Raw genomic sequence first — 72,089 nt, forward strand, 5'->3', positions numbered from 1 at the left:
GTGATGTCATCAGTGATGTCACTGACCATGTCATGAATGATGTAATATGTGACATCATCAGCAGTGGATTGCGGGTGCGCGATATATAGTTAGTGCAACTAACTATATATGGAATTTCAATGGTTTTGTGTGAGTAAAATAAGGTTTTTTAAATGCTAATTCCTAACTATATATGGTCTATAACCTATGGTTTTTTCAGTGAATTTTCAAGGTTTTGTAAATGCTAATTCCTAACTATATATGGTCTATAACCTATGGTTTTTTCAGTGAATTTCTTTGGTTTTTTAAAAGCTAATATCTGCAGCTGTAAAATGTATTCTTCTTTAAATCCAAAAATATATTTTATATGTTTATTAATAAAATTTTTTTAAAATATTTTTTTTTCTTCCCTCCCGCTTCGCGAATCGGGAAGCTTCCCGTTAGCTGGCCTTGATGCCGCAAAATAGTCCGCAAACCGGTAAACGTTCCTTTAACGCAACTGCCGCGTTAGAAAACATCGTGACGCCTCGCGTCCGCATGACGTTTCACGTTGTCGCGTGATACGTCATATGACGTGCTACGTTAGCGAACTGGTACGCGAAGCGAGGCGCGAAGCGCAGGTTCCCGGAAGCAAACCGGGAGGCGGCGCAAAGCGCGTAACGTAAACACAGCAGGTCATGTGACTTGGTAATAACACTTTTCATTGGTTCATTTCACTTTTGGTTTCCTAATGATGTAACACTAGGTCATGTAATGTAAAATTAACACTTTTCATTGGTTGAGAACTATTGTTTTTCCCAAATGATGAAAACCCCTCCTTCTTTCCTCACTCTGACTTTCATCTTTGTGAGAGAAAGACCCTTTGTTACCAGTGAGCAATGGCTTCTTTAGTAGCTTCAGCTGGTGCTTCCCCACCACCTCCACCACATCCAAGGAAGAGAGGACCACCTGCTGAAGTTATAATTCAGCAAGAAGAGGAAGAAGAGGAAGAGGAGGAAGAGCAGGAAGAGAGGCAGTTTTTGCCTGAGGAGCCCAGGAGGTCTCACCGGAAAGAAAACTTCATTTGGCAATTTTTTTAATTTCCCAAAGGCGAGAAAAAAGTAAATGCAAGATACGTAACTTGCCTTATATGTCAAGATAGACTGTCCAGAGGGACCGAGAAGAAATACAGTTACGGAAACTACACAATGCATCGCCATATGACTAGGTGGCATCCTAACAACTACAGTGCTGCACAGTTTCGTAACGAACTAGATAATCCCCCTATTATGGCCAGAAGATCTGTTGTACCCGAAGTGACGGGACCAGAGGGCAGGGAGATGGTGCCAAATATACAACTGAGATTTGGGGAAGTAAAACAAGTCTGCGTACTTTGCAATGGATTCATTTGCTACAGAGAAAGTAGCATCACTCTGATCAACAGAGCTATTGACAATCATCTTCCAATTTGTCCGAAACGCCGCAAACAATAAATTCTTTTTTTTTTGTTGCTCCTGTTGAGCCCTTTACAATGAATCGTTTTCGTTTCCCCCCCCCAAAAAACCAAAAAAAATATAAAACCGTTCAGAAAAATTCAAAAAAAGTAAAAAAAAATTCATAAAAAAATAAAAAATATATAAAACAACAAAAACAATAAAAAAAAAAGTTCTTTTCAGAACTACCTCCCCGTTATTAAAAAATTGGTAGAATATTTGGAACTCTGCCAACCTCTATTTCTCTTAGTTCGCTTCCCAGTTCGCTCGCCGGTACGCGAACCGGGAGCGAACCAAAAAAAAAAAAAAAAAAAAAAAAGAACAGTAAGTATAAGGAAAGGAAACAGACAGTTATGTTAAAAGAAAGACAGCTATAGAGGAGTAAACTAGAGATACTATTACCCGTAATCCACTGCTGATGATGTCACATATTACATCATTCATGACATGGTCAGTGACATCATCAGCAGAGGATTGCGGGTAACAGTATCCCTAGTTTACTCCCTATAGCTGTCTTTCTTTTAACATAACTGTCTGTTTCCTTCCCTTATACTTACTGTTCTTTTTAAAAAAAAATTTTTAGATCAGTCAGAAACAGTGAAAGTAATAGAGACAGAGTGAGTGACCAAGAGTGAAGAAGTATGAGAAGAGAGGGACTAAGAAAAATAGTGAAGGGGTAGAGTAATTAAGTAATAGACAAAGGAATGAGCGAAGTAGCAAAGTCAGGAAAGTGATTCTTAAAGAAATAAAGCAGTGGAACTAATAGAAGTTAAATGTGATAGAAATATAACAAAAAGAGTACAAAACATTTACCTTATAATTGTCGTTAAGTTACTCATTTGTTCTTTTTATACTAAAAAATCTGTGAAAGAGAGAACAAACATTTGAAAAATATTAAAACATGTTTTTAATAAATTAGAAAAAACAAGGGAAAAGATTGAAGGACAAATAGTTTTTCAAGAACTTTGACACTTACAGAAGCCTCTGCTTCTCCATGCCCCTACACAGTCCTAAAAATATACATTTTAAACTAATAGTATCTTGATGCAGATGAAGTGAGTTCTATCTTGCAACATTGTGCATCTTTTGCATGACTCCTGCATCGGTTTCATGTGGCATTGTTTTTTTACAGCATGACACATCTGCCTAGATTCATCATTTTATAATTTTGTCGCCTCATACCAAATCTTTTCAACCGCGACTGCGTCACAAAAGTGACGCACAGTGGCGCAAAAGAGGCATACACCTATCATAAATCTGTCCCTAACATGTTAAATAATTGATTCAGGATGACAATAAGGTGTGGCCTATCCAGAGGTTTGTTTAAGGTGAGGCCTACTCAGGGTTGCAGATCAAATTTACACTTATTGAAGAATACAGAGAAGAAAATACATGTGCAGGCCTACCAACCAAGTGTGTCATGTCGACTGCACTCTTGGACAAATGTTAGACCTCCTCTGTCTCCAGGAACAGGCCTAAACCTCATCTACACAATGTGATGTGTAATGTTAAGAAACACAGGTAATATAATTGAAAAACGTGCAATTTTTTTTCCTCATTCCACAATCATATCACCTGTGTTTCCTTTGCTTAGGTATCTCATTGTGGAAATGTAGTCTATCATATGAAAGACTACGTAGAATATGAGCACTGTATGCAACAACTTTGACACTTACAGAAGCCTCACCTTCTCCATGCCTCCTACACAGTTCTACATGTACATCATAAATGCAAACAGAACAGAATTAATTATACATATTAAATGGTTTATTTTTGCTGTTCTCAGAATGTATCAAATTTCACTAAAAACAGTGACTTGAAGGTATTCATCATATAACAGCGGGGGAAAAAAAACACAATCAAAATGATTGTGTTTAAAAAACCCATACAACATAACAAATCAGAATTCAGAACTCCTTAAAGTTAACTTACTTTCCATGACGGCGAAGGATGTCCTATGAACAGCTTACACTCTGTTGTGCTGTTATTACTTTCAACCCGCCACTTTCTGAAAGAAAACCTCCATTGTTTTCAAAAACATGTTACATACAATAAATGACTTCTCGCTCTCTACCACACGTTTCCACAAGGCCAAATCGTGTCTGAGCCATTTATAACTCTTAGAATTCTTGTAAGCCAATCCCGTCATGTTGTATTTCCGCAACTTTCACAATTAAAATGTTCAAGATCATTTTCACAATCCTGGACTAGTAATATCTTCCCCTTCTTGCTCAATCATGTTCTACATTTCCTATGACACTGATACTGCTTACTATGAAGCAGACTTACACTACCTTTATGACTACTACAATTATTTAATTCTCTACATCACTTTTAATCACAAAGCAATGTAAAACAGTAGACAGCATTGCAGACTTACATTCCCTCTACTCCATGTTTTGATTGGCTGCTTCAATTAGCTTATAAAAAGAAACAGTTTTTCTGAACTCATTCAAAGCGCACGTATTTCTCCATGACGTCCAGTGTTATGGTAAGAAGTTATGTCTCTGTACTACACTTATCCTCAAGGCCAAATCGCATAGGAGCCATTAGAACTTCTTGAAATTCCTCAGAGCACATCCCGAGATTCTTTCCCTAAAATGTTGGTTTTAAAAACACCAGGTAAGAGTTTTTAAGGTCATACGGCAATTTTTTTTTGAAAATTAAAACAGAATCATTGCAGAATGACCAGCCATTTCTAGACTTTAAATAAGCTGTGTAATGTCCTGATGTTATTGAAGGACCGTCATGATATATAATTGCTACAGTTACAAAAGTCCTTCCTGATATTGACAACTGTGAAGCCACAACATTTTTAATTAAAGTTGTCAATTTTGTTCCATCAGGCCTACATCGTTGGAACATTAAAATGACATACTGGCCATATGTTCGTATAAATAATGTGGACATCATTTCAGATTTACATTGGCGACACTCCATGTTGTGATCAGCTCCTTTTACTAGCTTATTAAAAGAGACTGATTTACTGTCTGGCAAAGTTAAATATATAAATCTTTCTGAGTCTACACTAGTAGTACTTGATACCCTACAGTTCTCGCAGTCATGCTGCCATTGATAAGAAAGCCCAAACAGGTGATCTACATCTACACCTTCATCATGCAATACATCAAGCATATACATTAAAAACTCCTGACAATCTTGCTGACTATTTTGAGAGAATTGTGTTTGGCCTGAACATCTGTCTAACAGATTTCGAATTTCAGACACACTTTCTATGTTTGTTCTATCAGTGCTACATTTCTCTAACACAGAATTTAACAAACTGCAAAATCTTTGATCAGAATTGACCACAATCTCTTCTTTTACATTTTCTAGAGAAAACAAAACATTAACCACTACATTAGCATAGCAGTTGACACCAGAACTGTTTTCAAATTGAAAACCAACAACATCTTCAACAGAATCCTTTTTGTTTCTGCTTATAATGTCAGGTTCATCGACTTTTCGTCTTTTTGCTACAACCTCCCCAATATTGGTCACATTTCTTCGTTTCCGGCCTACCACACGTTTCTCAAACAAAGGATACTGAGGCAAATGTGGCGCATACTCTCTTCTTAACCTATTGTATTCCTTAACACAATCTAGATCGGCACAAATGTTTGTGACATCACACTCAATCAAGTACAATCCCGATAAAGTTCTAACTCGTGACAATGCCACATATGCCATACCCTCCTTGAACACAGAACTGCCAATATTCACCAATGCACTGTCTACACTTAAACCTTGCGATTTATGGATTGTCACCGCATATGCCAAGCAAACAGGAAACTGCTTACGACGAACATATAAGTCTTTTACAAGCAAAAATCTAGCAGAACAACGACCAATTAGCTGTACTTCCTCAATGCCATCAAATTTAATTTTTAAAAATTCAATTCCATCTCTATTTCTGTATTTCACAAAATCAACAACATTACCCATTGATCCATTTACCAGACCTCTTTCAACATGTAAATTCCTTCTTAAAATTATACGGCAGTTCAAGCACACATTCAGAGTCTTTTCAAAACCTGCAGTTTTAGATATACTCTTCTCTAATGAATCCAATTTTGTTTTCAGATTCTCAGACAAAATAATTGTTGATCCCATATGCTCTACTCTGTCAATAGCTTCCAGTTTCACAATCTCTTGCTTTTCTAAATGCAACATTTTGTTGTTGAATTTGGCACATTCTGCAAGAGTTGGCATCAAACATATTCCAGATTTCTTCTCAGTAATTTTCTGAAAAATATTCTCAGGCACAACATCTTGGTCTGGATATAAATTTGTCAGTAATCGTGCATGTAAAGCTTCTTTCCCATGCTCGGTCACTTTTCCAATTCTAACATCTTGTAGAATAGTCTTGTAAACTTCATCCTTCGCCTGACGCATATTTTCATGCAGTTCAGCATAATTGAAGTTTAACCATATATTGACGTTGCCAATGCTCCCTAGGCACTTCCTGGTATCTTCATGCGTGAGCATTTTGAACACAGGTTGCCCTTTCACTGGTGTCAGCTGCAGAAGATCTCCGAAAACAATGATGTGTTTGCCACCAAATAACACATCATACTCTGTTTTGAGAACTTCTTGCATTCTCAAGTGCACAAAGGCAAGCATGACATTGGAAACCATGCTTACTTCGTCAATGATAAGAAGTTTCATTTTCCTCAAGACTCTTGAAACTTCAAAACAAGCATCTCCCGATAGCTTGTGATATTGTAATTTGTTGTCATGCTCCACTGGCAGCATCAGTAAACGATGTAAAGTAATCCCTTTAATGTTATGTGCTGCCAGTCCAGTTGGAGCGGTGACAACACAAGACAGCGATGACTCTGTCCTTTCCTGCAAATAACATGAAATTGCTTTAATAAGGAAACTTTTTCCAGTTCCCGCTTCTCCACTCACGTACAGTCGAACAGGCTTCAACGACGTACATGAGCACTCTTTCTTGTCATGACTTAATCCATGATCAATTTGCATGGTAACTTCGTCATATATTTTCCTCTGCTCAACGTTGAGTTGTCTTTCCAATTCTTCTAAGTTAACCGCATCCTCCTGAGCATGTGCCATTGCTCTTTCCACTTCATTCATAGCAGTGGCAGCTTCATTTTCGATAACAGGTCCTCCTAGTGGATCCTGACTCAATGAAGCAGAACTCTGACTGTCCTGAGAACTGTCTCATTTGCATTCAACTGTGCCATTGTTTTTCGCCTGCAATTTCATTTGTGTTTGCCTCGCTTGCCTGTAGCATTTCTGCATTGTAGTTTGCTTTTTGCGCGTTATCCCCCGGCGCCCTGATCTGCTCCCCCCTCCATTTTGTCCCTGTTGTTGTTGTTGTTGTGCTTCCTGAGCCCGCCCCGCCTCCCAGCTGAGCCGCCCTCCCACTAGCTATTTACGGCGCCCTCGGACCTCGTAGCGCTGTGACCCCTCATCGCCTCTGCCCTGAGTGGTTCGCTCCCTTGTCTCTCTGCCGAGACACGGTATCGTAGAAGCTGTGCTCATTTGCATTCAACTGTGCCATTGTTTTTCGCCTGCAATTTCATTTGTGTTTGCCTCGCTTGCCTGTAGCATTTCTGCATTGTAGTTTGCTTTTTGCGCGTTATCCCCCGGCGCCCTGATCTGCTCCCCCCTCCATTTTGTCCCTGTTGTTGTTGTTGTTGTGCTTCCTGAGCCCGCCCCGCCTCCCAGCTGAGCCGCCCTCCCACTAGCTATTTACGGCGCCCTCGGACCTCGTAGCGCTGTGACCCCTCATCGCCTCTGCCCTGAGTGGTTCGCTCCCTTGTCTCTCTGCCGAGACACGGTATCGTAGAAGCTGTGCTCATTTGCATTCAACTGTGCCATTGTTTTTCGCCTGCAATTTCATTTGTGTTTGCCTCGCTTGCCTGTAGCATTTCTGCATTGTAGTTTGCTTTTTGCGCGTTATCCCCCGGCGCCCTGATCTGCTCCCCCCTCCATTTTGTCCCTGTTGTTGTTGTTGTTGTGCTTCCTGAGCCCGCCCCGCCTCCCAGCTGAGCCGCCCTCCCACTAGCTATTTACGGCGCCCTCGGACCTCGTAGCGCTGTGACCCCTCATCGCCTCTGCCCTGAGTGGTTCGCTCCCTTGTCTCTCTGCCGAGACACGGTATCGTAGAAGCTGTGCTCATTTGCATTCAACTGTGCCATTGTTTTTCGCCTGCAATTTCATTTGTGTTTGCCTCGCTTGCCTGTAGCATTTCTGCATTGTAGTTTGCTTTTTGCGCGTTATCCCCCGGCGCCCTGATCTGCTCCCCCCTCCATTTTGTCCCTGTTGTTGTTGTTGTTGTGCTTCCTGAGCCCGCCCCGCCTCCCAGCTGAGCCGCCCTCGCCCCTCCCCCTCCACCTTCCATTTATGACAGTAGCTCCCACGCGCAGCGTTCACGCGCAGCGACCGCACCCCATTCGCGCCGAAGGTGCGCCAAAGGTAAGCCCGTCTACGCCCGTCCCGCCTGTACCGCGCCCAGCGCCAGACCCCCTGCCCCTCGCGCTTCCCAGCCCTCTCGCAATACCTACGATGCCGCCACACTACTAGCCCTTAACCCCGGTCGCGCCCCCAACTGCGTCCAAGCCGCTCCTGGACACACCCATGGACCCTTCTCTTGCTACTCCTGCAAATTCATCGGCTCCGACAACATCTCCGCCACGACCACACCACAGATTCCCGACCCCAATTACCTACAATGCATCCTCCTCAACACTCGTTCGGTCCACAGACACGCAATTGACCTATGGAATCTACTAGACACCATCTCTCCAGACGTCGCCTTCCTAACAGAAACATGGATGAACGCTTCCTCCGCCCCAGACATCACCATTGCCATCCCGGAAGATTATAAGATCACACGCAAGGACCGTACCGGCCACACAGGAGGAGGAATCGCTATCGTCCATAAAAATTCAATCCACATCTCTACCAGCTCTGACGCCAACCTCGCCAACTCTGAACACCTTCACTTCCAGATCCACATCGACCCCAAGACCACACTCAGAGGCACCCTCCTCTACAGACCACCAGGACCCCGCGCAAAATTCAGTGAAGACATCACGGACTTCATCACTCCACACGCGCTCCCCTCCAAAGATTACATCCTTCTGGGAGACCTCAACTTTCACCTTGAAAAGAACAACGACCGCAACACCGCCACCCTCTTGGACAACCTCGCAAACCTCGGACTTAAACAACTGGTCACTTCCCCCACCCACATCGCAGGTCACACACTCGACCCCATCTTCACCTCCAGCAATCATGTCTCCTTCAGCCATACAACGGATCTCCTCTGGACTGACCACAGCTGCGTTCACTTCACCTACAACAAGCCTAAACCCATCAACCACCCCCAACCAACTCTACAAAGAAATTGGAACAAAATCACCATCGACCAGATCTCCTCATCGCTCCTTCTAAACACCCCAGCCCACTCCTCTAACCCAGAACAAGCCGCCGCCAACTTCACCCTATGGTTATCCAAAACCGCCGACACCTTAGCACCACTGAAAAAACGTCAAAGCAAACCTATCAGCAAGAAGGCCTCATGGTTCAACGATGATCTTAAGAAATCCAAGAAACTCTGCCGCTCCCTTGAAAAGACCTGGAAAAAAGACCCAACCACTAGCACCAAGGACGCCTTCAAAAACGCCACCCGCTCACACCACCAACTAATCCGAAAGGCCAAGAAAACAGCATTCAAGGATCGACTAGACAACAACGCCCACAACAGCAAGGAACTTTTCAACATCGTCAAGGAATTTACCAATCCCTCAGCCAACTCCAACGACATCACCCCCTCCCAAGCCCTCTGCGACTCCCTAGCCTCATTCTTCCACAACAAAATTGCAGACATCCACAACAGCTTCGACAACCAACCCGGAGACCAACCCACCCAACCATATGATGAACATTCTACCCCCTTGAACACCCTTAACGACTGGAACCCAATCTCCACTGAGGACACCATCCGCCTGATGAACTCCATCCACTCAGGATCCCCCACAGACCCATGTCCTCACCACATCTTCAACAAAGCAGACTCCGTCATAGCACCGCACCTCCGAGACGTCATCAACTGCTCCTTCAACTCCGCCACCTTCCCGGAAAGCTGGAAACACGCTGAACTCACCGCCCTTCTGAAAAAACCCACAGCGGACCCCACCGAACTCAAAAATTACCGCCCAATATCACTCCTTCCTTTCCCGACCAAAGTCATCGAGAAAGCTGTCAACAACCAGCTCGCCGCTTTCCTCGAAGCCAACAAATCCCTCGACTCCTCACAATCTGGCTTCCGAGCAAAACACAGCACTGAGACCGCCCTCATCGCAGCAACAGACGACATTCGAACTCTACTGGACAATGGAGACACAGTTGCCCTCATCCTCCTCGACCTCTCTGCTGCCTTCGACACAGTCTGCCACAGCACCCTCTTACAACGCCTCAGAAACATCGGAATACAAGGAAAAGCACTTGAATGGATCACCTCGTTCCTCACCGGAAGAACCCAGAGAGTCCGCCTTCCACCATTCAAGTCCGAGGCCACTGAAGTCATCTGTGGCGTACCACAAGGATCCTCACTCAGTCCCACCCTCTTCAACGTATACATGAGCCCCCTCGCGGCCATCGCACGCCAACACAACCTCAACATCATCTCTTACGCGGATGACACTCAACTGATCCTATCTCTCACCAATGACCCCAGCACCGCCAAAACTAACCTACACGAAGGAATGAAAGAAGTTGCCGAATGGATGAAACACAGCCGTCTGAAACTGAACTCAGATAAAACAGAAGTCCTCATCTTAGGTACATCCCCCTCTGCATGGGACGACTCTTGGTGGCCGGAAGCCCTTGGAAAAGCACCCATCCCGACAGACCACGCACGGAACCTAGGCGTTATCCTGGACTCTTCACTTTCAATGAACAGACAAGTCAGCGCCGTATCTTCATCCTGCTTCAACATTCTTCGCATGCTCAAAAAAACATTTCGCTGGATCCCCACCGAAACCAGAAAAACAGTCACCCATGCTCTGGTCACGAGCCGACTGGACTACGGAAACACCCTCTACGCAGGCACTACCGCTAAACTCCAGAAGAAACTCCAACGAATCCAAAACGCCTCTGCCAGAATCATATTAGACATCCCGCGTAACGAACACATCTCTGGTCACCTGAAAGACCTCCACTGGCTACCCGTCAACAAGAGGATCACGTTCCGTCTGCTAACCCATGCTCACAAATCACTCTACGACATCGGACCAGAATGCCTCAACTCACGACTGTCCTTCTACACCCCCTCCCGCCAACTACGTTCTTCCAGCCAAGCCCTCGCCACTGTACCTCGCATCAACAAGACAACCATGGGAGGCAGATCCTTCTCATACCTAGCTGCTAAAACTTGGAACTCACTCCCCACTTACCTTCGCCTTACCCAGAACCACCTAGCATTCAGAAAGCAACTTAAAACGTGGATATTTGACAAGTAATCCTCTCCCCCTCCCTAAGCGCCTTGAGACCCTCTGGGTATGTAGTGCGCTATATAAATTCTTTGACTTGACTTGACTTGTCTCTGGCAATCTCCGCTGCAATCGTTGCTTCCTGCTCAATTTCCACATTCAACATTTCTACATATTTGGGAAAAGCAGGACATTCTATGGTCTCCTTGGCAGCATTGAAAGAGTCTTCATAACAGAGGAAATATCCAAGCAGTTCCTCTTCTGCACGCCAAGGCTTAAAAAGTTGCAAAAGTGCTAAATAGAAAAACTCCTTTTTTTCAGGATATTCGCCACTCAATTTTCGATGGTTTATCAAGTGGCATTTTCTTTGCTTCACCAGACATCCCTCACTTCCTATTACAGCATACACTCCTTTCTCAGTATCTTCTTTGATGTTCCTCTTGAATATGTAATTTTGCAGAACCTCATACAGACAAACATTCTCGAGGTGACTGCTTCGATTTGGATAATATGTATCCAACATGTTGCTCTTCAAAATGTCGGTACTGTTTGGCTCCTTTTCCGCCAAATACTCAATTTCCCGCACAGGTTTGAGAACTCGATTACGCGTTGCAGCAAGACCAAGACTCGCCCAAACGATACTCCTGGACTTGGCATAGAGACTTGCTGAAGACAACCGGTCAGAACATTCGTAAGCTCCGATTTCTCGATGCGACAACATCTTCAGACTGAAACTGTACAACTTCTTGCTGAGGCTCTTTTCATGGGAAATGTACTCCCACATATCCTTCAATTCTGTCTTCTCTTTTTTGGTGATGTAAGATGTCACATACCGAGCCACAGCCATACAGTTATCAGCCACAAACTGTATATCCATGTTAGCATTCCACATGGACAAAATCACCGGGTTGTAGTCGTTGATGTACTTAGACTCTTCGTTCCTCTTCAAATTGTATGTGTTTTTAGGTGATTTCTTCATCACATTATGTCGCAGCGAAGACATCAAACTGTTCACTCTTCCTTTAGAAATCACCGGTCGTGGAAAGCCGAAACGACATTTGGTGTAGAACTTGTCTTTGTTTCGGAATTTACGACGACAGTACTTTCCACATCGATGGCTTTGGAAACGTAGAACTTTTTCTCTTAGGCTTTTTTTCTCCTTTGCGTTTGGAACAGCACACGTAGAATACTGTTCTATGAAACTCATCACTGAGTCTTCTGGATCCGTTCCAAATTTAGGTGCATCCTTCATCCACAGCAACATATGTATATGAGGAGCACCTCTTGCTTGGTACTCCTTTCTCCAGAAGAAATCCAACACCTCTCCAAGAGGTGGATTCTTCTTATTCATGATGAAAGACATCATACCTTCAAATCTATGATTGAAGTACCTACATACATTGACTGGATCCAAAGAGCACAGTTCTCCGGGTGTCTTGAATTCGATGTTTTCTACGTTAGCATTTGCCTCTCGTAGAAATTCAAGTAAGTCTTCCCAGCCATACTCAGCACAGCTCAGAGTGAGGAACCATGTGGGAGTTCCTAAGTTCCTCAGCATACATTTTAAATCACCATGACAACGGTACCAGTACTCATTAGTACCACGCTGACACGCCATGAGATTAATCAGGTGAGAATCCAAAATACTGTCTTGGACATTGACTTTATCCATAAAGTCACTTGCCGAGATGTTTTGCATGTGTATACCACTTTTCAAGATGTGGTTCACTGCATATGACAGTCCAGACAGATCGCTTTCAAACAGGAGATGAAACAAATAAGGAATGCATTGTCGAAACCTAGCATCTCCTGCATACAATCGCAAAGTCCGGTATTCAGAAGCAGGAATTTGATGAGGTCGCTCATCATATCTTCCTCCCTGACCTGTTGGAAAAAGCTGTGGGAAACACCAAGCTTCCAAACTTTCCTCCCAAACACTAATGGGACTCCCTTAGGCTTGTTTCATTTGAAACAACTCAATAGCATTCCCCATGACTTCCTTGGAATGCAAAGGATGAACACTATAATGTTCATATATTTCTTCACTAGTACAGGGTTCTACTTTCTCAATTTGACCAGCACACAAATCGCTATCCTCTTCCTCACTTACTTCCTCTTCTGCAACATATACATTTTTATAGTATTTATTATTTTTTTTCAAATACAATGTTGCCCTTTTGACTTTCCTAACATCTACTAAATCTTGCCATATTTTCTTATTCTTTGTCGGAACCCCATTAACTAAGATAACCAGAGGTTCCTCTTCCACTTTTTCTACTCCAATTGTGTTAATGTTTTTCTTGAAATCTAGAGGCAAATAAACAACTCTTCCCTTTAATCCTCTCTGTAAATCTGATGGAGGCAATTTCCCTGTCTTTGGCTCCATTCTTACAATAGCCTGAAAGGGATGGATACTTTGAATCAAAATAGATTCATAAGTATTTAAATCCTTCAATTCAGAAGGAATCTCAACCAATTCCAGATTATTATGAACTGCTCTAGCAGGCATCTGGTTTTGATTTAATTTGTTACAACAATAAGTAAACACACGTTGATCCAATCCCAAATCAAAACAATTTTCTACCATCAAGTATGTTGTAAAATCCTTCCATTCACTATTATTTTCCCTTTCACTTTTTGCATATAAATCCACTAACTTAGTCTGATTCTTATAATAAGTGCGTCGACAACACACACAAGTGAAATTTGGCCTCTCACTTGATTTTACCTCAAACGTCGCAATTTCCCTCTGGAAATTATCTGTACTGGAAACCTGTACACTATCTTCCACATTACTCTCTTCTTCTTGGTCAATTTCAACATTCTCCTCTTTACTTCCAAAGTAACAAAACTCAATTTCTTCACATATATTCTTCACATCTATTTCAGAACCATGCAAAAGAGCAGCGCATAATTGTTTAAGCATAATTGCTGGACTCTTAGCATAATACAACATTCTAACTAATTTCCTCACTTTATTATGATGCACTGCTAGCATCCTGAAATGATGAAAAACACTCTGGCATACTCTCCTGGAAAGACAAGCCAGTGAATGACCATGCAAACCTATCACTTCTCTCACTCTGCAAGGATCTAATTCTTGCAACAACTTCATTTTCTGCTTCAAACTTTTCTTATTAAATGACCGTATAAAATCACAAAGCAAATTGATGGAATCCTGTCGTACACTGCAAATACTACTACACTTCCAGGTGTACACAGGACCCTTAGGATGTCTCCCTAAAACCTCATTACCTAACACCTCTTCTATCTCTGTTGTCACAAGTTTTTCTTTTTCAACTGGACAACCATCTTTCACTTCATAAGCTCGACCACTGGTGTCAACTGCATGCACCAAATCATTATCCTGGAAATAACTCTCCTCATTAAAAAATGCCTCAGAGCTTGAACTATGCATCCATTCTCCAGAAAAAACTTCACAAAAATTACTACGATTAACTATTCTCTTCCATCTACTATTTCTTTTGAAATCATAAATTGCCTTGTTTAGCTTCCTAATTCTATTGATTGTCAAAATAAATAACTTACGTTTAATTTCAAATGCCTGATCAATAACTTTCTCAACTATTTTTTTTCTCTTATAAAAAACCACTTTCTGTTGACCTTTCTTAATATTTTTTAACAAATTGCCAATTATCCTGTTGCGGAACATTCGTTTACGAATGTCCCTAAACTGTTGTTTCCTTCTACTTTCATGCATAGAGTTATCTCTTACTCTAGCAGTAACATTTTTCATTGGCCTTTCCTTTCCGTTTGAATTGCTTCTTCTTTTCTGGACTGAAACATTTTCTGTAGTAATATTTTTTTTACCACAGATATTTCTTATGAATGTTTTTGTACTCTTACCCGGTGCTTTCTTGGTGACTTGACAAATCTTTTTGTTAGAGGACTGCTGCTTTTTTTCATTCACCTGCTGTCTTTGACATTTTGCAGCCTTTCTCACTCTTTCTTTGGTTGGCATGCTGAAATCTTGAAATGATCTGCAGTTGAATCTGTGGTAAAATATAATAAAAAATGTTATTAACCACTATTACCCAACAGTAAATCAAAAACAGTCATCAAAAACTTAACACATTACTTAACATTTTTACATAGAAGATTTTTTTGTGCATGGCAAATTTAGAATACAGAAATAGCAGAAAAGAAATGGAATTTATATTCATTTTACCTGTGCTGTTTTATATGTGAATCTGATCTAATTTTATGAGCATATTTTAATATTTTATTGAAGACACTACACATAACCTGTTTTTGAAGGTGTCTTTATTTTTAAATTAAACGGTTTACATTTTTACTTTTTATTTATTATAAATTTATAAAATAAATGTTTATAGTTTCATAGGCTCAAGCACGTCAGCTTCCCATCCTATGTCATACAATTCTGACAAATCTGCATCCTCATCACGTTCTTCTTCATCCTCAGGATTTAAATCATCCAAAGGATCAACATCCACTGATGTTTCAATTACGAGTTCAATGATGAGGTCGAAATCAATTAATTGCTGATTGTCGCTCATGTTGATGTTGTCTTTATCTTTAAAGAAAGATAACAACAATGAGATGTTGCAGAGTAAGAGACAAATCTCAGAGATTATAATAGTAAAATTGTTTAACAAGAGTAACATTTTGCAGCTATTATTTAACCATGTCCAGCGATGCTGAGGAGGCAGCCGCGGGCTGTGGAGGAAGTTACGGTGGGGCAGGGAGGCGGGAAGGGGGAGGGGCAGGGTGGAGGGACCTAAAAACTGGCATATGGATAATTGCAGGTAAGTACACAATTTAATTATTCAAACGAATTTCGTAGCGCGCACTGCATCGCAAAATGCGATGCTGTGCGCGCTACGAATTTCGTTTGAATAATTAAATTGTGTACTTACCTGCAATTATCCATATGCCAGTTTTTAGGTCCCTCCACCCTGCCCCTCCCCCTCCCCGCCTCCCTGCCCCACCGTAACTCCCTCCATGGCCCGCGGCTGTGAGGAGGTGAAGCCTATGTCCAATTTTTCAGTGAACAGGACTCATCTCTTCTTAACCTTGGATAAACCTCACCGACTCTGTGTCCCCTGCACATAATTAATAATAAAAGGGGCAGATTTATGTTAACTAGCACATCCCCAGGGATGCACCAGTTAACGTGCACCGCTGCTCTGCCACCCATGGTGTGCCGCATTTACAATCAGATAGGACAAAGCTGCGTCAAAACCCTGCGCCTGCTTGAAGCAGGCATAGATCTTGACGCAGGTAGGCTGAAAGCTAAAGCAACAACTAAGTGTCGTGTGCAGAAGTTGCAAAAAAGGAAAAATGGCGTTTAAACCGGTAATGAGTTTTAATTTTGGAAAAAGGGGGTGGTGATGGACAGAGTTTCTGAATGATGCAGAATACTCTTACCAAGTCAAGAGATCATGGTTTTAATCCATCACCTGTTTTTTAGCTCATTGCACCATCCCAGCTCAGAACCTGGCTATATGCAAATTAGTCTGTTCCTGTCCCAGTGCATGATGGGAACAGGGCAAACCAAACTACCAAGCCAATTCTTATACTGGGAAGGAGACAAGCTCCCGGGGACCGGTTTCTGGCATCACAGCCTTCGTCGGCCCGGCTTGCTTGAATCCTGATGGTGCAATGAGCAAGGGACTCACGTCTGAGTATGCCCTCCCACACATAGTGTGGATAAAATCAATTTTGGAAAAAGGGGGTGGTGATGGACAGAGTTTCTGAATGATGCAGAATACTCTTACCAAGTCAAGAGATCATGGTTTTAATCCATCACCTGTTTTTTATTTAAACCGGTAATGAGCCCATGCTAACTTAACACAGTGTAAAGATATCCAGGATCTACATCAGTTTGGGGTTCACGAACCTGGCAGGTACAAGGCACTGAGGCCTTGCACCGTGCATGTCTCATCCCAAATCATATGTTGTTTGTGAATGAAACAATTTCCCAGACCAAATGCTTTGGATTGGCTACTTCTAAAAAATTAAACACCCCTACTATCCCGGAGTTAGAGGAATATGATGGTTGGAGTCATTTTACTCGGTTGTCCATTAGTGATTTACAGGCCCTACTCCGTAATTCTTCCTTTAACATTTCCAGTATAAATCCAAAAGGTTGGCTGCTTTGGCAACGTGCCTTATCCACGGTTTAATAACGCTGCCTTTTGCTTTATATAAGTTTTCAAATTGTATGAAATATATACCAATAGGTCGTTATGAACCTTTAGGTAGTGGTTTTCTTCATGAGGTCTGGTCGCTTCCATACACATACAGATGTTTCAAAGATGATCAAGAAGTTTATCTGAATGGAGAGGAATGCACTGAGACGCCAGATCATTCACTAATGTGTACGCACATACAGTTACACGGTTCATGCAACAAAGACCGACCAAATATGGCTTGCGTGTTGCAAGGCACGCCAGTTCCTGCTATCATCCCCACGTTCAAGTTGTTGGAAAATGGTAGTTATTTGATGCTCAATAATGAAGATTGTTCTGGGTTAATTAAAAGTATTCCTTTTATCGTAACAGTAAGTGAACGGGTTATTTGCTGCAGAAATGTTCTATTTCCTCCCACACATCAACATAGGGAGTTTTCAATCTGGCCACAAATACCAACCTTGGGAGCAGATTTCAACGGCATGGCAAGAATAAGGGCTCTTTTGTCTCAGACAGAGGTGGCCTTGAGTTCGGCCTGTGAAACTTTCGTGCTTCACATAGCGAACACCCGTACAGAGGTGCAGACCCTTTTAAATACTGATTCGCCTTTGCATTTCAGCGAGATGGTTCGGACTATCTTTAACGCGTCCTCCACAAAGGCCCTGGCGCATTTTTTTTAAAGTTGTTAGCAGTGGTCTCGTGACTTCATTTGAGAAAATCTTTGGAGTCATCCCTGCTTTCTTTCATTCTATTTTTTCCACTTTGTTTGGTGGATTCCCAGTTTTACTTGCATTAGCACCGGACGCTCTTGTGCTTTTTTACATTTTTAAATATGGATGTCCCTCCTGTGCAAGGTCCCGCCCTGCAGCTGCTAACGCTGTTCCGCAATCGCATGCTTGAATATTATGGCACAATGCCGTTGGCGATATTAAGCACGGCATATGGATTATCTTTTCGATTCTCCTACTTCACCTGTGTCCAGCCTGTATTTCACTGCCTGACCTGTGATTTCGATTGGGCCATTAATTTGTGTCTCTGCGGACCGGTTTCTCCTGACGTCGACTTTAATCAGCTGATGAGTCCTATCATTGCTCACGAGTTGGTTTGTCCTGGCGAAAGGATTATGGCTGTGGCATTGATGCATGGACTAATTGGTCCCTGGAATTTACTGGCGGCAACACAGTCTTTCTTGGAACAGAGCTTTCTTGAAAACCCACCGAGCTGTCCTCTGATGGTGATAGAGGATCCGGTGCTGGGAGAGCACGTATGTTCTTTTCCGCTTTTAAATTGGATGGCTGAACTCTTTTCGGATGAAGACGGTGACTTACTATTGGAGGCTGTTGCAGCTTATTTTGCATACACAATTATGTCATAGACCTTTTTCATGTTTGATATGCTGAGTACTAGCATTTCATTGACAATTCATTGACTTATTTGTCAAGTTTTTATTATTTAGCTTGCCTATTGGCTTAAGCCTCGATAAACTAGTTGACTGTTTTATTTTTTGTTAGCATTAAATTTTGCTAGTTTTTAATGTTTTACCTTGCGGACCGTGCACATATAAAGTTGCAATCTGCTCTCATGAGATGGCACTTCTATTACCTTATTTTGTTCGTTTCCGGATCATGGAGGGGTGTCATGTAGATCCTGGATATCTTTACACCGTGTTAAGTTAGCATGGGCTCATTACCGGTTTAAACGCCATTTTTCCTTTTTTGCAACTTCTGCACACGACACTTAGTTGTTGCTTTAGCTTTCAACATAGTAGTTCATCATGGTTTACATGAGAATAATATGTTATTGCTCTACTATCTGCTTTGCTTCTTAAACTATATCTGTACAGCGAGTGCTGAAGTTTCAAGAACAACACGATACAGAATTGTTATGAGGTCTGATCTCCACGACTTCATAGTCATAACATAAGTGCAGCTTCTGCCAATTCTGAGCATGAGGCGGGTTTTATATTGCTTTGCCGAACACACACATACACAACACTTGATGCGGTTCACATGAAGAGAGAGAGCTGGTGTATGCTGATGTGATTCCTTCAAATCTAGGACACTAAAGTATAGGCACGCCCTAAACTAACCCAAAGAGACCTTCTTAGCAAATAATATAATATGTGTATTAGGCAGGGTGAGATATAAGTGTTGCTAACTCTTATTCATTTACAGCATGTTAACATACTGTCACCATTCGCTTTTTATGTACTAGTAACTATGCTGGTAATTTTGCTACTGATAATTGTGGTAGCGTTCTAGTGTTCCTGCACAGGAACAGGATTTGGGGAAACAGAAAGCGAAAGGCGGCCATATTGTTTGCTTGGCGCCGACCGTTGAGCAACAGCTTAGCCCCGGCGCTCCGGAATAAAGATAACTAAAAAGCATTTAAAGACGTACGTTCTCACATTATTACAATGGCGACGAAGATGTGTACTTGTATTATCTAAGATACTACGCCTGAGAAGACGGCATTAGTAAATAAACATTTCAAATACACATGTGTTCTTCTTAACTCCATGTTCTGGTTTGTAATGAATATATAACGACCGAGTGTTCATGAGTTCCACGTATCCTGAGGTACTGTAAGTTCATATTCTGGATTGTCTAAACATTGAGAGTTTGTTATATCCAATGTGACACTGTAGCTAGCTTGCTAAGGGGTTTTTGGGTACTAAGGTGAGTTTTGGGGCACCCTAATTCGCCGAGGTTCCAATCCTCTGTGCACAGTTCTGTGTGAGAACAGAAACCCTGCGACAGGGGCACCCCTGAGCCTTGCTGGAGCTTCATCACACTTGCGATACAACTCCAGCAATGCGCCACCTTTACGGCACAGATGCGTCACGCATCTATGCTGTTTTTGCCGCCATGATGCGCCGCATTGTAAATGCAGCACACCATGGGTGGCGGAACAGCGGCACAGGATGACTGCAGCCGCGGGCCGTGGAGGAAGTTACGGTGGGGCAGGGAGGCGGGAAGGGGGAGGGGCAGGGTGGAGGGACCTAAAAACTGGCATATGGATAATTGCAGGTAAGTACACAATTTAATTATTCAAACGAATTTCGTAGCGCGCACTGCATCGCAAAATGGGATGCTGTGCGCGCTACGAATTTCGTTTGAATAATTAAATTGTGTACTTACCTGCAATTATCCATATGCCAGTTTTTAGGTCCCTCCACCCTGCCCCTCCCCCTCCCCGCCTCCCTGCCCCACCGTAACTCCCTCCACGGCCCGCGATTGGATGACTGGCACATCCCTGATGATACGCCAGTCATCATAAATCTATCCCTAAGCTTCTTATCTTGTTAGAGATGAACCGCCATATGTATCATCAAAGTTTTTTACATTTCCTAAATAGCAAACTTTAAGGAATAAATAGCGATTCTTTACCATTCCTAGTTTGCGATGAGCTATTGGCTAATTACAAATTACCCATTCATTTCCATGGAGCAGGAGGCCCATAGGAATGAACGTGCAATTTGCGATTAGCAATTAGCTCATCGCAAATTATGAATTTTTCCGAGGGTGCAGGGGTGTCTCAAGAACACCCTGCTGCACCCCTGAAAAAGAAATTTGGGGGCATATGGCGCACATACATTTTGAAAACATTCCTTTACCTCAAAAACGATTTTCAACTCATAATTTGAAAACACTGCCCACGGGGAAATGACTTAAAATGTCCTCAAGACACATGAAAATGTTTTTTTAAAGCCTTTGCAGCTTTTTTGGGTCACTTTTAACATGGCTAAGTAACTCAAACAGTCAAAATCTAAATTTACCATGCACAGGTGGGAGCATATTTACAAGGAATTTGCTCCACGGAGAAAGGTCTTTTAATTTAATATTGCAAAAATAACATCAGAGACACTGAAATGCCTTATAAAGAAGCATACACCATTATGTCCTTGTCATAAATTTTAAAAGCATTCATTTTCCCCAAAAACGATTTTCAAGTCATAATTTAAAAACACTCCACATGGGGAAATGACTTAAAATGTCCTTAAGACACATGAAAGCGTTTTTTTTGATTGCCTTTGCAGCATGTTTCGGTCACCTTTAACATGCCTATGTAACGCAAACATTCAAAATCTAAATTTGCCATGCACAGGTGGGAGCATATGTACAAGCAATTTGCTCCACAGGGAAATGTCTTACATTAAAATGGGAAAAATAACATCAGAGACACTTAATTGCCTTATAAAGAAGCATACACCATTATGTCCTTGTCATAAATATTAAAACCATTCCTTTTCCTCAAAAACGATTTACAAGTCATAATTTGAAAACACTCCACAGCTCCTATGCACATAAAAACCCTGTCAGTACTAATACTTCACATTTTCTCCAATTACAATTTCTCAAAGAAACAAAATCTATTTGTAAAACACTTGAGACAAAGCAACATTTGAAAAACACAACTTTCTTCATAATTTTCTCCTTAAAGCACACTATTTTCTATCTAAATTAAAGAAATCTTTTCTCACCTTAGCAAATACTTTGAGTTTCAAAACAGTCTCAGAAACACACCAATTTGTCTTCAGCAGAGCAAAAGGTATGCACTCCAGAGTCTGCAGCTATCAAAAGCACAGAAATGCTGTAATTCTTCACACATATCTCTCATGTCACCCAATCAAAACTCTTCCCTCACTTTTTTTCAAATCAAAACCCTTCCCCCCTCTGCCCTCTCTGCTTTTTTGCATAGCAACCACCTCTTGCAAGACCTCTGGTGTTTGCAAGTTCACACAACAATGTTGCAATTGAACTCTGAACTCTCAGTGCACCTGCATATCCAGTGCATTCTTCCATTTAATGATTTTTTCTTCGCCACTCAAAATACATCTTTCAACGAACTCATCCATGCACCCTAACTTTCTGTTTTCAGCAATCAAAATCCACCAATCACTGTTACTGCTTCATTAACACAGAAACTCCACAGTTTTTTTCATTTTAAACTCTTATTTTTTCAACTGCCATTTCATTGCCACACTTCATCTGACTGCAGCAGAACCTTCTCTCGCCATTTTTCTGTCTGGATTGTTGGACATAGTTACATCTATTGGGCTCAGAGGTACGCTGAAAACAGGAATTTACCTAACCTCAATTTACAAGATGTGGAAATTAAGTGGTTTGGCCACAGAGGATTAAAATGTCACCAATTGATACCATTGGTGAAAACCTTTATGCATTTGCCAAAACCTGACCTGTTAATTGTGCACTGTGGAGGTAATGACTTGGGCACTTTGACTGGGGTAGGTCTGGAAATGCTTTTAAAGGACACCTTTGAGCAATTGATGGCACTTTTTCCTCAGACTGCCTTGGTATATTCAAATATATGCCAAAGACAGAAATGGAGGTGGTCGAACCAATTTTGTCCACAAATTGAGAAGTCGAGGAAGCATGTAAACAAATCTGTTTCAGCTTACATGAGAGACCATGGAATGGGCTCCTTGTACAACAATAACTTGCGTTACTACATGCAAGATATCTACAGAGGAGATGGAGTTCACTTCTCAGATGCGGGCAACAGAATTTTCATTCTGAATTTAAGACTGTGCATTGGTACCTACTTATAAGTACCTAAATGTAGCATAAACCCAAAAGCTCTTCTCAGAGCTACCCTACATCTGATCACTCACAATTATTATTTTACTCTAACTTTTTTCACTAATTTTCAAGAAAGTACGCTCCCCAGAACGCTTCCCGGTTCGCGAACCGGGCGCTCCCCACGCAAAAGAACTAAAAAAACGATATTTTTTTTTTTGCCCTGCGAGGCCCTTTTAAAGCCTCCACATCAAACCTAGGGGGTCAGGGAGGACCTACTATGCCCCCTTATGGTCATTTGCCCCTTCGCTTTGGCCTCCTCTTCTCTCTCGATCCTACCGAGAGACAAGATGGCGGCCGCTACGGACTGTTTGCAATGTTTACAGACGCCGAAGAACCAATCAGCTTTGCAAAGCTCCGTAACGCAAAAAGTACGCGAAGCGGAGCGCTGTTACAGATATATATCTTTTTTTGAACGTTAATTTCTCAAAATCCACTGGAGCACATATATTGAGACCTAGCAAAGGCACATCGGGCTACCAGTACCTACAATTTCCCCAAGTTTCGTGCAAATCCATTCAGCCGTTCGATTATTATTATTATTTTTTTTTTTGCCCCGCGGGGCCCTTTTAAAACCTCCACATCAAACCTAGGGGGTCAGGGAGGATCTACTATGCCCCCTTATGGTCATTTGCCCCTTCGCTTTGGCCTCCTCTTGTCTCTCGATCCTACCGAGAGACAAGATGGCGGCCGCTACGGACTGTTTGGAATGTTTACAGACGCCGGAGAACCAATCAGCTTCGCTTCACAAAGCTCCGTAACGCGAAAAGTTCGCGAACCGGAGCGCTGCCCGGTCCGCTGTTACAGATATATATCTTTTTTTGAACGTTAATTTCTCAAAATCCACTGGAGCACATGTATTGAGACCTACAAAAGGCACATCGGGCTACCAGTCCCTACAATTTTGCCAAGTTTCGTGCAAATCCATTCAGCCGTTCGGGCTAAAAGTGAGGCCAACCGCCCTATGGAAAACTCAATGTTAAAAACACGTTTTGGGACCCCCCTTTTTTCTCGGTCCCCCCTTGACGAAACCCCCCCAAATTTTCAGGGGCTGCTCAGATAAATGTTCCATTTTCCTGAAAATTTCAGCCAATTCCGTCCACAAACGCCAAAGTTATTAGACATAGAATTTTCAAAAATCCCATAGAGAAAAAATCCTAACTATATATACCTACTGGCGACCGCCAGTAGGTAATATATATATATATATATATATATATATATATTTACTGAAAAAACCATAGGTTTCAGGCCTTATATAGTTAGGAATTAGCATTTAAAAAAACCTTTGAAATTCACTGAAAAAACCATAGGTTTCAGGAGTTATATAGTTAGGAATTAGCTTTTACAAAACCTTTGAAATTCACTCAAAAAACACCTCTCTGCAACGAAGCCCCGTGCATGTTTGAAGAGGGGGAACTAATTCCCCTTGCATACTGGGTGTCCCTGGCAGCCATCTTGTGCCTTGTTCGAACCAAGGCACAAGAAAGCAGTGAAACAAAGGTGTGAAACTCACAAAGGGGCCAGAGTAGAAACACCCTGACCCCCTAGGCCTGCTCAGGGGGTCCCACAAGAACCCCCAAGGCAAAAAAAATAATATTTTTTTTTAAAAAAAGTCGCGGGGTACAAAAAACCAATAAAAAAATATAAAACAACAATAAGAATAAAAAACAGTTCTTTTCAGAACTACCTCCAATTTATATAAAAATGCTACACTTTTAAAAAACTCTGTCTTTCTTTTTTTCTCCAGGGTACGCGTACCGGTATGTGTACCGATACGTGTACCGGGGCGCGCACCCCCTCAAAAAAATAAAATAAAAATAATGAGTGTGTGTGTGAGTGGTGTGTGTGTGTGGGGGGGCTGGGTGTGGGGTGTGTGTGGGGGGGGTATGTGTGTGGGGTGTGTGAGTGTAGGATGTGTGGGTGTGTGTTTGGGGTGTGGGTGTGGGTGTGTGTGTGTGTGGGGGTGTGTGTGGGTGTGTGTGGGGGTGAGGAATGTGTGTGTGTGTGTGGGTGTGTGTGTGTGAGGTGTGTGTGTGGGGTGTGTGTGTGTGTGTGTGTGTCGGGGGGTGTCAGAGGTGTGTGTGTGGGGGGGTGAGGTGTGTGTGGGGGATGTGTGGGGTGTGTCTGTGAGGTGTGTGTGTGTGTGGGGGGGGGAGTGAGGTGTGTGTGGGTGGGGGGGTGTGGGGTGTGTGGGTGTAGGTGGGGTGTGGGGGTGTATGGTGTGTGTGTGGGTGTGTGGGGTGTTTGGGTGTGGATGGAGGTGTGGGTGTATGAGGTATGGTGGGGTGTGTGTGTGGGGGGTGGGTGTGGGATATGTGTGTGTCAGGGTATGTGTGTGGGGCACCCCCTCAAAAAAATAAAAAAAATAATGAGTGTGTGTGTGTGTGTGTGGTGTGTGTGTGTGGGGGGTGGGGTGTGTTTGTGGGGGGTATGTGTGTGGGGTGTGTGTGTGTAGGATGTGTGGGTGTGGGGTGTGTGTGTGGGGGGTGTGGGTGTGTGTGGGTGAGAGGAGTGTGTGTGTGGGTGTGTGTGTGTGTGTGTGAGGTGTGTGTGGTGTGTGTGTGTGTGTGTGTGTGAGGTGTGTGTCAGAGGTGTGTGTGTGTGGGGAAGGGGTGAGGTGTGTGTGGGGGATGTGTGGGGTGTGTCTGAGGTGTGTGTGTGTGGGGGGGTGAGGTGTGTGTGGGTGGGGGGGTGTGGGGTGTGTGGGTGTAGGTGGGGGTGTGGGTGTGTAAGGTGTGGGTGTGGGTGTGTGGGGTGTTTGGGTGTGGGTGGAGGTGTGGGTGTATGAGGTATGTGTGGGGGGTGTATGTGGGGGGTGGGTGTGGGGTGTGTGTGTGGGGGGGTATGTGTGTGTGTGAGAGGTGTGTGTGTGGTGTGTGTGTGTGTGTGTGGGGGGGTGTGTGTCAGAGGTGTGTGTGTGTGGGGGAGGGGTGAGGTGTGTGTGGGGGATGTGTGGGGGGAGTGAGGTGTGTGTGGGTGTGGGTAGGGGTGTGTGGGGTGTGTGGGTGTAGGTGGGGGTGTGGGGGTGTAAGGTGTGTGTGTGGGTGTGGGTGTGTGGGGTGTTTGGGTGTGGTTGGAGGTGTGGGTGTGTGAGGTATGTGTGGGGTGTGTGTGTGGGAGGGGTGGGTGTGGGGTGTGTGTATGTGGGGGTATGTGTGTGGGGTGTGTGTGTGTATGAGTAAAATGTTCAGCTAACTATAACTGGTGTCAAACCTATGGTTTTCTCAGTGTATTTAATAGGTTTTTTAAATGCTAATTCCTAACTATAACTGGTGTGAAACCTATGGTTTTTTCAGAGAATTTCATAGGTTTTTTAAATGCTAATTCCTAACTATAACTGGTGTGAAACCTATGGTTTTTTTCAGTGAATTTCAAAGGTTTTTTAAATGCTAATTCCTAACTATATAAGGCCTGAAACCTTTGTTTTTTTCAGTGAACTCGCAAGGTTTTTTAAATGCTAATTCTATTAGCGGATAACATTTATATATGTTAATATCCGTATGGGACCACCTGAACAGCCCTAGGGGGGTCAGAGTGTTTCTACAAGTCCCCCAAATCTTTAGTTTTTTTCCTTGTAAAAAATGAGGTACGCGTACCGGTACGCGAACCGGTACGCTTACCGTAAGCGTACCCCGTGATTTTTTTTTTGGGCCTTGGTGGTCCTTGTGGGACCCCCTGACCAGGCCTAGGGGGTCAGGATGCTTCTACCCTGCCCCCTTTTTGAGTTCTACATGTTTGTTTTTCTGCTTTCCTGTGCCTCAGTCTACCGAGGCACAAGATGGCTGCCAACAGTTTCTGTTTTGGAGTGTTGACAGACATTGGCAGCCAATCAGAATGCAGCTCGCGCACTAGAGGTACGCTTACGGTACGCGCACGTACGCGTACCGTAAGCGTACGGGTAAGCTCACGGGTAAGCTGCCATAGATATATAAAAAAAAATTGAACCTAAATTACTCAAAATCCACTGGAGCACATATCTTGAGACATAGCAAAGGCACATCGGGCTACCAGTCCCTACAATTTTGCCAAGTTTGGTGAAAATCCATTCAGCCGTTCGAGCTAAAAGTGCGACCGACCGCCCTATGGAAATTAACATGGGGAAAACATGTTTTGGGACCACCCTTTTATCTCGGCCCCCGCTTGACGAATCCCCCCAAACTTTCAGGGAAGGACCGGAGCGCCGCGAGGCAAAGTTGCTGAAAAATTCAGGCAGATTCCTCAACCGGCGCCAAAGTTATTCCCAATAGAATGTTGCGATTTCCCTATGGAAATCAATCCTAACTGTATATACCTACTGGCTATCGCCAGTAGGTAATATATATATATATATATATATATATATATATATATGTACAAGGGTCTTCAACAAAGAAGAGTCTGAGGCCGCTTGGGGGGAACAACGGAGAACCTTTAATGCAGCACAGGCAAAAGAAAGCGGGCGGGCGTATGCATTTCGGCCGTGTGTGGCCTCCTCAGCGCCCAGCATGGAAACAGGAAACGCCTCTCACAGTTCTGCCCCACCTTTTGAAGTAAGTACAAAGTCCAGCTCCTCCCCCTAGCCATGATCAGTGTCACCTGCTGAGGTAATCCAAGTGGATAGGAACTGCAAATCCCAGCATGCAGTGTTCTGCTGGGTTCGTCGTGTCTTGGCGGGGAATGGCAGGGCTGGAAGAAAGCGCTGTGTCTGATGTCCCGCGTTGCCAGCCACAGGAAAAGGACTCCTCGCGCCCCCCAAAGACCGCACAACCAACTCATCCAGGTGCGTCGATTCACGGGGACCCGTGCGACAGTGCGCCAGGCCCGAAGTAGAGTGCAGTGACTCCGCCACCGTGTTTCTTCCTCCCAGATGCGCTGATGGGCTTGATTCAATCCGAAGCCTCGGAGACAAGGTAAGATGCGCCGGAGCACATCGCAGCCAGTGGAGATCAAGCCTGCAAACGTGCGGCGGCCCCAGAAGCACTAAACTGGCCAGGTAGTGCGAAAATATGTACAAGGGTCTTCAACAAAGAAGAGTCTGAGGCCGCTTGGGGGGAACAACGGAGAACCTTTAATGCAGCACAGGCAAAAGAAAGCGGGCGGGCGTATGCATTTCGGCCGTGTGTGGCCTCCTCAGCGCCCAGCATGGAAACAGGAAACGCCTCTCACAGTTCTGCCCCACCTTTTGAAGTAAGTACAAAGTCCAGCTCCTCCCCCTAGCCATGATCAGTGTCACCTGCTGAGGTAATCCAAGTGGATAGGAACTGCAAATCCCAGCATGCAGTGTTCTGCTGGGTTCGTCGTGTCTTGGCGGGGAATGGCAGGGCTGGAAGAAAGCGCTGTGTCTGATGTCCCGCGTTGCCAGCCACAGGAAAATATATATATATATATAACCTACTGGCAGTCGCCAGTAGGTAGTTATAGTTAGGACCTATTTTCCATAGGAAATCTGCAACATTCTATTTGGAATAACTTTGGCGCCGGTTGACGAATCGTCACGAAATTTTAAAACCTTATGGCCCAGCTCGGTTCGCGTTGGGTGCATGATTCCTTTTGCATTAGGTGCACGACTCCTAACACGCTGGGTGACCGACTGCAAGCAAAAAAAAGTAATATTTTTCAGATATACATCAAGCTTATGTGTTTAGATCTTGGGTGGCTCTAAAAGAGCTGTTGTGTTTATTGAGAGATTTGGGTACCTAAAAGTGAGTGCCTATGCAGAGTCTAAAGTTCATGAGGAAGACTCTGTTACACTCATCTGTAAAATGTACACCACCTCTCCTATAGATGCCATCTATATTGAAACGCAGATTGTTGTGGTAAATGGATCCCATCCTATAATCCTGAGCAAAGCAGAAACAACTTTATTGACATGTTTCCTAGTTTTCTCAATCTGTGGACAAAATTGATTGGACCAGTTCCATTTCTGCCTTTGGCATATGTTAAAATAGACAAAGGCAGTTTGAGGGAAAAGTGACATCAATTCTTCAAAGGTGCCCTTCATAAACATGTCCAGACCTACCCCAGTCAAAGTGCCTAGGTCATTGCCACCACAGTGCACAATTAGGAGGTCAGGGTGTTGGAGACGTAAAAAGGATTTAACCAATGGCATTAATTGGTGCCACTTTAATCCTCTCTGTCCAATCCATTTAATGTCTACATTTGGCAAAGCTAGGTCTTTGTCAATGCCTCTGTTTTCTGTTCCACAATCCACACTCTAAGCATCTTGAAAGGAGGTCTGTAGGAACTCAGATGGTCTCTGTAAATGAAATGGCAGTTTGAAAACTACGATTTTTCTAAAATGGTGGATAAAATGCAGTTTTGAAAAAAGAAAATAAATGATTGGCTGTTTGAGAACATTCTAGACTGAAAAGTAGGGTGTATGTTTCTGTTTTTCAAAAGCATGTTTCTTATTGGTTAACAATAACTGTTTGAAAGGAACATTACATAGGATAAGGTGATATTTTGAAAAGTCAAGCACCCTTGCTGTTTGGATTAGCAACATTGTATGCTGAAATTGTGACCTATGTGCTCAGTTGTGTGTTCCATGAACTGTTACTATGGTAACAGGCAGTAAGCAGATTGGGGGTAGTGGGAGAAGTTGGCCTGGTATATGATGTTCACTATTCTAGTGAGCACCTTGCACCAGTCCAAACAACCCTTATGGTGATGGTTGTAAAGTCAACCTTATAGACCAACTATCCTAGTGGTAGCATGGATAAAAGCAGTCTTAGGCTAAACTCAAGAGGGCATGTGAAGCCAGCTGTTTTACCATATGCAAACCTTTTAACACCAAATGAAAGGACACCACACAGGTTATATATTCAAAATATATATGTATTTATTTCTAAATAGATCCCCTTAACTCTTTATTAGGACAGGAGCACAAGCATATAACAAAGAACTTAATATAACATACAAAAGTTGCACAAATGTGGATAGGCCCTAGTGGCCCTTAAAACCATATACTAAAATAGTGGTATAAGAACCACGTCACGAACAATGGTAAGGCCTAGGGCCTTGAGAATCGCTGGGGCTACACTGGACAAACAGAGGTTAGGATGTAGGAGGCCCACAGGATGCGGGTGCAGTGTCTAAATGCACACGCGTGCACCAATAGAAGTCAACGGGAGCGTAAAGTTAGAAAGTTGCAGATTTGGAAGTCTTCCGACTGGACTAGAACTTAACCACTTAAAACTAGGACACTAGGGATGTAAATCTCTACAGGAGCACTGCAGTACTCGCGTTACCTCACCCACAGGAAGCGGGTGCATAGGTGTCAAAGTGTGTCGGGTTTCGTCGTAGAGTTCTATGGAGCCTTGGAGAAAAGATGCTGCAGGCGACCAGGAGAGAAGAGTCCGGTTGGATCCAAGGGTGGATCGAAGATGCAGAGTACCTGAAAGCAGAGGGGACAGAGTCTGGGTCACTAGCCAGTGACCAGGAAGGAACCAGGAAGGAACCAGGCAATTTCGGGTTGAAATCAGGTGATGTTGTGAAGCTTGTCTCCGCTGCCACGTGGACCAGGAGGTGTCGATGACAACCAGGCGCTGGTCACGGATTGTCCAAAAAAGTTCTCGCCGTCGATGGTGTCGGATCTCAAATCGGAGTCAACAGGCCTTGGCAAATGCAACCCATGCAGGAATCAAAGATGGCTTCTGGATCAGACTAGCAAGGTCTGATGGGCTGCTCCTTTTCAGGGGAGCAAGGGCCAGTTTGGAGCAACCAAACCAGCATTAAAAATTTGAAGGTTTGTTGTCACAGAGGCCACTAGCTAATGGGCAAGTGACCAGACAGACTCATCAAGCAGGAAAATGCAAAAGGGCCCCACGCAGCACTCGGTGAGTGTGGAGAGGTGATCTTCGGTGCAAAGGATGTTCGGAGCTGGGGTTTCTTAATCCACAATGCACTGCTTCAAAGGTGCCTCAGGAGCTGCACAGAAAGAACTTCGCTGGCTTTCCAAGATGGCCGGTCCCACGTCTCACGTCGCCTCCATGGGTCTCAGCTTTGCTGTGGCTATGGATCAGGCTGTTGGATGTCTGGAAGTCCAGTTCTTGTTGGTCTCTGTTGTTCGAGCTCCCGTGGGAGCAACAACAAAGCAAACTGTTGAGCGCTTGATGGTGCCTGCTTGCACAGGGTGGTCACTCCTTGACCACAAGGGAGATTCTTCAGTCTTCTACGTCGAGTAGGATGTCGAAGGGTCCAGAGTTTTGTATCAGAGTTTCAGTCAGGATTATCTAAAGTCTTGGGACACAGCTCCTACCTTTATTCTAAACTAGCAGCCCGCCCCGACGTTGTCCGGGAGCAATAGATATGCTTTTGGTGAGTCCTTGTCATCCATTTGTCTAGTCAACTGTTATTCACATTTTGCTCCCTCCTTCCACAATGTGGGCAATGTGTCAGTCAACTTCAGTAATGTGTTCTCTTACACTGTGACGGGTAGCATTTTCCTGAGCACATGTGCACACCGGTGACAAAAAGGAATACAAATCGATGCCAGGACTGGTGGGCAATACGTTACTTTGACAATGTTTCTGACCTTTCATTCTTTTCACTTTCTTTGCGTCATCCAGCCCCCCGCCCGCCCCGACATTGTCCGTGTCCTCCCGTTTCCTGAGCACATGTGCACACCAGTGACAAAAAGAAATACAACTCGATGCCAGGACTGGTGGGCAATACGCTACTTTGAAAATGCTTCTGACCTTTCATTCTTTTCACTTTGTTTGCGTTATCCAGGCCCCCGCCCGCCCCGACATTGTCCGTGTCCTCCCGTTTCCTGAGCACATGTGCACACCGGTGACAAAAAGAAATACAACTCGATGCCAGGACTGGTGGGCAATACGTTACTTTGACAATGCTTCTGACCTTTCATTCTTTTCACTTTCTTTGCGTCATCCCGGCCCCCGCCTGCCCCGACATTGTCCGTGTCCCGGAGCCACCTCCCGCCCCCCGGCCCCCTCCCGCCCGGACATTTTACATCTCCGGAGCCTTACCTGAGCCGCAGCTCCTCCCCGCGCTCCTGACTTCGCCACCGCTCCTCCCCACCTGTCCGCCGCTCCTCCCCGCGCTCATGTCCGCCGCTCCTCCTCGTCATCACGCACGTCGCGGCAATCGCTACGTCGCGGCCAGCGCTACGTCGCGGCTGGCGCTACTTTCAGGGGACTACTTTGTTTTCAAAGTTACATTTTTTAATTTACGTTTTATTTTAATTTTATGTAGCCTATGTCCATCTACACACCCTGGCAATTTCAACGATGTATCGGGTGTGTGGATTGGCGCTGTGGTTCCCGAGTTTACCTGGCTCAAAGGGTTGTGTTCTCTCTTTATAATAGTAGTATAGATCAAGGGACTGGATTACCTGCTAGGTCCCTCCTCTGGGTGGGACCCAGGAAGGGGGTGGTTACACCCCTTTCCCTTTGTCCAGTTTTGCGCTAGAGCGGTGGCTGGAATGCCCCAGCAGCGGTTTGAACTGGACTATGCATGGGACACCTTGTGTGCCCCAGGCAGTGTCTCGTTTCATTCAGCCCTCCCTGCCCCAATCCACTATCTCCTGTCTGGGGTGGTGCTAGCACCTCCCTGTGACAGGAAACCTATTGTCCAAGCCTCCCTCGCTGGAAGGGCTCCCAGCAGCAGGAGGTCAGACTTGTCTCTGTGGCAGCAGCATCCATTTTGTGATGCTGAGACTCTGGTTTACTTTAACCGGGATTAGTGGAAGTAACATGTCTTCTCCCTCTAGAAGGGTGGAATGCTACCCCCGTCGCCAGAACTGGCGAGGGGGCAGTATTCGAAAGCGTAGGACACCTTACACGACATGTTTTGATAAAGCCAAACCAAAGTTAGCAATAACCGTGAGGATTATAATGCACTTAAGAGTATATGGTGTGGCAATATCCTAGAACAGCTATAAGGACATGGTTCAAAAAGCTGCAGACAGGCTCAGCTCATGCTAGAGCACCACCTCACATAAAACCAAGCACTCTGCCTCCAGGATTCTTAAGGCCTGCCATAGGAGTGACTTATAGGTGCATATGTGTCTAGATTATAAGGTTAGATATATGAATACTATACCTAAGCAAGGGGTGATTACACGACCTTGCCCCAGCTGAGTGATCAGACAGTTTTGTAAGTTTGGATGGCCAGCCAGGGGTGGCAAAAGATATGCTGCAGCCCCTGGTAGGCCTTGGATGCACCAATGCCCTGGGTACCTATAGTACATTGTACAGGGGCTCATAAGGTGACCCAATCCCAATTGGTGATGTACCTAAAGTACATGGTTGTGAATTTAGAGAGAGAACAGCAGGGCTGCGGGTCTGATTAGCAGGCCCACAGCCACATTAAGTCGAAAACCAGTGAAGCAAAAAGCAGAAAATTGGAGTGACCATAGGATAGCAGACCCTACTCTCCTACATAACCCCCCCAAACGCAGGGACATTAAACTTAACCTTGTCCAGATAAGTCTTCATGTTCTAAGTGGAAATACCTGGAGAGACCATCTGCATTGCCATGGTCAGTCCGTGGTCTGTGCTCCACTGTAAGGTCCATCCCCTGTAGGGAAATGGACCACCTGAGCAGTTTGGGATTTTCACCCTTCATCTGATTTAGCCTCAAGAGGAGCTTATGGTCGGTCTGAATCTTGAAGTGAGTGCCAAACAAGTATGGTCTCAACTTCTTCTGGTCCCAAACCACAGCAAATGCCTCCCTCTCAATAGCTGACCAATGTTTCTCTCTAGGGGTCAGCCTTCTGCTAATAAAAGCAATGGGCTGGTCTTGACCATCTACATTACGTTGTAAAAGCACAGCTCCCACCCCAACTCAGAAGCATCTGTTTGGACAATGAACTCTTTGGAGTAGTCAGGACTCTTTAAGATAGGTGCAGAGCACATGGCCTTCTTCAGGTCATCAAATGCCTTTTGACAGCTAACTGTCCACTGAACCTTTTTTGGCATCTTCTTTGAAGTCAAGTCATTGAGTGGTGTCACAATGGACCCATAATTCTTGACAAATTTTCTGTAGTACCCAGTCAGGCCCAAGAAAGCTCTGACCTGTGTCTGGGTGGTTGGAGGAGCCCAGTCCTGTATGGTCTGGATCTTACTCTCCAGTGGTTGAACCTGACCCCCACCTACAAGGTGGCCCAGGTACACAACCTTACTCTGCCCTATATGGCACTTTCTGGCCTGGATAGTTAGGCCTGCCTTTTGCAGGGCCTCTAAAACCTTCTTCAGGTGGATCAGGTGATGCTCCCAGGTGGAGCTGAAGACAGCAATATCATCTAGATAATCTGCACAAAAGTCATCCAACCCAGCAAGGACTTGCTTCACCAACCTTTGGAAAGTGGCAGGTGCATTCTTCAGACCAAAGGGCATTACCACAAATTGATAATGACCTCCTGGGGTTGAGAAAGCAGTTTTGGCCTTGGCATCCTCAGCTAACCTGATTTGCTAATAGCCAGCTGTCAAATCAAATGTGCTCAGAAACTTGGCAGAAGCCAATCTATCAATGAGCTAATCTGCCCTTGGAATGGGGTGAGCAGCTGTCCTAGTGACAGCATTGAGACCTCTATAGTCCACACAGAACCTCATCTCTCTCTTACCATCTTGGGTGTGAGGTTTTGGCACAAGGACTACTGGGCTGGCCCAGGGGCTCTCTGATGGCTCAATTACTCCAAGTTCAAGCATTTTCTGCACCTCAGTCTTTATACAGTCCCTGATATGGTCAGGTTGCCCGAAGATCTTACTCTTCACAGGCAGACTGTCACCAGTGTCCACCTCATGGGTGCACCAGTTAGTCTGACTAGGTGTTAATGAAAACATATGTCTATGGGCCTGTAGAACGTGTCTGCAGTCTCATTGCTGCTGGTCAGTGAGGCTGCCTGCCAAGGCCACTCCATCAACTGAACCATCATCAGGGTTCTGAGTCAACAAGTCTGGGAGAGGGTCACTCTCTTCATCCCATTCCCCATCTGTAGCCATGAGCAAGCCCATGTCTGCCCTGTCCACATATGCCTTCAATCTGTTGACATGGAGCACCCTGTGGGGGCTCCTAGGGGTGCCAAGGTCCACCAAGTAGGTGACCTCTCCCTTTTTCTCAATTATGGTGTGGGGTCCAGACCATTTGTCTTGGAGTGCTGTTGGGGCCCCTGGCTCCAACACCCACACCTTCTGTCCTGGCTGGTACTCAGTCAGCACAGCCTTTTGGTCATGCCAAGCTTTCTGGAGTTCTTGGCTGGCCTCAAGGCTTTTGGAAGCCTTCTCCATGTATTCAGCCATCCTGGAGCGGAGACCAAGTACATAGTCCACTATATCTTGCTTAGGCTTTTTGAGAGGTAACGCCCATCCTTCCCTCACAAGGCACAGGGGTCCCCTTACAGGATGCCCAAACAAAAGCTCAAAAGGGCTGTAGCTAACCCCCTTTTGTGGGACCTCTCTGTAAGCAAACAGAAGGCAGGGTAAAAGGATGTCCCATCTTCGCCTAAGCTTTTCAGGTAACCCTTTTATCATCCCTTTTAGGGTCTTGTTGAACCTTTCAACAAGCCCATTGCACTGTGGATGGTAGGGTGTAGTGAATTTGTAATTAACACCACACTCCTTCCACATATTAGTCAAATATCCTGACATGAAGTTTGCACCTCAGTCAGAGACAACCTCCCTTGGAAACCCAACTCTGGGGAAAACTCCAAGTAGGGTCCTTGCCACAACAGGTGCTGTTGTGGTCCTCAGGGGAATAGGTTCTGGATACCTGGTGGCATGATCCACTACCACCAGTATAAATCTGTGCCCAGATGCTGTTTGGGGGTCCATTGGGGCAACAATGTCTATCCCCACTCTTTCAAAGGGTACCCCCACCACAGGTAGTGGTATGAGGGGGGCCTTTGTGGTGCCACCTGATTTTCCACTGGCTTGGCAGGTAACACAGGAGCAAAAAAACTCCTTGGCATCTTCTTACATGTGGGGCCAGTGAAAGTGAGGGACAAGCCTGTCCCAAGTCTTGTTCTGGCCTAGATCTCCTGCTAGGGGAATATCATGGGCCAAGGTAAGAAGGAAGCCCTTAAATTGCAGAGGTATAACCAACCTCCTGGAAGCACCAGGCTTGGGGTCTCTAGCCTCTGAATAAAGGAGCCCATCATCCCAATACACTTTATGGGTACCTTGAGCATTCCCAGCAGCCTCAGCAGCAGCCTGCTGTATGAGGGGTTCAAGAGAAGGACAAGTTAACTGAGCCTGCCCCAGGTCTGTCCTTGAGGGTTCCCCTGTCCCAAGAAACTCAACCTGATCAGGTTCAAGTTCTTCTAGGACAGTTCCCTCTTGGATCACAGCATCATCCTCCTGGGAGGGCTGATCCTCAACCTGAGGCAGGGGGGAAGGCACTGCCTTAACCCTCTTGCTCTTTCTCTTGGGTTGTGTCTGGTCTATAGTTTCAAGATCCAGCACAGGTTCAGGTAAGCACTTTTTGACCTGTGACTTGGTCACAGCAAGGACGTGTGCTGAAATACCTAGCATCTATGCATGAGTCCTATACTCCACTTCTGACCATACTGAGTTCTCTAGATCATTGCCCAAAAGACATTCAACTGGGAGGTCTGCACTCACAACAACTCTTTTGAGGCCAGTTACCCCTCCCCAGGAGAAATTAACAACTGCCACACTATGTGTAGTAGTGACATTGCTAGCATTGGTCACTAGGTAATTATCACCCAGTACAATCTGACCAGGGTTCACAAAGTTAGGTGTCACCATAGTGACACTGGCACATGTGTCCCTGTAAGCTTGAGCCACTTTATCATTTATCAAAGGTGTCTGCTTGTACTTGCCCAAAGTATTTGGGACTCACAGTAGTGGACATAGCCATGTCCACATCACAGATCAAGACAGCCTGAGTAGGGATCCTGACTAGGCCTTGATCCACCTCAGTACCCATGGTTAACCCCACTATAGCCTTGGGTTGGGAACTACCACTGCTGACTGTACTAGGGGGTGCAGTTGCTTTAGGGGCTGCAGTGATAGGGGCTGTACCTTTCTTGGTGCACTCACTAAACCAGTGAGAGTCAGTTTTACAGTAGTTACACCAAGGTTTCTTTGGACCTCTTTCTTTTTCTTAGAGTTTTGGGACCTCCTTAGAAGTATTTTGGGGGCCTGAAGAAGACTTCTGGTCTTTTTGCTTTTGATCTCCACCCTTTGGTCTGCCTTTTTCTGGTCACCACCTTGGTTCTGGGGTTTCTGCTTAACCCTGGTTATGACCCATTTGTCTGCCTTCTTTCCCAATTCTTGGGGAAAGGTCAGATCTGAGTTAATCAGGTGTTGGTGCAACAACTGGTTCTGACAATTATTAAGGATTTGTTCTCTCATTATTAAATTATATAATCCTGTATAGTCCTTAACTTTACTTCCCAGTAACCAACCTTCCAGAGCCTTAGTGGCACAATCAACAAAGTCAGTCCAGTCCTGAGTCTGTATCTTCTGGGTATCTCTGAACATTAACCTGTACTGTTCAGTGGTTAAGCCAAACCCATCAATTAGAGCACTCTTCAGGACAGTGTAGTTTTTAGCATCCTCATGACTAACAGTGATGAGTTTGTCTCTTCCTTTTTCTGAAATGGAGAGCCACAAGATTGCCGCCCACTGACTCTGGAGGACCTGCTGTACCATGCAGGCCCTCTCCAAAGCAGTTATCCACTTGTGGATGTCATCCCCATCTTTGTAGGGGGGCACAATCTTGCTCAGGTTTCTATGATCATAGGACCTGTATTTATCCTTGGGGATATTGCTGCCACCAGTGGAATCTAATCCACTCAACGTTTGCTCCCTTGCTAAAGCAAGTTAAGCTTGGGCCAGGGCTGTTTCCTCTTTCTCTATCTGAAGTTGATCAGCTCTCATCCTAGCCTCATGTTCTCTTCTCTGGGGGAAAGTCATTCCCCTTTGAGAACCCCTTGAGGCATTAGAGAGGAAAGACTCCCTGGAAGGAGACCTTTCCCTTCTATTTCCTGGGAGAAGCCTACTATTAGGTCTGGAGGCGTGAAATCCTTCTCCATTCCCATGTAAACTTAGGCTAGTCTGGCTAAGCCTCCTGACTTGGACCTGGCTATCATCTCCATCAGATTCTTCCTCCTCCTCTTCCTCCTCTACCTCTGGAGTTAAGGGGTCATCTTCTGTGGAGGGGCTACCTTTACCTGTGTTCTTTGAGGGACCTGGTTTAGAGGCCTTCTATAGATCACCTGCCTCTAGGACTTCAATCAGGTGTTGGATGGTAGGGTTGGAACCCTGTTTCAACTTCCTGGAGGTACACAATGAACTCATCTCTCGGAAATTAAGCATCTCATATCTGGAGGGTGCCTTGGGCAGGTCACTTACCACAGGTAGAGAACTAGGTTCACCTGTGCCAGACATGACTAGTGAGGTGTGGTGTGTGCACCTAACTACACTGAGTGTTTACCTACTAGAACCTCTCTAGGACTTGTAGTCAGGGTGTGCTAGGCCCTGTCCTCTACAACAACTAAGTTCAGTAGAACTTAAGTATTTTAAGCTTTGTTATATGTACCTATGGTACCTAGTGTGATCTTTCAAATGATATCAAAGATTACAATGGTAAAACAACAGCAAGCTCAAATCCCAACCGCTGCACACCAATGTGAGAAGTTGGCCTGGTATATGATGTTCACTATTCTAGTGAGCACCTTGCACCAGTCCAAACAACCCTTATGGTGATGGTTGTAAAGTCAACCTTATAGACCAGCTATCCTAGTGGTAGCATGGACAAAAGCAGTCTTAGGCTAAACTCAGGAGGGCATGTGAAGCCAGCTGTTTTAACATATGCAAACCTTTTAATACCAAATGAAAGGACACCACACAGGTTATATATTCAAAGTATATATGTATTTATTTCTAAATAGATCCCCTTAACTCTTTATGAGCACAGGAGCACAAGCGTATAACAAAGAACTTAATATAACATACAAAAGTTGCACACATATGGATAGGCCCTGGTGGCCCTTAAAACCATATACTAAAATAGTGGTATAAGAACCACGTCACGAAAAATGGTAAGGCCTAGGGCCTTGAGAATCACTGGGGCTACACTGGACTAACAGAGGTTAGGACGTAGGAGGCCCACAGGATGCAGGTGCAGTGTCTAAATGCACACACGTGCACCAATAGAAGTCAATGGGTGCGTAAAGTTAGAAAGTTGCAGATTTGGAAGTCTTCCGACTGGACTAGAACTTAACCACTTAAAACTAGGACACTAGGGATGTAAATCTCTACAGGAGCACTGCAGTACTCACGTTACCTCACCCACAGGAAGCGGGTGCATAGGTGTCAAAGTGTGTCTGGTTTCGTCGTGGAGTTCTATGGAGCCTTGGAGAAAAGATGCTGCAGGCGACCAGGAGAGAAGAGTCCGGTTGGATCCAAGGGTGGATCGAAGATGTAGAGTACCTGAAAGCAGAGGGGACAGAGTCTGGGTCACTAGCCAGTGACCAGGAAGGAACCAGGAAGGAACCAGGTGATGTTGGGTTCCAATCAGGGGATGTCATGAAGCTTGTCTCCGCTGCCACGTGGACCAGGAGGTGTTGACGTCAACCAGGCGCTGGGCACGGACTGTCTCACAAAGGCTCTCGCTGTCAACGGTGTCGTATCTCGATTCGGAGTCAACAGACCTTGGCAAATGCAACCCATACAGGAATCGAAGATGGCTTCTGGATCAGACCAGCAAGGTCTGATGGGCTGCTCATTTTCAGGGGAGCAAGGGCCAGTCTGAAGCAACCAGACCAGCATTGAAAATGTGAAGGTTCATCGTCACAGAGGCCACTAGCCAACGGGCAAGTGACTGGACAGACACGTCAAGCAGGAAAATGCAAAAGGGCCCCACACAGCACTCGGTGAGTGTGGAGAGGTGATCTTCTGTGCAAAGGATGCTCGGGGCTGGGGCTTCTGAATCCCCAATGCACAGTTTCGAGGGTGCCTCAGGAGCTGCACTGAAAGCACTTTGCTGGCTTTCCAAGATGGCCGGTCCCACGTCTCACGTCACCTCCACGGGTCTCAGCTTTGCTGTGGCTGTGGATCGGGCTGTTGGATGTCTGGAAGTTTGGTTCTTGTTGGTCTCTGTTGTTCGAGCTCCGGCGGGAGCAACAACAAAGCAAACCATTGAGCGCTTGATGGTGCCTGCTTGTACAGGGTGGTCACTCCTTGACCACAAGGGAGATTCTTCAGTCTTCTACATCGAGTAGGATGTCGAAGTGTCCAGAGTTTCATATCAGAGTTTAAGTCAGGATTATCTAAAGTCTTGGGACACAGCTCCTACCTTTATTCCAAATCTAGGGGTTGGATTACCTGCTAGGTCCCTCCTATGGGTGGGACCCAGGAAGGGGGTGGTTACACCCCTTTCCTTTTGTCCAGTTTTGCACCAGAGCTGGGGTTGGAGTGCCCCAGCACCGGTTTGAATTGGACTATGCATGGGACACCTTGTGTGCCCCAGGCAGTGTCTTGTTTCATTCAGCCCTCCCTGCCCCAATCCACTATCTCCTGTCTGGGGTGGTGCTAGCACCTCCCTGTGACAGGAAACCTATTGTCCAAGCCTCTCTCGCTGGAAGGGCTCCCAGCAGCAGGAGGTCAGACTTGTGTCTGTGGCAGCAGCATCCATTTTGTGATGGTTAGACTCTGGTTAACTTTAACCGGGATTAGTGGAAGTACCATGTCTTCTCCCTCTAGAAGGGTGGAATGCTACCCCCGTCGCCAGAACTGGTGAGGGGGTAGTATTCCAAAGCATATGACACCTTACACAACATGTTTTGATAAAGCCAAACCAAAGTTAGCAATAACCGCGAGGATTATAATGCACTTAAGAGTATATGGTGTGGCAATATCCTAGAACAGCTATAAGGACATGGTTTCGAAAGCTGCAGCTCAGCTCATGCTAGAGCACCATCTCACATAAAACCAAGCACTCTGCCTCCAGGATTGTTAAGGCCTGCCATAGGAGTGACTTATAGGTGCATATGTGTCTAGATTATAAGGTTAGATATAGGAATACTATACCTAAGCAAGGGGTGATTACACAACCTTGCCCCAGCTGAGTGATCAGCCAGTTGTGTCAGTTTGGATGGCCAGCCAGGGGTGGCAAAAGATATGCTGCAACCCCTGGTAGGCCTTGGATGCACCTATGCCCTGGGTACCTATCGTACACTGTATAGGGGCTCATAAGGTGACCCAATCCCAATTGGTGATGTACCTAAAGTACATGGTTGTGAATTTAGGGAGAGAACAGCAGGGCTGTGGGTCTGTTTAGCAGGCCCACAGCCACATTAAGTCGAAAACCAGTGAAGCAAAATGCAAAAAATTGGGGTGACCATAGGATAGCAGACCCTACTCTCCTACAGGTAGGGTTCAAATGTATGGAGTGCAAAACAATGATGGATTTAGGCCCAGATCTCTGTACTGGGGTGAATGTATGACATTGTTCTACATTCTGTCCATCAACTGTTATTTTTTCATTTGTCACCCCTAGTGGGATGGGTATGCTCTCCACACCACTGGAGTCAAGCTATCCTGGATGAAGACGATAGCCAGAAACCGGTCCTAGGATGCTTGATTCCGGTCCAGGAAAGACATGGCTTGGCAGTTCGGGCTGGACCGTTCCCATGAGGCACAGGGTCAAGGCTGATTTGCATATGGCCATGTCTGAACTGGGGTGGTGTGGAGTGCAAAAAAAACGATGGATTTAGGCTCAGATCTCTGTACTGGGGTGAATGTATGACATTGTTCTACATTCTGTCCATCAACTGTTATTTTTGCAGGGTTCAAACTTAAGTTCAATTGAAAAGGGTTGAAATGTGTAACCAATAGACATGTGTGTTAGCTTTTGAATTAATGTGGGAAGCAATGTGATTTGATATTTACATGTATATGTGTGCAGAATGAGAGGGATAGAGCAGTGCAGTACAGAGATTCTGAATAAGAAAATCTGGTGTGTGACTGACATACTTCTTAATCTACAAATCAATTTGAAAGGTGAGTTATTAATTTGTGAGGGGTTGTATGTGGCGTCTTTGTTTTTAATATGATTAATATGTTTTTCCTGGTAAAGTCCAGGGAGTAGTCTTGCTTGTCTCGAATCACACTGTGAGTCTGTGTGCATTTGGGAACTATTGTGACAGAAGCATTTGGATACTTCATGTTTTTGAAGACATATAACTGCTTAAAAACCTATCCTGTTCTCAAGTTTTGGTAGAATTAGAAACCAGTTATTGCTTATGTATTTGCAAAATGAGTCAGGCTTCCACACTAAAGTGCAGTTCTAAAATATGTGGAATGTGTGCAGTCATCTTACCTTTTCCAGATTAGTAAATGTTTTTGATAAAGTCCAAGGAATAGTTTTGCTTGTCTAGAATCACACAGTGAGTCTGTGTGCATTTGGGAACCATTGTGAGATAAGCATTTGGGTACTTCATGTGTTTGCAGACACATAACTGCTTAAAAACCTATCCTGTTGACAAGTTTTGGTAGAATTAGAAATCAGTCATTGTTATGTATTTAGAAAATGAATCAGGGTTCCACACTAAAGTGCAGTTTTAAAATATATGGAATGTGTGCTGTCATCTTACCTCTTCCAGACTAGTAAATGTTTTTTGGTAAAGTCCAAAGGATACTGTTGTTTGTCTAGAATCACACTGTGAGTCTGTGTGCATTTGGGAACCATTGTGACAAAAGCATTTGGGTACTTCATGTTTGTGAAGACATATAATTGCTTAAAAACCTATCCTGTTCTCAAGTTTTGATAGAATTAGAAACAACTCATTGCTTTTGTAATGTATTTGCAAAATGAGTCAGGCTTCCAGACTAAAGTGCAGTTCTAAAATATGTGGAATGTGTGCAGTCATCTTACCTCTTCCAGACTAGTAAATATTTTTTGGTAATGTCTATGGGAAACTGTTGTTTGTCTAGGATCACACTGTGAGTCTGTGTGCATTTGGGAACCATTGTGATAGAAGCATTTGGGTACTCCATGTTTTTGAAGACATATAACTGCTTAAAAAACTATCCTGTTCTTAGGTTTTGGTAGAATTAGAAACCAGTCATTGCTTATGTGTTTGCAAAATGAGTCAGGCTTGCACACTAAAGTGCAGTTCTAAAATATGTGGAATGTGTGCAGTCATCGTACCTCTTCCAGATTAGTAAATGTTTTTGATAAAGTCCAAGGGATAGTTTTGCTTGTCTGGAATTGCACAGTGAGTCTGTGTGCATTTGGGAATCATTGTGAGATAAGCATTTGGGTACTTCATGTGTTTGCAGACATATAACTGCTTAAAAACCTATCCTCTTGACAAGTTTTGGTAGAATTAGAAACCAGTCATTGGTTATGTATTTCCAAAATGAGTCAGGGTTCCACACTAAAGTGCAGTTCTAAAATATGTGGAATGTGTGCAGTCATCTTACCTCTTCCAGAGTAGTAAATGATTTTTGGGAAAGTCCAAGGGATACTGTTGCTTGTCTAGAATCACACTGTGAGTCTGTGTACATTCTGTGAAACATTGTGACAGAAGCATTTGGGTATGTCATGTGCTTGCAGATACATAACTGCTTAAAAACCTATGCTGTTCTCAAGTTTTCATAGAATTAGAAACCAGTCATTGCTTATGTATTTGAAAAATTAGTCAGACTTCCACACTAAAGTGCAGTACTTAAATATGTGGAATGTGTGCAGTCAACTTACCTCTTCTAGACTAGTGAATAGTGTTGCTTGTCTAGAATCACACTGTGAGTCTGTATGTATTTGGAAACCATTGTGAGAGAAGCATTTGGTAACTTCATGTGTCTTTGTACTACTCTAATCATTCAGTCAGTATTCAAGCACTCATGCCGCGATTCAGGGCCTTAGCACATGGACTTTTTCAAACTCTTATGCACTATGCATGTACTCTTCTAACCACCTACACACTTGTGTTTTAGGCCTAAAATTCCCTAGTCATTATCCATACACTCCTGCTAACACATTGTTCCTGCTCTTGCACTCCTTTAATGACCCTTTCAGCAGCATGTACTAATCCATTCACTGACGTAAAACTCAACCAATTATAAATTCACCCAGTGTCTCTCTTTGTACTACTCTAATCATTCAGTCAGTATCCATGTACTCATGCAGCAAGCCAGGCCTTAGGACTTGGACTGCTTCAAACTCTTATGTCACAGCTCTTGCAGTTCCATAGTGACCCTTTCAGCTTCATGTACTAATTTATTCACTGAAGTAAAACTCAACCAATTATGAATTTACCCAGTGTCTCTCCTTATAGTACTAAAATCATTCAGTCAGTATCCAGTGGTCGAGCTTATGAGGTTAGAAATGGTTGTCCAATTGAGAAAGAGAAAATGGTTACCAGAAATACAGAAGAAGTGTTAGCGGATGAAGTTCTAGGCAGACGTTCTAAAGCCCTAGTGAACACTTGGGATTGCAGTAGAGTTTATAGTGTACGACAAGTATCGATTGATATTTTACGTAATTTCTTGCGACAATACAGTAAAAAAAGTGATAAACAAAAGATTAAGATGTTGCAAGGACTAGACCCTTGCAGAGTCAGAAAAAATACTAGTTTGCAAGGTCATTCTCTGGCTTGTCTTTCTAGAAAAGTATGTCAAGGTGTTTTTCATCATTTCAGGATGTTAGCAGTACGTCATTCTCAAATGCGGAAGATTGTATTATGCAAAAAGTCCAGCACTAAAATTAAATGAGTTGAACAGTGCTCTTTTGCATGGGTCAGTATCAGATGTGAAGAAGGTTTGTGATGAAATTGAGTTTTGTTACTTTGGTCCTGAACAAGAGAGTGCAGAAACTGAGACATTAATAGAAGAAAATGTTGAAGAGAATGTGCAACATACTACTACAACAAATTTTGAGAAACAAATTACAAAGTTTAAGGTGATTTCAGGTGAAAGGTCAAATTATTCTTATATTTGTTGTCGGCGAACTCACTATAAAAATCAGACTAGGACTGTTGATCTGTATTTAAAAAGTGAAAAAGAAAATAATGATAAGTAGAAGAAATTTGCTACTTTTTTGTTGGTAGAGAATTGTTTTGATTTGGGTTCTGATCAGCGTATTTGTAGAGCTGTCCATAATAATCAAGAGTTTGTAACTATTCCTCCAGAACTGATAGATTTAAATACCTATGAGTCTATTCTTATTCAATGTGTGCACCCATTAAAGGCTATTGTTCGTATGGAGCCTAAAACAGGTAAATTGCCTCCTTAAGATTTACTGAGAGGATTAAAAGGAAGAGTTGTATATTTACCTCCAGATTTAAAGAACATTTTTGAAACTATTGGTGTAGAGTGTGTAGAAAATGAACTACTAGTTATTCTAGTTAATGCCGTGCCTACTAAGAGTAAGAAAATCTGGCAGGAATCAGTGAAGGTTAGGAAAGTGCAAAAGGCAACTTTGTATCTGATAAAAAACAATGAGTACTATAAAAATGTGTATATGGGAGAAGAAGAAATACTTTTAGCAGAAGATACTGAAACGTCAAGTGGACAAATTGAAAAAGTGGACATGTCCTATGAACATTACAGTGTACATCTACTTCATTCAAAAGAAGTGATAGGGAATACTATTGAGTTATTCCAAATGAAAAAAGCGAAGGGAAGTCCCATGAGTGTATGGGAAGAAAGCTTGGAAGCTCGTTGTTTTCTGCAGTTGTTTTCCAACAAGACAATGAGGACGATATGATGAACGACTTGTGCAGATTCCTGCATCTGAATATCGGACAACAAGATTGTATGCAGAAGATCCAAGATTTCGACAATGTATCCCATATATATTTCATCTTTTGTTTGAGAGTGACTAGCCTGGACTTTCAAATGCAGTCAATCACATATTAAAAACAGGAGTACATCTGCAAAATGTTTCTGCAAAGGAATTCATGGATAAAGTACACCAGAGAGATGATCATTTAGAATCTCAGCTGATTAATCTGATGGCATGTCAGCGTGACACTAATGAATATTGGTATCGACGTCATGGAGAACTTAAATGTATGCTAAGGAACTTAGGAACTCCTACATGGTTCCTTACCCTAAGTTATGCTGAATACGCTTGGGATGATTTACTTGAATTTCTTCGAGAGGCAAATTCAATATACAAAATATTGAATACAAGACACCTGGAGAATTGTGCTCTTTTAATCCTGTTAATGTCTTTTATCTGCAATAAACAAAAATCCTCCTCTTGGAGAAGATGTGGATTTCTTTTGGAGAAAGGAGAATCAAGCAAGAGGTGCCCCTCATATACATATGCTGTTATGGTTCAAGGATGCCCCCAAATTCGGAATGGATTCGGATGATACTGTTTTGTCTTTTATTGAAGAATATGCCACATGTGCTATACCCAAAAGCACAGAAGAAAACAACTTAAGACAACCAGTCTTACGATTCCAAAGCTATCGATGTGGAAAATACAGTTGACGAAAGTACAAGTCTAAGGATAAGTTCTATACCAAATGTCGTTTTGCATTTCCACGTCCTATAATATCCAAAGGAAGAGTGAACAGTTTTATGTCAGCTATGTGACATACCATCACAAGAGGGTCTCCAAAAAATACCTACAATTTGAGAAGAAGCAAAGAATGAAAATATATAAATGATTACAATCCTGTTATTCTGTCCATGTGGAATGCTAACATGGATATTCAGTACATTGCGGACAATTCCATTGCTGTTGCTCGATATGTAACCTCCTACATTACAAAATCAGAAAAGATGGAATTGAAAGAAAATGTGGGAAGAGATTTCTCACGAGAAGAGTCTAAGTAAGAAATTATCCAGTTTCAGTTTGAAGATGTTATCTCATCGAGAATTCGGAGCGTATGAATGCTCAGATCGGTTATCATCTGCAAGTCTATACTCCAAATCTAGAAGAATCATTTGGGTGAGTCTAGGTCTTGCTGCAACGCAAAATCGAGTACTTAAATCTGTACAAAATATTGAATATTTAGCAGAAAAAGATCCAGAAATTACAAAACAAACCTGTTGGACACATATTATCCAAATAGAAGTCATCATCTTGAGAACATATGTCTTTATGAAGTGCTGCAAAACTACACTTTTAAACGGAATACTACAGAAAACATCAATGATGGAAAATATGCAGTGATTGGTTCAAAAGGATGTTTGGTGAAACAAAGGAAAGGAAATTTAATTAATCACAGGAAACTGAGTTGCGACACTGCTGATAAAAGGGAATTTTACTATTTAGCACTTTTGCAACTGTTAAAACCGTGGCGTTCAGAATTGGAATTACTTGGAGATTTTCAGAGCTATCAAGATTTCTTCAGTGCTTGTAAAGATACCATACAATGTACTGTTTTTGCAAATTATGTGAAAATGTTGAACAATGGAATTGATCAAGAAGCTACTATTGCAGCTGAGATTGCCAGAGACAGTTCCCAAGACAATCAAAGTTCTGCTCCACTGAGTCAAAATCCACTAGGACAACCAATTGTTGAAAATGAAGCAACAATCGCCATGAATGAGGTGGAAACAGCAATGCATCAAGCTCAAGAAGATATAATGGACTTAGCAAACTTGGAAGAACAACTAAATGTTGAACAGAAAAAAATATATCAGCAAGTGAGACTACAGATTGACCATGGATTTCTTCATGAAAAGAAAGAATGCACATGCACATCATTTCAACTTATCAGAGACAAGCTGGAACAGGAAAAAGTTTCTTAATTAAAGTAATCAACAGTTACCTACAGAAAACAACTGAGTCACATTTGTCTTGTGTTGTAAATGCTCCAACTGGGTTGGCAGTACACAACATTAAAGGAATTACATTACATAGTTTATTTATGCGACCTGTGGAGCATGAAACAAATTGGAATATCACAAGCTATCTGGAGAAGCGTGTTGTGAAGTTTCAAGAGTGCTATTGATGAGGTAAGCATTGTCTCAAACTTAATGCATGCTTTTGTGCATTTAAGAATGCAGCAAATTCTTAAAACAGAGTACGATGTATTATTTGGAGGAAAACATGTAATCGTTTTTGGAGATCTACTGCAACTTACTCCCGGAAAAGGAGAACCAGTATTTAAAACACTTGCGCATGAAGACACAAGAAAGTCTTTGGATAGCGTTGGAAATGTTAACATTTGGTCATATTTTGAATATAAAGAACTCATTACAAATATGCGACAGGCAAATGATGTTGATTATGGAACTATTCTTCAAGATATAAGAATTGGTGTACTAACAGAACATGGCAAACAAGCTTTGCAGAGGCGATTACTTTCCAATTTGTTTCCAAATGAAAATATAGTTCCTGAGAAAATATATTTGAAAATTGCAGAATATAAATCTACAATCTGCTTAATGCAAACACTGCGTGAGAGTTCTATATTCAATGAACAAGTTTTGAAGCTGGAAAATGAAGAAATAATAAAAATGGAAGCTATTGATGAAATAGAGCATGAAGGAATCACTATTATTTTGACAGAAAAATTGAAAACAAAATTAGATTCTTTAGAAAAATCGATATCTAAAACTGCTGGTTTAGAAAAGAATCTATATGCATGTATAAACTGTCAGGTAATTTTAAGGTGAAATTCGGATGTAGAAAAGGGTTTAGTTAATGGAGCAATGGGCAAAGTTGTGGATTTAGTTAATTATCAGCATAAAGATGGAATTGAATTTTTAAAAATTAAATTTGATCAGATTGAAGAAGTATAACAAATTGTTGTTCAGTTTTGCCTGTTAAAGATTGATATGTCCGTAGAAAACAGTTTCCACTTTCTCTGGCATGCGCAGTGACTATTCATAAATTTCAAGGTTTAAGTGTAGACGGTGCACTGGTGAACATTGGAAGTACCCTGTTTAAAGACGGTATGGCATATGTTGCTTTGTCCTGAGTCAGAACTTTATCTGGAATGTTTTTGATTGATTTTGATGACACAAAGGTCACTGCAGATGCAAACTGTGTGAAAGAGTATAATAGGTTAAGAAGAGCTTATGATCCCAATTTAGAAAAATGCTACAATGCACAGCATACATTGAAGGAGAAAAATGCCTTCACTGATTATTTTTGTGCAGGAAGGTGTGTCTTCTTGCACAAAAACAAACTACACATGACACAGATATCCTTGCACCATGGTGCAAGGGTGCCTGTGTCACCACATGGCTGCAGTTTAAGCAGCAGTGCAGAGGGAAGCATAGACTTGCAACATATTTATGGACATATGTTGCATCCCTGTGCTTCTGAAGTACCACAGCACACTGCAGCTATAGAGCTTACAGTGTCATGCTGCAGCACTGAGTTATAGTTCTGCACTTATACATTCACCATACACCACAAATGCATTCTTTCAGTCAATTATGCACTACACATACATTCATCTAAACTTTCACACACTATCATACAAATATAGCTCTTTTTTTAACCAGAGTAGTTAGTTCTGAAAATAACTTTTTTTTTTAGTTTTATATTTTTTTGTGGTTTTTTTTAAACAATTTTTTTGTTTTTTTTTTAAAGTAAAAAAAAGACAACTGGAGGAACAAACAATGAACTTCAGGGGAAAAAAAACTCTAGCACCAATGACTGTCTATTGCTCGACAAACCAAATCCACAGACTGCTCTCCATAGCAGAGCAATCTATTACACTTAAGGCAGCGTATTTTTGCGTTGGCAAATTGGGGATGTATGTCCAGATGTTCAGAGGACGTAGCAGCAGCAGAGGTGCTAGGAACTGCAGTTGGAGGGGTTTGAGCTAATCTTCTACATTCCTCCGTCACCAAGTTCACAGGATGCTGTGTTTTTAGATGTTTCATCATACTTGCGGTTCCGCAGGAGTATTATTTCATGGGGTCACCTCTTGACAACACCCTTTTGCAGATCTTGCACGTGACCATGACAGCATTCACTTTCTTCTGTCCCTCCGGTATAGAAAAAAATGTCTACACCACTGAGGTGTACCTCTTAGGAGGTGGAGGTTCATGAACAAATTCCTCATCTGAAGAGTGGTCAGAATCAGGTGCTTGCTGCTGTCCTGAAGCCACTGTAAGTAATAATAAGTGTCCAATTTCCCAAGAAAGGTTCTTCACAGCAGATAGATGTTCCTCCCAAGAAAGCCTAAGAAGAATGATTGAAATGGGTGGGGTCCTTCAATAGTTAGAATAGGAAGTGTTATGAATCAATCAAATGTATTCTTTTGAGGTCACATGGGGTCCGCGCACCGTGCGCACAGGCAGCATGCACCCAACACGACTTCCCGAAATTGCATTTAAAAGTAACATAGGTTTTTTAAAAGTAAAATAATATGAATTTTATGATTAGCTCAGATAATGTCTTGCCTTAATATTTCTAATAAATACATATATATATCTTTTTAAACATTAAAACATTTCGGGGGAGTCACGCATGTACAGCGTCGAAAACGTATATGACGTCACGCGGAAGCGCATGAGCGTCGCGTAACTTACTACATATATATCGCGTATGCGCCAGGAGTCGCGTACCGGTCATATAGCGATCACGCAGGAAAATATGCCCCCATCGCACACCCTACGCGGATCCTACACAACAATCCTAAAATGGCGGCTAGGTTCCACGCAGTGATCGAGAAAGGTACGCTTTGGGTGCGCGACTCCCCAAACAAAATGTGAAAAAAAACAATAAAGAAAATAATATAAATATATTTATAAAAATATAACATTAAAAAAAACAATATTAGAATTTCAATATTTTTGAAAACATTTTTTTCAATTTATATTAAAAATATGTAATGTAATTTAAAAAATAAAATATCTAAAAATAAATAGTTAAAAAAAATGTAGTAAATCAGTATCAAAAAAAGAAATATAACAATTAATACATTTAAAAATTGTAATTGAAAAAAGTTTGAAATTCACTGAAACAAACCATAGGTTTCAGACATGTTATAGTTAGGAATTAGCATTTAAAAAACCTTTGAAATTCACTGAAAATCCATAGGTTTCAGACATGTTATAGTTAGGAATTAGCATTTAAAAAACCTTAGAAATTCACAGAAAAAAAGCATAGGTTTTAGGGGTGTTATAGTTAGCTGGACATTTCACTCGAACAAAAACTTGAAATTCCTCTGTTATGGTTAGTTGTACTAACTATAACTCGTGCACCCGCAATCCACTGCTGATGATGTCACATATTACATAATTCATGTCATGGTCAGTGACATCACTGATGACCTCACTGATGACATCTCAAATGACATCACTAATGACATCACTGATGACATCATCCACATGACAATCTGATATATCTCATCATACGCTAGTATAATATTTCAACACTCATTATAAGATATGAAGTACCATATTTGAAACCATTGACATCAATACAAGTTTCTAAAAACCCACTCAGTGATTCCTACATCTACACACACATCTAAACACTTACCTATAGATTCACTCATACATGCTAACAAAGATCAATATAACACTATTAAATATAATTATACACCTACATAGACATTACACACCAGCACACATCCTATTCACTTATGCAGTTATCCTACTCACTTATGCAAACAATTGATCATACTTACATTTATTAAGCTACACACATATACAAACACCACTTTACTTATTCATATGAATGAATGAATTATGTCTTATACCGCGTGACTTAGCCCAAGGGCATCAAGGCGCCTACTATATAGATAGTAGCTCATACTTAGTGTGTTATAAAATCACTATTACAAGTATACAGTTTTCAATACAGCCACTCATACAATCACTGAGTCTTATGTATACTTATTTATATACAACAACTGTCACATACACTGCCTTTTATATTTCTACTTTGTTGGACATATATCATTGAGAAATATATTTACTCATCACCACACCCCCAAAAGAGATTCACTCAGCCAAACAACTGTTTCCACATACAGTCTTAACCTCTTATACCTACTAAATCAACTATTTACACATCTTTGGACAGTCACACACCTCTTACCCAACCACACACACATTAACTATCCCATACAAATACTCACTTAACTAATTAATAACTAATAAAGACTTTCACAAAGCTAGTAACCAACGTATGTAGTATTTCACACAACAAGCAATAGAGTATTGTATTGTATTGTATTTAATATTTATACCGCGCATCTGTCACCCTACGGGTATCCTGGCGCCAGAAAGGAAAAACCAGATGGAAAAAACAATACAGAAATGTTTGTGTCAGGTGGAAACGACAGTCAATACTGTTTGATGAGCCTGAAGTAGGTCTTTAGGTTTTAGCAAAGAGCCATGTCTTTAGACTCTTTCTAAATTCTAGCAGGGTATCGGTCAGTCTAATATTTTGAGGCAGTTCGTTCCACAGCCTTGATGCCGAAGTACAGAAAGCTCTACCACCTAGCCTTGACTTCCTAATCCTGGTGGTTACTGCCAGCCCCAAGCTGGCGGAACGCAGAGACCTGGCTGGTTTGTACCAGGTGAGCCTTTCCTGTAATGGGATAGGTCCCGAGTTGTGTAGTGCTCTGTAGACAATGCAGAGAGACTTAAAAGCAACTCTGCTCCCAATTGGCAACCAGTGTAGTTCTCTAAGTGCCAATGTGGTGGAAGAACTACGGGGTCTGTTTAGAGCTAGCTTGGCCGCCATGGACTGGACTCTCTGGAGCCCCTGTAAGATGTAAAGAGGAGCTCCCAGGTATAGGGAATTACAGTAGTCCAGTCTTGCCATGATCACACTTCTGACCACTAGTGGTCTAGTCGCATAGGGCAGAAGAGGCAAAATCTGTCTGAGCGCTCTCAGTAGGCCGCAGCAGACACTGATGGTTTTGTTTGTCTGTAAGGTCAATTGGAGATCGTCATCCAGCATAACTCCCAGGTTACGCACGGTCTTCACTGGGATACAAGGCTCTGCTCCCGGTGCGAGCCTGATCTCACAGGACAGCTGCTGGCTCATTTTCGGTGTTTGGCAATAGACTACCTCAGTCTTCCCCTCGTTAAATTGGAGAGAGTTTATTTTCAGCCACTTGGAGACCTTACTCATACAGTTCTAGAAGGTCTCCATGGTAACTGCCTGCTTTCCCTCTAAGGAGAACACCAATTGGGTGTCATCGGCGTAGTTAACCAGATCAATCCCATATGACTTTATCATAGGGATCAGAGGCTGTAGATACAAATTAAAAAGAATCGGGCTAATCTAGGAACCCTGTGGTACTCCGTGGCCAACCCGAGACTTGGGGGAGGTAAATGGGGCCAGGGTCACTACCTGCTGTCTGCCCACCAGATAGGATTGGAGCCACTTTAAGGCCCTGCCCTTCACGCCCAGTTTCTCCAGTCTGTGCACCAGGACTGCATGGCTGACCGTGTCGAATGCGGCCAACATATCCAACAGTACTAGTACTGAGGAGTTGCCACTGTCAGCTCGCATTCGTAGAGTGTCCAACACGGTCGCCAGTGAGTGATTCAGATATTCACTATCCCATATATTTAGTGGGACACTTTAAATTAGTCACGTAGACAGTCAATCACAGTGCTACTAAATTCTCCATCCAGACACTTATACATCCACTCAGTCTTCAATGCAGATTGCTATATATATATAATACGTATTTAAATATCGAACCAAACCACATTCACTGGATGATGTCATGAGTGATGTCATCAGTGATGTCACTGACCATCTCATGAATGATGTAATATGTGACTTAATTAGCAGTGGATTGCGGGCGTGCGAGTTATAGTTAGTACAACTAACTATAAAGGAGAAATTTCAATGGTTTTGCACAAGTGAAATGTCCAGCTAACTTTAGCACCCCTAAAACCTATGTATTTTTTCAGTGAATATATATATATCTATACTAGCAGCCCGTCCCGACGTTGTCCGGGTATGAAATAGAATGTGTGTAATGTGTGTATTTGGCAAGGGCAATTTATTTTAAAATCTCGCGGTAGACAACATTTTTTGTTTCATTAGAATAGGGACGGAGAAGGGCCAGCTGCAGCCCTGGTTGATGTTAGTGATCCAGCGGCCTATAGGAAATATGCCATAAACAAACGCTACCCAACTTCACAACACTCACCATTAATCATAAATCATTCACAAGGCCCATAATCTAATATGACATATTTTGACCAACTGAATCATGTGACTTAATTAACCTATTCACAATTTATATACATTTATTTACATGCTGCAGTAAAAGAAATCATCATACTTTAATAAACCCTTACGATTAATTAAGCCACTGTGGCGAAAAGATCAGCTAATGGTAACCTAAACTCATGAAATAACAAGGCCAGCTTGTTTTTCAAAGAAAATATTTATTAACTATTTATGAATTTGCATTAGAAATCTTTTATTAAAGCATTTTATTAAAATCTTTGCAAAAGGTTAATGACAGTTTCAAGTAAAATTCAAAAGCATATTTCAAAGAAAATAGTATTTTTGACATCAATAAAATTCTAAGTCCCTAACTACACTTGCTCCATTAAGGAATAGGGGTAAAAGTCTTTAGGCCCTATAGAGTTCTTACGTGCTCCAAATGAAGTCCGTCAGCACGTCACGTCCATCTAAAGAACAGCAAGCAGCAGCCAGCCTGCTTACCAGGGGAAAGGTTTTTATACCTTTTCTAACTAAACTAATCATAGAAAAATTATATTCTTTCTGCTCGATCTGAATTTCAATTGGCTGTCAAGTGACAGGCCATAATGTCATCACATTCTTCAGAACCTTAGTTCCGTCTCTTTCTTAGAGTCCATTGTCCTCTGCTTTCGAGTTGTGAAGCTTCCTCCAACTTGCAACATTTTAATAAAATGTCCACAACTTCCTTAGCTTGTCACACTCCTCTGCCGGTTCCTGGCCTTGGCCTCGCTGACTAAAAGAACAGTCAGCTCATCACGTTTGTTTATTTCATTCCACATAAATAATTTGGCAGAGAATCTTTTTCACGCTGGACTCTTGCTTTCTCCGAGCAGAACTTTTGCCAACTGCAAATGCACTAGGCCCAAAACCACTTTTCACGTTAACTAGTATATAAACAAACACAAAAGAATAATTAATGCAAGTAATAAAATTCGTTCTGTTACCCACCCTCCTTTGCTAATAATTAACCCATTAATCTATGTTACCTAGCAGAAGCCGAACAAAGCAACAAACAAATTCGTGCAACATTCATGACAGGAAAACGAAAAACATGAGCACATAGAAATAAGCACATGCCATTAATAAACAGCCGCATTTAGTTTTGACATGACAATAGACAGAATTAATTTATTATTTTCACATACATGCAAATGCAACACAATGCACGTTTATGAGCACATATGTTAGATTCCCACGTGTTTATGTAAAATGCAATCCCTAATCTAGGTTGAGTTAGTTATTCACACAGCACAGATTATTAATATTATTAATTTATTATGGAAGTGTAACTTCGCGAGCTGAAATGTAATTTATTTCTAAATCTCGCTCCATCAACTCCCTCATCTGGTGATTTCCAAATCACCACACTACACCCAAAATTTAGCAAATTTTATCTAAGATGAACATGGTTTGATTTCATTGTGTTAGTATTTTCTAAAGACTTGTCTCAGCTGTTTGTTTACAGCTATCATATTGAGCTCTACGAAACTCCTCCAGCTCTATCTCTCTTTCTTGTTCCTTTTTGATTTTGTAAATCTTCTTCTTTTCCTTCAGATACTTTTTCCTCTTGTGTAACATACAACTGATCTTCAACAAAACTATCACAAAGATTATTACAATCAAAGGTGTTAGAATCTTGCCAAGAATTGATCCACCAATCTTTTGAAACCAGGTTTTGATAGCCTGAAATCTTTTAGAAAATCGTTCAGAAAAATCATCCTCTTTTAAGGGAACTATTTCCGAATGCATCTCTGTGATGTTCTTAATGTATATTTCAATGTTTTTGCTTTCGTCTGGGATATATGTACAGCAGTGCTGAACATGTAAAATGCCACAGACTCCTCCCTCTTTTGCTAGGAGTATGTCCAGGGCAAGGCGATCCTGCATTACCATTGATCTGATTGCAATGACCTCGGTATCCACTAATTGGAAACCACCAGCTGTGTCAGTTGACAATCTGTCAACTATTGTGGACAATTTTCTAATTCTTCCTGCATTCAGGGTTATACCTACTAAAGGTATCACTGCTTCAAAAATATCTCCCAAGATTTCTGTGAAACTTTCTCTTTTGTACCTATTTACATGATTACTGATTTCAAATGAGCCTTCTGTATTTCTGTCAACATAGAATATTTTCAGGAAAACACGACCAATAAAACATGTCCCATACCAATGGTCCGGGAGATTATAATAGGCTTTGTCTCCACAGACAAAGTAAATTCCAGGAAAAATTGGGTCTTTACCACCTTTAAATCCCCAACCCCCCATGACCTGATAAGTGTCTTCACAATTGCTAGCTCCCACAAAATAATTATCAAAAAGTGTGTTATCTCTTCTAATGCAAAGCTTGCCACTAATTGGTTTGTCTATATGAATTGCAACATTTTTCAAAAGATTTGCCATTTAACTTTTCGTCCTCTTTTTGCCAGAACTTTGATTTTGTCTGCTTGACCATCTCATTTCTTTTATAGATTGCTCTTCTCTCCTCAACAAGATTCAGGAAAGTCTTTTCCTCTGCTCTCAATTTGCAGGTTAGATTATTTCTATAAGCATACTCATAGGTAAATTCATTAGTTACCAAAAAGAATTCCCTCATCTGTTTAGCTTGTTTATGTTTATTTAAAGCCTTCTCAATTTTCAGGTTAGCAAAAATGTCATCATAGTTAGAGTAATAATATTCTAAACGACCAGTCTGATAAAATAAGCTAGCTATCACACTGCATGTTATGCCATATGTAAGAGGAAGCATATTGTATGTCACTCCCTCAGAAACAGAAGCAGGCAACTTTACACAGATGTAACAATCTTTGACACTCATAACCTTAACACATTTGCCCAAAAGTTTTGAAAATGTGTTGCTAGAAAAATCACCAACAGACCTATCTTGGTGAACTTCTGGTCTGTGATCAATAACTTTGTTAACTTTGTCTGTTGCACTATGTTTGTCTTGACTAACTGAAGCTTTGCTTGTCATATTGACCTTGTACATCTCCTTATCGATCCCGAAAGGAAAGATGACAGCTAAAACTAACCAGAGCAGAATTAATATGAGCATACATATCAAAGTCATCTTGCAGCATCTCTTAAAGATTGAGCATTTTGAGGTATTAGTCATCATAACAAAAGGCATTTTACTAACCTTTTCACAGAAAAAGAAAACAACATTTTAAAATTATGTCTAAATGTAAAACCTACATTTTTAAACACCGCCCTTTTTAAAAAAAATGTTATCTTTAAAATCCTCTAACAGCTTTTCTTCGACCTTACGTCACAAGTTATTTTCAGCTAAACACAATTTCTTCGACCTTACGTCACCTAACACAATTTCTTCAGCCTTGTGCCAAAAACAAAAACCTAAATTTTAACAGATTAGTACCTCAATCATTGTCACTATTGTCTTCAATTTCTTCCTGACTACTACTATTTACCTCAACTACAGGTGGTATAATAATATAAGCCCACTCAGGAGACTTATATTTCTGGTTTGGCTTTAAAACTTTCTTTGTCTTTCTAGAGATAACTTCTATTTTCTTTCCTATTTCTGCTTTCTTTTCAGGGTCTTTTTTTCTTAGTTATCTCATTCACTTGTTCTTTGGATTTCTTTATTAATCTAAATCTCAGCCCTCCATTTTCACTTGGCCAGGTATCACCTTTTCTTAAAAATTTCTTCTCTGGCTCAGTCACATTAGACTCTGTTCTCCAAGATCTTTTTCTGAATTTTCTTATTTGGGAATCTTCATCACTTTCATCAAATTCACTGTCAGAAATTTCAATTCTTGACTCAGGTTCTTCTCTACTCGGCAGCCTCACTCCGTTAGGAACATTTCTTTCACAACTGGTACTTGGCAATTCGTCTTCTTCTTGTTCTTCAATTACCTTCAACTTCCCAGTTTCAGATTTCTTGTCCCTGCATTCAGAGCTTCTTTTCTGCTTTTCGATACTCTCCTGGTCTTGCTTCTGAAGTTGATTAGACTCTTCTGTCACTTCTGCTTCTTTTTCTGCTTCTTTTTCTAGCAGATCTTCATCATTTTCAGAGTCTACAACAATATTTTTCAAATCCTTTTCAGTCAAATCTTCATTCACAGATGGATTTTCCAGATGTCGACTTCCCTGTCGATCTTCAGAATCTGGATTTTCTTCAGCTTCTTCTTCAGAATCTGAATCAGCTGTTGTATCACTTTCTTCATCGGAGTTTTCAGGAGTAGGTATAGGAATAGTATGACTGGGATGTATCCACCTTTTTATGCCTCTGCACTTCACTGCATTCGTTGTCACAAGTATCACCTGTCTTGGTTTCTGCCACCTTGGCACCAAACAGTTTCTTCTTCGGTGAACTTTCGTTCTCACCCAATCTCCAGGTGACAGATCATGTGCTTGCTCTTTGTCTCTTGACTGTACTTCAGTTCCCACCTGATTAGATACAGAATTCACGACATCAGACAGCTTCCTGCAATACTCCAAAATTGCACTGTCATTAATGCTCAACAGTTTTCCTACTGGTATAAATGCTTGTCTCATGACTCTGCCCATAAGGATATCGTGTGGACTTAAACCTGTCTTTTTATCTGGTGTACTTCTTAGAGTCATCAAAACAAGTGGAAGAGCATCTGTCCATTTTATACCTGTTGCTAGACACATTTTCCCTATTCTGTTTTTTATTGTTCCATTTATTTGCTCAACAACTCCAGATGCCTCTGGTCTGTATGCACAGTGCAACTTCTGCTCAATGTGTAATGCTTCACAAATTAATTTCATCAGTCTGTTCTCAAAATGACCTCCCCTATCACTCTCTAGAGTCACAGGGAAACCGTACCTTGGTATGATCTCTCTCAAAAGCAACTTTGCCACAGTAACTCCATCGCTGTGACGAGTGGGAAATGCCTCAACCCATCTTGAAAACAAACAAACAAATACTAAAACATATTGTAACTTGTTATGTTTGGGCATCTCAATGAAATCATCTGTAATCTGGTGAAAGGACCACCCTCCCGTCCTATGGTTCCCGTTCCCACAATTGTTTTTCTGTTTGGGTTCATTTGTTGGCAAGTCAAACACCTTTGACAAAGAGATTCTGCAATTGTTCTGAATTTTGTATTAAACCAAGTTTCTTTGAAAAGCCTAATCATTGAATCTCTTCCAATATGACCTGGGCCATGATACATTCTGGCCATGTCAGCAATCATGCTATTTGGTAAAACTACCCTGCCATCTTTGTAAGTCCAAACTCCATCCTCATCTCTCTGCCTACATTCTGCTCTCAACCATGAGTTTTTCTCATCATCATCAGCTTCATCTTGTAAATCTTTGACTTCCTGCCATGTCTCAACTACTGATGTTAGCATTAATGAATTTAAAGCATGCTCATCGTTTTTCGCCCGATTAAGTGCAAAATTGTTTCTTGCGCAGTATTTTGCAATTTCATCTGCGTAAGCATTTCCTTTGATGATAAAATCTTCACCCTTCTTATGAGCAGCACATTTTACCACTGCAATTTTCTCTGGCAATTGTATGCCATCAATCAGTCTTTTGATCAATTTAGCGTTTCTGATTGGTGAACCTGCTGATGTCATATAGCCTCTCTGAGACCAGAGCTGTCCATAATCATGCACAACTCCATACCCATATTGGCTATCAGTTATTATGGTGATTCTCAAATTCTTTGCTCTTTCACATGCACGAATTAAAGCAATCAATTCAGCCACTGAACGAATTCCTTCAAGACATGATGCTTCCACAACATCTGCAACTGTGCAGACTGAATAGGTTGCTCTGAAAAAGCCTCCTTCTGTTCTCAGACAGGAACCATCCACAAAGTAAACATGATCTGAAATAGGCAAAGGTACATCTTTAATGTCCTGCCTTGGCTTGGTACAGTATTCCAAAACATCCAAGCACTCATGATCCACATCGTTTTCATCTCCAATTTCAGTTACAGTTCCATCAGGCAACAATATGGAAGGATTTAGATTCACACATCTTGCTATTGAAACATTATCTGATCCCACAATAATCTTTTCATATTTTGTGAGTCTATTGCTGGTTAAGTGTTGCGTTTTACTCCTTGTAAGAAGAATCTCAACTGAATGAGGAACGTAGACTTTTACAGAAAATCCCATTATGATTCCTTCACTTTGCTCAAGGCTCACACTAGTTGCTGCAACTGCTTTTAAGCAACCTGGTAATGCTTTTGCAACTGGATCAAGAACTGCTGAGAAGTATGCAATAGGTTTCCTTAAATTTCCATGTCTCTGTATTTACACAGACAATGCACATCCTTCTCTTTCACTACAATACAGTTCAAAATCCTTCTCATAATCTGGCATGCCCAGAGCTGGAGCTTCACATAGACTTCTTTTTAACTTTTCAAAAGCTTCCAACTCAGTTTCAGTAAGGACAATTGGATATTTTATGTCTGCTTTTGTCAGTCTCTGCAGTGGTTTTGCAATCACTGAAAATCCACTGATCCATTGACGACAGTAGCCGACCATTCCCAGAAACATTCTGACCTGTCTTTGTGTTTTGAAGGTTGCATTCCCTGAATCATTTTAATTCTCTCAATTGTTACCTGTCTGATTCCTTTTGCAATTCTATGACCAAGATATTTTACTTTTTGTTTACAAAACTGCAATTTTGCAGGAGACACTTTATGTCCCTCATCTGCTAGGTGATTCAAAAGAGTAATCGTATCTGTGACACAATTTTCTCTTGTTTTTGCTGCCACTAACAGGTCATCAATGTATTGGACCAATATTGATCTGCCAGATAAATTTAGATCTTCCAAAGATTTCTTTAACAGCTCATTAAAGATAGAAGGACTCTCTGTATACCCTTGAGGAATTCGACACCATGCTAGGGTCCTACTCTGGAACCTGAACGCGAAGATTTCCTGACTCTCTGGATGCAATGGAACAGTAAAGAACGCATTGCAAAGGTCAATGACAGTATACCATTCTGCATCATGCGGAATCTGGTAAAGAATGACTGCTGGGTTTGGAACAACTGGACAACAAGGAACAACAATTTGGTTAATCTTTCTCAAATCCTGAACAATCCTGTACGTTCCATTTGGCTTTTTGATCCCCATAATCGGTGAGTTACAAGGACTGCTCTCAATTTCTTTCAAAACACCTTGCTTAATGAATTTTTCAATCACAGGAATGACACCCTCAATTGTTTCAGCTTTCATTTTATATTGTGGTATGTTTGGAAATTCAGTCCCCTGTTTCACTGTAATTTTGACTGGATCAACCTTTTTCATCAGACCCATTTCATTTCCTGTCAAATCTCAAATTTCATTTTTGACTGTCTCTTTTAATTCTTCAGGTAGATTTTCTTTATCAAATACAGGAAATATTTTTGTTTCTTCTGCTTCAACCATCAACATTGTTAATTTGTACAGTCCATCTTCCTCCATAGTTTGTAATTCAATTCCCTCTGGAGAGCAATATATTTTGCAATTCATCTTGCACAATATATCTCTACCCAACAAGTTTACAGGACTGCTGTTGCAAACTACAAACCTGTGTTTGTCTTTAAAATTGCCAATTTCCACTTTCACAGGTTCTGTCAAATCTGTTTTAATTTGCTGATTACTTACACCAACTACTTGGATGGTATCCCCAGAGAGAGGCAGGTTTTCAATTTCCACTGATCTAACAGTAGTAGAACGGGTAGCACCAGTGTCCACAAGAAAAGTGATTTCTACATCATTCACTTTACCATTTACATATGGACCAGACTGGTCAACCTCAAGAGTGGCTCCAATTACACACTCTTCCTCCTCTCTCGGGCACCGTCAGAAGCAGTCATCAGAATCATTCCCTTGGTTTCCTGTGAACAAAAATTGTCCTGATGCAATTTGCACATTTGGCCTTTATTTTCTTATTAACTGTTCTCCTCCGCTGAATCCTGTACTTTGGCTATACCTCTGACCACCCCCGCAGTTTGGTAGAGGAGGCTGTGGAATCTGACTCTGCTGATGTACTAACTGTCGCTGTAGCTGTTGCTGAAGACTCAAATCATTCAACTGTCGCTGTAGCTGTTGCTGCAGATCTACATCATTCTGCATCAGTGGATTTAATGATGCATTTTTAAAATTTCTGGGCGGGTTTTTACACTCACGCTTCCAGTGTCCGATTTCGCCGCAATTAAAACAAGGTAATTTCTGTTTTAACTCCTCAATGTTAACATTACATTTTGGCTTATTGAAGTTATTTTTGAACTTTCCCTGTCCCTGATTCTGATTCTGATTCTGAACAAAATTTACATTTTTATTCTCCAGGCTTGCAATTTGATGTTCAGCTACCTTCACCTGTGCCCACATTGCCTTTTCTTTTAATTTCTTCTGTTTAGCTTCCAATTCATCACTGCAGTATTTTGCCTTTCTCAAAATATCGTCAACAGAATTTGATTGCCATCCGACAATATTATTCCTGATCATTTCTCCAATTTCTGGTCTAAGACCATAAACAAATCTGTAAATGAAGTGGCTCATGTCCTTTTCATTTAATTTTTCATAGCCACTGTACTGCTTGAAAACTAGTAATAATCTTTCATAAAATGAATGAACTGATTCTTTTGGTTCCTGATTTGTTCTGTCTATTTTTACCCAATCCACTTCTTTCGGGGGAATCTTTTCTTTTAACCAGTAAATCACTTTGTCATATAGATCCATGACCTCTGATGCTGGAGCACCAGTTTCTTTATTTCGTTCTGGTTCCAATTTTGGCCAACTCACAGCAATTTTACATTCTGTCCAAAGATCTGATGGGACAACTATGTCAAAAAATCCATCCAAATCAATCCACAGAACTTTCGAAACTTTGATGAATCTGTCCACCTGTCAATACCATTCCATTGGCTTTTCTCTCAGCCGAGGAAAATCATTTGTAAATAACAAAATGTCCTGTCTTGACCATGGAACATGGACATAACCACATCCTGCAATCTCTCTCATTGGAAACTGTTTAGCTAGTTTCTCTAGTCTCTCATCTTCCTTCTTCTTGGTCCACTTCACTCTCCACTTACTCAAATCACCCAACTTTTTGATGTACACAATCAATTCTTTTATATGCAAAATCTTCCCATTGTGTTAAAGTTCCCAATGTCTTTCTCAGTAAAGTCTAATCTGTAATGTTTTCCCAAATTATTCTGTCTGCTCAAATCAATTTCTAACTCTGCAGCCAATTCCTCCAACTGTTCATATTTATTCTTTGTTTTCCATTGAATGCTTTTGCTGATGAACAAGAGTTCATCATCTCGATAATACTTCAAACTGTCAGGACCAATTGTGCCAATTATTAACTCCTCTAAATCTGCTTTTAATTTTGCAACATCAAGTTTTGAAACAGATTCTGCTCTTTCTGAAGATTCAACATCTGACTCTGCACCCATTGGTGTTCTGTTTAGAGAACTTTCATTAAAAGTTAAATCAGGCATTTTTGTTTTCTCTCGATGTATTTCAGTTAATTCTGAATAAAATTTCTCAGCTACTTTTTGGATTTCTGCATTTAATGGAATTGTCAAACCTGGTTGTTTAATTTCTCCTTGATCAAAAACAGGTTGAACAGGACCAATCGTTACTGGAACTGTCACCGCTTCCATGCCCTTGGTTAACTGTCGAATTAATTCTCCTTTTGATCGTAAATATTATGAAGTATTTGCATCTTCCTCATTTCTGTCAGCTCCCATTGAATTTCTAGGAACCTCCCTTCCCATTGGGGTTTCAGGAAAATTTCTGATTTCATTACAAGTACTAGATTTTGTTCTTTCTGGAGTTTCAAAAATTTCAGAGTTATTTGGATATAATCTGGGTAATCCTTCATTTAATTGAGGTGCACTTGGTGTGGTTCCTGGAGAAACCATCGGAGTGGACCATAAACAAGCTGGTTTTTTCGGAGTCTGTTTTTTGTTGGTCATATAAATTTCTTCTAAAACTGCATCCTCTGATTCACTTTCTACAACAACATTATTTTTCTTTTGGGTATTCTTTTCACCTGGCGTACTAGAAACCATTTCTCTTATTACATAGAGACCATCACACATGTCTGACTGTCTCCACATACGCATTCTATCTTCATGTGTTTCTCGTTTGTAAATCAATGTTTTAGGAGGTCTAATTAAACCAGTTGCTTCCTTCTGTAGTTGAAACATCTCATCCTCCCATTCTACTAAAGCTTCGAATTGTGTTGGTCTGGGTTTTGGTACGAGAGCTGACATCTTTTCTCTCAAATTTCTCAAAATTCTCATATTAAATGAACCATCATCCGGCCAAGCTAAAACTCCATCGTCTTTTGTATAATGTTTCCAAATATCAAACCATAGGCAAGTATGATAACCATATTCACCTTCCATATACGCTGCAGGTGTTTTGTATTTATGAAGTAATTTTCCACCTCGCGTTTCAATTTTCTTATCGGGAGAAATAAAAATGTTAAATCTCTGAAACAATGTAAGCTTTTTCTCTTCTTTTTTGTAAAAATAACTCATTTTAATATCAAATCCGCTTAGTTGGAAATGATTGAAAATATTTCCTAGTTGTTTCGCAAATCTAGCCAATCCGTGCGTGAAACACACCAACAAACCAATCAGGGTTGAGCTACGTCACCACTTTGCTCAAACAATAGTAATGGTGCTTTTCTAAAGAGCCAATCAGTTTACAGTTCGTCAAAGTCACGAGAGCCAATCAGAGTACAGTCTGTGACGTATGCTATCCAATCGTTGCGCGGACCGTGTGACGTACACAGCCGCTGCGGTTTCTCGCGTCTCACACTCAGTGCTCACCCCTCCTTCACAAAAACTTTTCACAGCGCCATTTTAAGAACACTTTTTCAATGAAACTCGATTATTAACGACAAAAAGAACAAACCATTTGTCTGTTTCTCTAAAACAAAGTGACAGAATTTTCAGACATGCAAGTATTCTTTTGTGTGGAATAGACGACGCTATTCTCACAGAATATACATTCGCCGATAAAGTAAACCTTTACTCTACCCTTCAAACAGGTAATAACGAACTTGTTTCCCTCTGAATGTACATAAATTAACAATTCAAAGTTTGACTCGAACGGGATTACAGAATCATTTACGCATTTTCAACCGGAAAGTATCCCTAAGCATACATACACGGAATTCTGGCAGGACTCTAACCAGCCACAGAAAACCTGAATCGTTAGTAAAATAAACGACGTTACTTTACCCTTCACTCAAGTTCGAATATATTCTATTACTCTTTTCGCAGTGAATTTTAGAACGGGCTCTTTGTCCCTATACTCAAAGCTAGAATTTCATAGATAATCCTCACTATGCATGCATTCTTTCTAACACACCTAACGTGTTGTACTGCCACAACACTTGTGATATACATTAATATCACTATTCTGAAACAGATCAAATACACTGTGTGACTTCGCTCATGTCACACTACTCTGTACCGATACAACTAGGATTTTTCACACTGTAGGAAAAAACCTATCGACTACACGTAACACGAGTGAACGAACTCAACATATGTTAGACATCGATCCTATGCAACTACCATGTAGCATGTTGGTTACCATAGCAACCATCAATTCTGCTACCAGGAAATGGATCCAGCGGCCTATAGGAAATATGCCATAAACAAACGCTACCCAACTTCACAATACTCACCATTAATCATAAATCATTCACAAGGCCCATAATCTAATATGACATATTTTGACCAACTGAATCATGTGACTTAATTAACCTATTCACAATTTATATACATTTATTTACATGCTGCAGTAAAAGAAATCATCATACTTTAATAAACCCTTACGATTAATTAAGCCACTGTGGCGAAAAGATCAGCTAATGGTAACCTAAACTCATGAAATAACAAGGCCAGCTTGTTTTTCAAAGAAAATATTTATTAACTATTTATGAATTTGCATTAGAAATCTTTTATTAAATCATTTTATTAAAATCTTTGCAAAAGGTTAATGACAGTTTCAAGTAAAATTCAAAAGCATATTTCAAAGAAAATAGTATTTTTGACATCAATAAAATTCTAAGTCCCTAACTACACTTGCTCCATTAAGGAATAGGGGTAAAAGTCTTTAGGCCCTATAGAGTTCTTACGTGCTCCAAATGAAGTCCGTCAGCACGTCACGTCCATCTAAAGAACAGCAAGCAGCAGCCAGCCTGCTTACCAGGGGAAAGGTTTTTATACCTTTTCTAACTAAACTAATCATAGAAAAATTATATTCTTTCTGCTCGATCTGAATTTCAATTGGCTGTCAAGTGACAGGCCATAATGTCATCACATTCTTCAGAACCTTAGTTCCGTCTCTTTCTTAGAGTCCATTGTCCTCTGCTTTCGAGTCGGGAAGCTTCCTCCAACTTGCAACATTTTAATAAAATGTCCACAACTTCCTTAGCTTGTCACACTCCTCTGCCGGTTCCCGGCCTTGGCCTCGCTGACTAAAAGAACAGTCAGCTCATCACGTTTATTTATTTCATTCCACATAAATAATTTGGCAGAGAATCTTTTTCACGCTGGACTCTTGCTTTTTCCGAACAGAACTTTTGCCAACTGCAAATGCACTAGGCCCAAAACCACTTTTCACGTTAACTAGTATATAAACAAACACAAAAGAATAATTAATGCAAGTAATAAAATTCGTTCTGTTACCCACCCTCCTTTGCTAATAATGAACCCATTAATCTATGTTACCTAGCAGAAGCCGAACAAAGCAACAAACAAATTCGTGCAACATTCATGACAGGAAAATGAAAAACATGAGCACATAGAAATAAGCACATGCCATTAATAAACAGCCGCATTTAGTTTTGACATGACAATAGACAGTATTAATTTATTATTTTCACATACATGCAAATGCAACACAATGCACGTTTATGAGCGCATATGTTAGATTCCCACGTGTTTATGTAAAATGCAATCCTTAATCTAGGTTGAGTTAGTTATTCACACAGCACAGATTATTAATATCATTAATTTATTATGGAAGTGTAACTTCGCGAGCTGAAATGACATTTATTTCTAAATCTCGCTCCATCATTAGCAGGCGCGTGTAATTGGTGTAGTGATCCGCCGCCTGAGCCCGGCTACAGCCCTGGTTGATGTTAGCAGGCGCATGTAATGTCGTTGAATGAGAGAATTATCAGCCGCGGGTAAATCCGTTTAATGAGAGAGTTTAGTGACAGCGAGTAGGAGAGGCTGCAGTAATTGTCCCCGCAGACACGCTCATTTGCGTGTTCCCCCGCTTGAGGCCCAGATGCAGGCCTGTTTGATGTTAGCAGGCGCGTGTTCCCCCGCTTGAGGCCCAGCTGCAGCGCTGGTTGATGTTATCAGGCGCGTGTAATTAGCGTACTGATCGCCCGCCTGAGCCCGGCTAGAGCCCTGGTTGATGGTAGCAGGCGCGTCTAATTTCGTTGAATGAGAGAGTTCAGTAACAGCGCGCAGGAGAGGCTGCAGTAATGTTACTTACCAGGCCTCCAGCTGAACGCATTTGTCATGCCCCTAGCACATGGCAACAGCAGACGATCTTCTGATTAATGTTTGTCCCACATGGCATGAAGGGCGGAACGTAGCACATGCCCCCAGCGTGCCCCTTGATGTGGCGCAATTGCGTTCACATGGCATGAAGGCCGGACACACTCCCCCAGTGTTTCTCACGTCCCCAGCGTGTCACGCCCCCAGCGTGCCCCTTGATGCTGCGCAGCAACGTAATTGGTGCTTGTATGTACGACTCACCTGGCATGAAGGGCGGACACACGCCCCCAGCGTTTGTCACGCCCCCAGCGTTTGTCATGCCCCCAGCACACGCCCACAGCCCATGATGTGATGGCCGTACCACACGCCCCCAGCGTTAGTCACGCCCCCAGCCCACGCCCACAGACCAACGCAGACACGCCCACAAGGGACTACTTTGCTGGCACAGTTCTTTTAAATGTATATGTTTCCTACGGTACAATTGTATTTCTTGCACTGTATGATTGTGATGAACACCACTGTTTCTTGAAAAGTTATTAAAAACAATTAAAAAAAAATAAAAAAATGCATATGGTGGCCGTCTGCATAGCCTATGTCCTTCTGCTGCAACTGCCCTTTCGAACGCTGTATTGGGTGTTCTGTTTGGTGCTGTGGTTACTAAGATTACCCGCCTCAAAGGTTTGGGCTCTCTCTCTCTCTCTTATAATATTAGTATGGATATATATATATAGGCCACAAAGGGGAGATAGAGGAGATTCCTTTATTGCCAGCACAACCAAAAACAGGGCAGATGCATTTCGGCTTGATGTGTAGCCTCTTCAGCGCCAGATGGTTGTGACAGGATGCGGGCGTTTTTCACTGATTTAAATATCAAAGCCCCTCCCGCCAGGTGACAGCAGGCTCCGCCCCCCTGAACAGCGTCGGTCGAACTTGCTGTACAATTGAGCACATGCAGGACGCCCAATGCGTCAGGACTGCATGTCCCAGCATGCCGTGGGTTGGTCTTCCACAGCAACGGGGGTGGATGGAATGTTGCGGTCCAAAGTCACTGAAATGTAGCACGGCCGGTGCCTCCTCGTCTCCCCTAAACTGCACCAACCTTGGATACTCGGCAAGTTCATTAGCAGGGGCGGAACCGGGAATCCAGCCTGCCCATCCTGAGGTGCAATGACTCCAACACTGCTTTCTTCGCTTGCCGACTCCGAAGGTGAGCCCCAGTCCTTCCAGTCACCTGGATACAGTAATTTCCACCAAAGCAGAGAAGCCAGCGTGACCAGGGCCAACTTATGATGCAGGGGCCTCTGGCAGCGCGCTACTGGCTAGCGCGCTAATGAAATGTCAGAGGGTTTCTCCAAGGGCGAGAAATAAAGGCCACAAAGGGGAGATAGAGGAGATTCCTTTATTGCCAGCACAACCAAAAACAGGGCGGATGCATTTCGGCTCGATGTGTAGCATCTTCAGATGGTTGTGACAGGATGCGGGCGTTTTTCACTGATTTAAATATCAAAGCCCCTCCCGCCAGGTGACAGCAGGCTCCGCCCCCCTGAACAGCGTCGGTCGAACTTGCTGTACAATTGAGCACATGCAGGACGCCCAATGCGTCAGGACTGCATGTCCCAGCATGCCGTGGGTTGGTCTTCCACAGCAACGGGGGTGGATGGAATTTTGCGGTCCAAAGTCAGATGGTTGTGACAGGATGTGGGCGTTTTTCAGTGATTTAAATATCAAAGGCCCTCCCGCCAGGTGACAGCAATATAATAATATATATGAATCCCCACACCCACCGAGATAGGTACAAAATGGATGTGCAATTCCATCCCCCTCAAAAAAAATATAATATTTAAGAAAACAGAAGACATTATATTATTTTAATAACAAACAAAAACAATTACAAAAACTATTTTTAGGATATTAAAGCTACAGAATATCACCCAAAAAATTCTAAGTTACTGAAAAAACCATAGTTTGAATGATAATTATAATTTAAAATTAGCATTTAAAAAACCTTGAAAATTCACTGAAAAAACCATAGGTTTCAGGGACGTTATAGTTCGTTGGACATTTCTCTCGTACAAAACCATAGAAATTTCTCAGTTATAGTTAGTTCAGCTAACTATAACTCAGGCCCCCGCAATGCACTGCTGATGACATCACATATTACATCATTCATGACATAGTCACTGATGACATCTCAAATGACATCACTGATGATATCAATGATGACATCATCCGCATGAAAATCCGATCCACCTCCTCATACTCTAATATAACTTTTGATACACCCACTGTAAAATACAGACTACCATTTTCAAAACCATTGACACACCAATACCAGTTACTATACACGCACTCACTGATTCCTAGGTCCACACATACATCCACTCATTCACCCATACAATCACTCATACATGCAGTCACTCATCAATACCACACTATCATAAGCACTTATTAACCTATACAGACACTCACACACCACCACTCATCCAGAGTTACTCACACACCTAATCAGTCATGCAAAGAATCAATCACACTTCCATTTACTGACCTATACAGATATACACACATACCACATCACTTATTCAAACAGAAACAAATGCATACTTACTCTCTTATACAATCACTGATACAAGTACACACTCATCCATACAGCAACTCTCACAATCACTGACTCTCACGTATAGTCATTTATATACTTCAACTTTCACATACACTGCCTTTCACATATGTAGTTACTTGGACATGTAACATAGAGACATCGCTTTACTCACCAACACACTTAAACACACACTCACCCACCCATACAGCTGTTTCCAAAGGCACTCTTGAACCCATTCACACGAAGAATTACCCACTTAAACATGGATGCACAGAGTCACACACCTCCCACCCACCCACACACACACTCAGGCACCCATACAAATACTCAGGCAACCAATCAATAACCCATATAGACACTCATGTAGCTACTGACCAACTCATACAGTAGCTTATTCAACAACAGACAGACTAATACAGACATTCAGACAGTGTAGTCACTAACCCATGTATTCAGTAAGACACATGTAATCACTCACTTAAACAGTCAGTCACGCACCTACTCAATCCTCCATTCAGATACTTATACACCTACTCATTCCTCAATACACATTGGCATAGGGGGTTCCCAAAACATGTTTTCTCCATGCAGTTTTCCATAGGAAACTTTAGACACGCGTACAGCCCGAACTGATGAACGGAATTACACCAAATTTGGCAAAAAGGTAGCCCTTGGTTCAGAAACAGCCCTTTTTGTTAAATGGTGTAAATCCGTTCAGTAGTTTTTAAAATATTAATAGAAAAAGAAATATATATATGTATATATATGGGCGGAGCCTAACCACACATCTCATCGTGAGATCTGATTGGCTGTCAGCACTTCGTCCAAGAAGTGTTGGCAGCCATCTTGGGACCAATATACATGATAGCACCTCATTAAAAAGCATTGCAGTTAATAGAAGGTTTTAAGACTTTAGTTACACTATAAATCATTTTTTGATGATACCATACTCCTTTTAGGTATTGTGGTGTGTTCTAAGGTGATTTTACCATGTGAAAAAGCCTTCTGCTGGGATATCATGAATCATGTTTGAGAGAAAACTATTTTCTCTTGCTTTTCCCACAGAGGTTTGGAAGGTGATCTATAAGCTAAACAGAGAGCATATTTTCTGTAAATTCACATTATCTTTCTCAGTCTTGTAAGAATGAAGTCTGACATTCTCGGTAAAACATGTACATCCAACAAGGGCAGAAACTGTCAGTTGATTCCTTTGTGTTCTACTGCAGCTTCCCAGAGTGTTCTAAAGAACAACTAGAGTGCTAAAAAGTCCTACTTATGGCAAACGTATTGCACACCTGAAGCCATCTTGATTGGAATAAAGTGGTAACTCTTAAAACATTTAATTTAAAAAGGAACAACATGAGGGGGTTCATTTTGCCATAGAAAGTATGATTAGTCCTGCAGAAAGAAAAATTAGGGCACATTTTGAGTGACTTCTCAAATCCTCTTCTATTTCATAAAAAAATTCTGACATGCAGACTGAAACATGCACTTTCAATATCAGCAGCAGACTTCCCTGGTGAGCAGTAGCTTTACTACAGTGATCTAATAAGTAACTAGAGCGCTAACATTCTGAAATTATGGCAAATGTGTGACACATCTGAATGCCTTCTTGATGGAATCAAAGTAAAAAAACTGAAAGTATTTCCTACTGAGGAGACTGTAGTAAATGAGGAAATTAGGAAACTTCATAACAAATAAGTCTCCCAAGATGGCCACCAGAGACAAAAGAGCCCAAATGTAGCACAAATATCACCCAGATGTAGCCCAAGTATAGCTCAATGACAGAATGTCCCAGAGTGTTCTAAAGAACAACTAGAGCGCTAACAGTCTTACTTATGACAAAAGTATGGCATACCTGAAGCCATCTTGATTGGACTAAAGTGGTAACACTTAAAACATTTAATTTGCAAAGGAACACAATGAGGGGGTTCATTTTGCCATAGAAATTATGATTAGTGCTGCAGAAAGAAAAATTAGGGCACATTTGACTTCTCAATTCCTCTTCTATTTTATTAAAAAACTCTGACATGCAGACTGAAAAATGCACTTTGAATACCAGCAATAGACTTCCCTGGTGAGCAGTAGCTTTACTACAGTGATGTAATGAGCAGCTAGAGTGCTAACATTTAGAATTTATGGCAAATGTGTGACACATCTGAATGCCTTCTTGATGGAACCAAAGTAAAAAAGTGAAAGTATTTCCAACTGAGGAGCCTGCAGTAAATGAGGAAATTAGGAAA

This window comes from Lissotriton helveticus, chromosome 2_1 (assembly GCF_964261635.1).
Source record: "Lissotriton helveticus chromosome 2_1, aLisHel1.1, whole genome shotgun sequence".
Classification (NCBI taxonomy): Eukaryota; Metazoa; Chordata; class Amphibia; order Caudata; family Salamandridae; genus Lissotriton; species Lissotriton helveticus.